The 72089-nt window shown below is 40.7% G+C and overlaps 1 protein-coding gene across 1 annotated transcript; it reads right to left on the bottom strand.

The window, feature by feature from the left end:
• Positions 1-27087: 27087 nt before the first annotated feature.
• Positions 27088-58305, bottom strand: LOC101480988 (crumbs cell polarity complex component 2). Its single transcript, XM_024804356.2, has 13 exons — positions 58038-58305; positions 48253-48948; positions 47202-47397; positions 45044-45183; positions 43999-44184; positions 43789-43902; positions 40055-40990; positions 38294-38835; positions 37721-37886; positions 34707-35568; positions 31396-31512; positions 31117-31243; positions 27088-30904 (listed from the first exon to the last, which is right to left on the bottom strand). Exons 1-13 carry the CDS (start codon positions 58135-58137, stop codon positions 30683-30685), a joined length of 4404 nt encoding a protein of 1467 aa, XP_024660124.2. The 5' UTR covers positions 58138-58305; the 3' UTR covers positions 27088-30682.
• Between the last annotated feature and the right edge of the window lie 13784 nt (positions 58306-72089).

The following is a 72089-nucleotide window of genomic DNA, read 5'->3' on the forward strand; positions in this document are numbered from 1 at the left end:
CTACATCATTTGTTGTAACGCACATTTATCTTAAGTCACATTGTATTTCTTTATGAATACAATTTTTCACATTTCCCAGCAGATCTGGCCTTCATCTCGAGCAGCCTAATTGATGAAATCAATGAGAAGTGAGCAGAGTTTGCCTGCTGACAGTGTGGACGTTGCCTCTCAGCATGAAACAGGGCTGGCTAAAGAGGGCTGTGGCAGCTGTCTGAGCGTGTTGTTTTGCCCATGTGGGGCAGAAATGCTCACGGTGCACTGATTTCCAATAGGTCTTCACCTCCTCTGCTGCTCATGGCCTGCGGCTCCTTCCTCCTTCTCCTCCTCCTTCTCCTCTACGCTCAATCAATTGACTGATGCCGCTGACCAGCTCCCACAGCACACCGCCGCGGTAGGAGTCATGTGGGTGTGTGTGTGAGATACAGATACCTCCAGTGGGGTTGTGCATACAGTCATGTTTGAATAATCTCTGAGTAATCTGCAGCTTCACACAGGAAAAATTACTCACACACTCACAGAGTCTCCAGTGAGCTGCTGTGGAAGGTTTAATATGGTAAGCACTGTATGTGAGTCGGGATATTTGTAAGCTTTTGTTTACATTTGTCTTTGGAGAATATATACATGCAACTCCTTTAAATTACTATTAATATTTATATTAAGGTGGGTACTGGGTGCATCTGTATCTAAGAACATTTTTATATGAATATTTTCTTATATAAATAGTCCAAGTTCACAGAGGTTCAAGGTTCTTTATTTGTCACATGCATAGTTATACAAGTATAGCACACAGTGAAATGTAGCCTGACACGCTCCTCGACATGTGCAAAAATTGGGGGGGGGGGGTGTAGAGGAAGAACATTATATATATATATATACATATAGTATATACACTGGGTGAATGTGCAGTAGTAGCAGCAAGCAGGTGAATTCTGTACATTAATATGAATAGATATCTGACTATTTTACAGAGACAGTTGTCTAAAGGCACTTATATATAAAGACTGTACAATGTCTCAGAGAGAGCTCTTTTTGAAAGTCTACATTGTGTGACAGTGGGGAGAACGAGCCTCATTTAAAGAGGAAGAGCACTCAGGGAGACATACCATGAATTCAAGGTTCAACTTATTAAAATGAGAACAGTGGTTAGAACAGTGCAAAAACTACATCATTCTGAGTATATACATACAATATCAAAAAAGTACAATATAAGAATAATAAATTGCTCAAATGAAGCAAGCTTAATCAAAAAAACATGACTTCTAAAAATTTATCTTGATAAATGATTATTTATCATCATAAATCATTTATGCAGGGTTTTAACTATACTTATTGTAACAATGTCAGTATAGGTTATATCCCAGGATTATTACATTTGAGAGGGTTTTAACATACAGTATATATACAGTTACATCTAAATACAATCTCCAATATGTCCTCAAATAAACGTCTTTATGTACAGGTGTTTGTTAAGGACACGGAGATCAGAATGATGTGTCATTTTAGACTAAGATTGTTGGATTTGGTCTTAAAAGTGAGAAACACTGTCTAACCAGGTGCTTACTCTGGATGGCATCACTTTGGTTCCAGTGGTACTGTGAGGAAATCTGCAGTCCTGATCAGGATATAGCCAATTGTTGGTTGTTTTGTGGTTTTTATGGACGCAGCTATCCTCTTATCCTTCACCCTGTAGTAGTAACAGGATCTCTGTGATAAGTTGAGCCGAAGGACTCCTCTTATTAAAAAAGTAGGAAATCAGATCTGAGGAGGTCATTGCAGTTATCTTTCAAATATTGTGGGGCCTTAACCTTCCAGTACTCAGCAGTCTTCACTCTGAGATGACTGTTGTTGTGAAGACGATCCACAGAAGGACTGATTTCTAAAACTAGGATTGATTTAGTTTATGTGTGTGTGTGTGTGTGTGTGTGTGTGTGTGTGTGTGTGTGTGCGTGCGTGCGTGCGTGCGTGTGTGTGTGTGTGTGTGTGTGTGTGTGTGTGTGTGTGTGTGTGCGTGTGTGTGTGTGTGTGTGCGTGTGTGTGTGAGAGAGAGTGTTTCAGGTTTCTTTTTCCCACAGTCTCACCTGTTTTGCTGTTGTGAGATTTCACCTTTGAGACAGGGGAGCTGTAGATACCAGGTGTGTGATAGAGAGTACCTTCCTCGGGGAGCACAAGGTGCCTGCTGTCATGGCCACCAGCACAGGTGTGCATGTGTGTGTGAGAGTGTGTTAGTGTGTGGCCAGCCCCCCGGGGAGCTGGTCAGCTGTTGTTTCATGCAGGAGATTACACAGCTTAATCAGGCAGCCTGATCAGGTACAGCTGATGCTGTAGCGTCCCACACAATGCAACACACACGCACACACGCAGACACACACACCTCCCTTTACACCCAATTAGCCCTGTTACTAGGCTCTCCACACCAGGGGACCACAGACACACCCACTATGTAGAGGTAAGCAAAGTCTCACTCATGCAGGCCCCTGCTTGTAATATAATTGTAGTATAATAGTGTGCACACACACTCACACACAGCACAATCAAAAGGTCACATGAATTTAAATGACTGCAGTCATTATATAGCACTCGTGTACAGCAGGTGATTCAAGCAGGACTCACACAGTCAGCATCATCATATGATCTGTGCCGTGGTGACAAATGTTAGTGTTTAATTGTTGAGCTATTTCATCGTGCTGCATCTCACTGAGTGGTGAACCGCTGCTTTTACTTCTTTAACACTGGGCTGCTCTTTTTCCATACCATAATGTTACTGACCTGTTCCCAGTAATATAACAGCTACGGACATGTGCCACCAGAGGGGCATGGGATTGTTTTCAGTTTCAGTATCTGAAGCTATTTTCAGTTTATACAATCATGTGCAAAGTCTCCGCTTTCCTGGAAGAATGGTTGTGGAGACATTTTAATTGGTGAGTTTTTATTTCCCGTTTTTTTGTGATCCACAGAAATAGCTGCAGTGTGTGGACAGGGGAATGTTGTACACAGGTGCAGCAACAGACAGCTTTTCAACCGCCACCGCCTGTGCACGACGACAGCGCTGAGTTACGGTTGACACGGCTATCAACGTTTACTTCGTAATGACAAGTTAAAGCAGAAAAAGTCACATGCCATTTTTTAACATATTAAAATCATTTATTTACCCACAGGGTTTCATCACCTTTGACAGAATGAGAAACAACAAAAAGAAAAATGAGTTGCCAGCGCCTGCCCTTGAACCCCCCACCAAACCGACTACCCCAGCACCCTTCCCCCAGCTCAGTGTACAGCCATGCTGGCACCCTTCAAACTTCAGCCCATTTTTCTGTCCCTCTGTATTCTATAAACCGAGACTTGGGAGTCCTCCACTGAGCCAGCGACGGGCCTCTGAGATCCAGAGCGTCACAGATTTTTGAAGACTCCTGCAGTGTGTCTTCTGATGTGTCCTGAGGGCTGACAGGAAGACAGACACAGCCTCTGCTTGGCTGTCGCTGCTTGTGCCTGTTGTCTTTATTTTCCTGATGCACTCCTCTCTCTCTTCCTGTCTCTCTTCCTCTCTCTCTCTCTGATGCCATTGTCTGTCTGGAGATTAATTAAACGGCTACCCAGCCAGCCGCCACCACATCAGCCATCATCAGGCTCTCCTCACCATCAGTTCCCTGCTAAACTCGAGAGAGTGCACGTATGTCCGTGTACGTAAAGCTACACTTGCCATTAAAATGTCTCTGTTTAGCTGTGCATATGTGTGTGTCTGTGCTTCCTCTTTGATGTATGAAAACTCACACATGCACAATTGATTAAATTTGTTAAAATGCGTTCATGTTTACTTGTAATCTCTGTATGTTCATGCATCAGGGTGTGAACGGAAGGAAAGTCTTTTTGTCTGTGTGTGCAAAGTTGGACAGTATGTAATCAACTGCACATAATGTATATTATTTAGTGGACTTGTGCATGTCTGCCACTTATGTACATTATCTGTGGATGTGGTTTCTCCACAGTTTATTCTGTGAAATAGTAGCTCTGGTGCCGAAGCCGTCAAATCTGGCAGCAGAGGTGATGACAGTAGGTTGGTTACACGGCATGGTGTGCTGGGTTAGGGGCTGCGGTGGGAGTTTGGATCTGAGTGTTTATTATTTGCCATTATTGTTGTCATTATGGCTAGCACTGGCATCAGTCCCATGCATGATCCAGTCGGTGTTATCATTGCAATCCTGCCTCGCTGTGGTTCTCCAATTGTCAATTTAGTGTACAGTTCCCTCTCAAGAATTTCCCCAACTGTCACATTGTTGAAGGCTTCCTATTTCCTGCTCTATACACTTTCCCCTATTTTCTTTGTTCTTTGCTGTGCTTTAAGGAAGCTGGTGGACACAGTCTGTTTGTGTGTGCTGAGGCTTTCAGGAAGGGGTGGGTCAGTGAAGCTGGCAGCAGCTCTGCTCGGCTTTTCAGGCCTTAATTGAGACATACTGTCAGAGTGACACACGTATTTGCATGCAGTGTGTTTTTTTTTCTTTTCTTTTTTTTCTTTACTGGCCACTCACCACTCTGTTAATCACCTCTGCATCAACTACATGCAGAAATGTTCACACAGATGCACTTAGGTGCATATTTATACAGAATACATGTATATTCTTTACATACATCTGCATCAGGAGCAGCCAGGATGGACCATCCTGTTCTCCACACTGACAGAAGAAGAAACATTTACAGAGGATTTATTGAACTGATATATTAAACCAACACAGGTTAAACATTTGGAGATTGCATGCTATGTTCATTATAACAATGTCAACACAATTAGCACATATAGGACAAGATTTACTCAGTGTGGGAAATTAACATAAAGTCCCAATGTACAACTGTTGTATAAAAAAAAGGATCTCGTTAACAGCCACCTGTTTACGTTGTGACACCTGAACATCATACATCACACTGTGTATTCAGAATCTATATCTATATGTTACTAGAGATAGTAACATCTGTGAGTGCACTGCTACGAAAACAGGCTTTTTGTGCTATTTTCATTACAGACATCTCTGTGCAGCAATATGTCTAAGAGCCTGAAACACTACAGGTTGTAAAAAACATAACACATCCATGGCTTGAGTGCATCTTTTATTGGGCAACTGTTTTAACTCTGCTCTTCTGTTTCCTGTTAAGTTCCATTCTGTTAATTTAAAGCAATCACTTGCATCAATGCTTGTTCTGTTCTGATTCCACATCCATCAACATTTTATTGTGTAGAAATTCACAATAAAATTCTTGCTGCAACCTTAGTAAATCACATTGTTTGATTCATTTAAATAAAACACATTTACATATATGGAAATACACATGGCAAAAAAACACTGTAACCTTCTTGATCAAAACTTTAGGGCCATCCATGTTTTACTATCATCAAATTGAGAAACCACTCCCGCATAGATGGTTGGTGAAACGGATCCAAACGGAAGCAGATAAAGTGTTATAAACAAGTTGGAACTTCACATAGCAGGGGAGGAGAGGAAAAATAAGAGGAAAGATGATGGCTACAAAAAAGGCATGAGCAGGTCTATTTCGTCAGGTCTGTTTGGGCGTGCCCATGTACTCCCCCAGCTGTGATCTGTTAGGGGAGCAGCAACATACTGAATAAAATGTCCAGTTTGCAGCCAGTCACAGAGCCAGACCAGAGAGAGATCTGCCAGATGTATTAAGATATGATGATGATGGTGATGATAGCATCCTCACTTCAGCTGATATGTGATAAGCAGAGTTTTGCAGTAACGCGTTACTTGTAACGCGTTACTGCAAATTAGATTACCGTTACTTTCCCGTAAGCACGCTGCGTTACTGCGTTACTAAAACCGTGATTTTTTTGCGAGAATGTCTCATGACAGTGACGTTAGCAAGTGCGACATTCGTGACAACAGCTGTGTGCAGATCAACAGTGGATCACATATCGAGTGCGGGAGAGAGTATGAGCGTGCAGCGTTTAAAGTGTGGAAGTACTGACCTTACTTTGAGTTTGATTCCATAAAAAGTGACAAAAACATTAGCGTCCATCGTGCGTGGGAAGAAAACTTCTTTTTACAGCGAAAAAAACCCCTAAACTTCCAACAAGCACCGAGTAGCTACGACGTGATGGGAAACTCACAGAGACACTCGCGCGGATTCTTCAACTGACCGCTGCACACCTGCACCAGGGTAAACCTCCGCCTGCCCCACTCCTGCTTTACAGGTGAAAATAGAGCAACAGGACCACTGAGTCTTTGATGTGATTTATTTTCTGCTGTGTTTTACTTGCATCTATTTGAAAGACTGAGTGTAAACACAAAAAATATTTTATTTTATGTGCTGGAATGTGCAGGAAATAGGTTTAAATATTAAACAAATTTCTTCCAGTCAGAGAATGTTGCATATAATTAAATTTTTGCTTGATGCATAAAGTTAAAAGATTAAAACTAATAAAACAAGTTTTAAAAAGAGACTTTTCCATCTGATTACATTTCGTATGATGGATTATGTAGAAAAAGTAGAATTGGCTGAAAGATCTATCGCTTTATCACCTATTCAGGTTGTAAATCGTGTTTTTAAAAAGTAACTAAGTAATTAATTACTTTTGAAAATAAGTAATCAGTAAAGTAATGGGATTACTTTTTGGGGAAGTAATCAGTAATTAGTTACTGATTACTTTTTTCAAGTAACTTGACCAACACTGGTGATAAGTAAAGTAAATGTCATTATCATGTTCTATTAATTCATTGAACAGCCAATTGTAAAACCTTCTGTTTGAAAAGGTCTGAGCAGAGTTTAGTATCAGGGGCTGATTGTCTGAATGTGAAGGCACCCATGTCTGCGTGTGACAAGAATTTAACCTGTTGGACATTTGAATACAATTGTTTTCCAACAGTGCAGCTGAAACATTAAAAATCACATCACATAAAAAAAAAGGATTCATTAATCTTGAATTCTACACTTTGGCTTCCATTAGATTATTAATTTTCAGTGTACTCATTCAATCTGGCTGACAGGAAGGCATCGAATCTATCAAAGTTCTTAGTGTCTACGTCACTGTCAACATCAATATATTCCATGAAATCAGTGTTACATTGTAACAAACTATCAAGCAAACAACCTACTTGCTGAGCTCGACTTTGAGCAATGAGATCTTTCACATTGCTGACATGCAGAATTTTTCTTGCAAATCAATTTCTCTTTAAAAGTGTTGCAAGCACTTTGACAGAATCCATGTTGTCACATGTGCGCTGAAAAAAACAATACATGGCTAAATAAGCAAGATCATTTGCATGGTAATGACATACAATGTTGCTGCAAAGTCTTTTTTTAAATGGTAAATGGACTGATTCTTATAGAGCGCTTTTCTACTCTCCCGGAGTACTCAAAGCGCTCTATACAACATGCCTCATTCACCCAATCACACCCACTCATACAAGCACCTCTAAACTCAAGTGCAACTAATAAGCATTCACACATATTCACACACATTTACACACATTCACACTCCAATGAACGCATCGGAGGGCAGGGTTAGTATCTTGCCCAAGGATATTTGGCATGCAGACTGGAGGAGCCAGGAATTGAACCACCTGAGCCACAGCCACCCCATTAAGTGACACTGTCTATTACTTGGTCAAAGGTTCTGCATTTAAAAAAGAATCAATATGTCAGGATGTTGCAACAATAAGTCCTTAAAAACAAAATATACATAAACTTATGTATAGGTCTTAAGAAAGAAGGTTTTTTCAACAGTGATCATAAAGTGTGAAAAGCTATTTTTGAAATTTCTTTCTGTCAGTATGAGGTATATGATATTCATTCATGCATATTAGCTGATAATAAGTAATTACACCAAATATCACAAGACTGCTAACTGTAGTCTATTAAGCCTGATAGCATGTGGCAGAGGGGTAAACTGAAGTTAGTCAGTCTTTATACAATACAACACATAGTTGTGGTGATAACTAAATTTTCTACATTCAGAGATAATGTTTTACATGATATGGCTACGGTTGCATACTGGCACCAGGTTGCTGTGACACTGTGAGCTGCTGGCTCAGCTACAATACTGATTCCAAGAGCCTTGAATGTGCTTCTACTGACTGTCTAACCGCCAGCAGACGCTCTGTATTTCCAGTGGGAACAGTTGTTTCCAGATAACACACTAACCACTGTACTCATCTGTAATGTTAAAGCACAATGGCTCGGCGAAGCCTATATAATGCGTCCCTTAATTCAAAATGATGTGATATAATCATTATTGAATGAAACCGTTTTCCATAACTCTGCAGTGAAAGTGAAGCAACGTAATGTTACTGGAAACATTAATGTTAATGCTAACTACAGCCTGACAAAGAAGGGCAGTGACATCAGAAGTGAGGAACGGGTGATCAGCATTGCAGAGCCCAAAGCCCGAGTGGTGCTGAAGAGAGTGAACACCAGGACACCAGACTTCAACTAGTCCCAGGCAAAGTCCATGGTACCCACATGCTTCAAGAGATCCACCATGGTTCCCACTGCTCAAGAACAACAAGCCCTCATGCCTGAACGTCTACTAGCCAGTTGCACTGACTTTGGTGGTAATAAGGTGTTTGAGAGGCTGCTGAAGAACATCATCTCCTCCTCCATTCGAAGCACCACAGACCTGCTCCGGTTCGCCTACCGACCCGGCAGATCCACAGAGGACACCATCTTCCACATCCTGTACACCAATCTCCACCACGTGGACAAGAAACAGGGTAACTATGTGAGGTTGCTGTTTGTAGATTACAGTTCAGCGTTCAACACAATAGTGCCCAGTAGGTCCGAGCCCCACGAAAAAACCGTACATGCTGGACCTGAAAGCAAAGCTACACACTTTGAGGAGGTTATCACACAGAAATTTACTCTAGGCCCAGCAGCGGCAGCAGAGCCTGTACAACAGAAGGGCTAGACTCACCAGGAGATAATGTGCTTGTATTGCTCTCTTCTTCCAGCTCAAAATTACTCGCCAAGTGGCAAGGACCGTTCATGGTCACACGGCGGGTGGGCGGCGTTGACTATGAGATGGTATGGTCAGACAGGGGAGGAGCCACACAAATATAACACCTCAACCTCCTTAAAGCATGGAGAGAGGCTGGAATCGCATCTCTGGTGAGCCTGGTCAAGGAGAGAGATGAGTTGGGGCCGAAGGTGCCAAATTCCACGATTCCCACCTCCCTCCATTGTGGTAATCATCTCACAAAGGCCCAGAGAGCCAATGTTGCTGTATTGCAACAGCATTTTGCAGATGTGTTCTCCACCTTCCTGGCCGTACTTCGCTCATTGAGCACCATTTTAAAGAATGCAGCCGGGCGTGACGGTGCGTTCATGGCTCTAAAGCAGGGGTGGGCAATTCCAGGCCTCGAAGGTCGGTGTCCTGCAGATTTTAGATGTGTCCTTGATCCAACACAGCTGATTTAAATTGCTAAATTACCTCCTCAACATGTCTTGAAGTTCTCCAGAGGCCTGGTAACAAACTAATCATGTGATTCAGGTGTGTTGAACCAGAGTAATATCTAAAACCTGCAGGACACTGGCCCTCGAGGCCTGGAGTTGCCCACCCCTGCTCTAGAGGCTACCTGAACAGAACAAATAGTTCAGAGGGAATTGGCTGATATTGTGTTCATCAGCTGGGAGCTAACTGACCGGGAGACCCGGTACAGTATGTTAGAGAAGAAGTGCCTGGCCATTCGGTGGGCGGTTGACTCTCTTTGTTATTTCACCCTCTGCTGAGTCCACGCCCCGCTGCAGTGGCACCACTGCAGGAAGGATGCCAACGTCTGGATCACCTGGAGGTATCTGGCTCTACAGCCCCTTAAGTTCAAGGTCCATAGGCCGGGGGCGCAGGTGGTTGTGGCCAATTTCCTCTCCCACTCGTGGGCGGAGGAGTAGGTTCGGGCCGATGGGGCCCCGGCCTCAGTCGGGCAGTGGGGGTCTGTGGCAGGGGTGTGGTCTCTGGAGTGGAGGGGCGGTACAGTGAGCTCTTAGGGCGGCTTTGAGGTGGCAGAAGAGACAGGTGTGTGTGCTGGGACTAATGACTCTTTCTCCGAAGGAGCCGCTTTCAGAGTTACCTATGCTGAAACCAAAGTGAAACTGCTGAACAAGCAAAAATAAATATTCCCAAGCACGTCATTCCTGTGTGTGTCGGGTCCTTTTTTCACATTCAAGTATTTAAACTAGGGAACGTTTAAAAAACATTAACTAAAAATTTACCAAAAAAAGGAAGAAATCAGGAAGGAGGCAAAGAGTTTTTCACAGCACTGTAGGCCTGCTTATTTTCTTTTCAGACAGTGGAATCAAAAAATAATTACTTAGCTTAGATATTCATTGCTTAAAATAACATTGTAATAACAGGAAATATGAATCGCATACAGTTTTACTCCATTTCAGAACAACATTCTTTGTTTTTGGTTTTTCTTGGTTTTATGTTTTTAGGAAAGTGCATAAATCTGTATGAAAATTTTGAGTACAACAAAATCCTGCTCATATTAAATAGGAGAGCAGGTTTCCCCTTTATAAACATTAGCCATACTTTGCAAGTTGTTACCGGACAACCTAACTGTAATGCCTTTATTCACAATCTGCCGTCTCTCCTCCTTTGTCCACTGACCTTAACTGTGTGTCCAATAAAAAGCCTCCAAGGCACCAAATGTATTATGCCTTGCATGTATAATCACATTATATCTGGGCTAGCTTTATTCCTTGAACACCTACATTCACTGAGGTCCAAACTAAGCAACAGTGGGAGAATAAATTGTAATGAATGCCAAAGCTGAGCACTAAGAGGTATTTTGTTCTTGAGGCTCTTAAGGAATATGGATTATGAATGAGGGCGGGATCAGACCTGCTGGGGTTTCAATATGTATGAATCTTTTCATATGCACAGAGCCCAATCCTTTATCTGCCACAGCAGGTGAGGATCAGGCAGCATTTCTGACACCAGTGAAAAGCAGTCATGTGGGTTAGGATTTTTAGCTGTGTGCTCTGCTGAAAAATATGTATTCCACAGACCTGTTTTTATCCAAGAAATCATGTTTTTAGTTATTAAATGATGCAGCATTTTTTTAAAAGAGAAAGTATAAGTTCTTTTGTGCTATCCCCCAAAAAGGTAATAATTTCATCACAAACTGAAAAATACTATGGACAGTATTCAGTAACATTAATATGAAGAAAGGCAGTTCACAACCATCATAAACATTTAATTCTTGGTTTTTGCAGTCATATCACACAAAATACTTTGCATACCCTAGACTAGTACTGAAGAAGGTATAAAGAATATACAAGTATAAAGAGTTACTGTAGCTGCTGTGCACCAAAGGATACACCTGGGGGCATAATTAAATAATGAGAAGAGCAATGTTTTTACTTTGTGCAAAAAAGAAGTACATATACAAAATTACCATTGGATGTATGAAACCTGTGCACCAGCAAGCTGCATACTGCCATGCCCTTTTATAGGAAAGTACATTTACCTTCCTCCCAAAACAGCCTGCACAGTTCTTTAGTCGGATTGAACCAAAATGAGCATGCAGCAATCTGCATGTTATGTTATGGCTGCTAATACCAGGTCACTAGTGTTTATTGATAATATGACTGCTGATAGCAGTAGCAGGATGAATTTGATAGGTGCAGGGCTATGCTTTATGCTCAGATTCAGCCAAATGCTGCAAAACTGGAGGACGGTGCCTCAGGGTGCAAATGGACAATGACCGTACTGCAGCAGCACCCCAGTACTTTAGCATTGTTTGTTCTGTTATTTCAGTTTGTTGGCAAGTGATTGCTACACAACATGGCAATATATCAGTTGTTCAAAGCTTAGCTGGTTTAGGACCTGGAGAACTTGCCATAAAATTGATGTAACCATGAATTTGATGTAAAATGAAATCCTCATTTAAAACCTGTCTAATATTCAGATTTGTTCGATTAACTGAAACATGTATGTGTGACAAATATGCAAAAAATAAAAAAAATAAATCAGGAAGGGGACAAATACTTTATACACTCTATTATAGTTGAAGAATAACATAAGAAAAAAGAATAGAAAGCCAAGCTGATTTGACAAGCTGGCATATAGTGGCCCTTTGAGCCCCAGCTTAATTAAACAAGCTTCTATGCTGGCTTGCCATCCCAGTCAGCCTATCTGTCTGTCCCTTTTTCATATGCTATTTCTAAAGTCTCCTACTCATCTAAAATTAAGCGATGTTTGGAAAATTTGGCACATTTGGACTCTTTCTTTTCCCACAGTTGAATCTGGAAGAATTGTTTTTGCAAATCTTTGCATTTTGCCATCAGCATGTACTTCTTTCTTTCTCTTAGAGATTCAAATGTTTTTTTTTCCTTAAGCAAGTAAAACCAGGCATTGCAGTTCCATTCAAGAAGTATTCATGAATTTGTTTAGGTCTGCTTTTTATCATCATGACTATCTTTTCCTAACTTTGCCAGATAGATTTTGGTGCCTTCCCTTAATCAGCCTATAAGCACAGTTACACATCAGGCCTCAAGAACACAGTGTAGACCAACCATAACTGAATCATATGTTTCTCACTACATCTTGGATGTTTGTATATGTTGCTACATTTGCTGAGCAAGCTTGGATACTTTTTGCTGGAGTGCAGTGCATGATCCGGTAAGCATGAGCCCATCCTCTCAAAAACAAGACTTTGTGTCAACATCAGAGGGGGACATAGCGTTAAGAATGGAAACATAGTTAAATAGGAAACAAGGGTTCCAATAGACCTTTTATCACTGAATGAACTTGCAGACCATTTTAGTGTGCAGCTTCTTATGTTTTTTAACTGCCCCTGCAAGACCTCTTTCAAACCTGTTAACTTTTATCGACTGGAAAAAGCGTTCATCCTCCAGCTTCACTGTTTATATTATGCTAACATAGCTGTGTTGCTAGCGATCACGTAGCACATCATTATATACCAGCTAGCCAAACTTCAGTAACCCTACAAACGTCACTGCTGTTTAGTTTTCTGTCTTCATTTATGTTGGAAGTGATAGCAGAGCTGTACGTTTGAATTTGTTTCAGAAATCTCTCAGTCAGAACATGCTATATCATGTTTAGATAGAAGCTAGCGAGCTAACTTCCTGCTAACTTCTAACTCCGTTAAATTTCATAAATCCTGTTTTCATGGATGCCTGGATGGTAAACTTAATTGTTACACTTTGTAAAGCAGCAATGCTGATCATTTTATTAAAGATGAAAGAATTTAATCACCTCTGCAACTCATCTGCAGAACAGCTGTTTATTTTTTATTTATATATTGAAGTCAAAGCCTAAATGAATATGACCCTTCTGCACCCACCCCCAGCTGCTGACTGCTTTGAGGGGTGCGTTCTACTGAGCAGACTTGCAACAAAAGTTGTGTTTGTCATTAGCATCTGGGTAGACTGTACCTGTACATGTAGCCTTTAGGCAACGCTCAGGGAAGCGAGTTTTAATCTAATTACTGAATTGGTATTGTTAGTGCTTCTTCCAGTTACTGATTGGTGATCTAAAACGTGCGTTTATAAAAGTGTATACAATTTGGAACTTTCCAACAAAACGGTAACCTTAACATGCCCAGTGGAATGCATTACATACTAAGTGAAAAAAAGATCAAAAAAACAAAAAAAAAGCAAAGAAAAAAATGTAATATCTTACGTTATGTGTTACAAATCTATAGATGCTTTGACCAGCACAACAAATGAAGATTTATACATTTCTCATTTTCTTTCCCTCCATATACATCCTGATAAAACTGACATCCTGGTGATTAGTCACGAATACTTTACTCTGGGGTTTGGTGACATTGCCAGCATCGCTGATCGTCAAGACCAAATTTTAAAAACTTGCTTTCTGTCTTTAAAGATGAAGATTAAATGATTATGACTGCAATTGTGGCAACTGGGCAACAATGTAGCAATAAACAGCGGTTACTTATGTTGGCCTTAAATTCATTACCTGTAATTTCCAAGTTACTAAACAGTAGGACTGTCATCAGGTGATGTAAAAGGTCTCCAGCTAAAAAATGTGAAACTCTATTTGGCCTTCACAATGAACAAATCTGGCTCCCATAGCTCTATTTAAAATGATAAAAGCTTGACGCAAACAATATACAGCTGGTCATCTTCCTTGGTTTTCCCCGACCTGCTCTAAAAAAGATGAAAATGCGATAGTGTTGTAGTATATGTGTCTGGTTCCAGCCAAAACCATTTGTCATCCTATTTATTGCTGTTTTTTTCTGTCCACTAAATCTGTGTGATATGAGCTGCTGCTTTGTCACCAATGATGTCAATAACTGATTTTGAAATGATTTTTACAGTTTTATCATAATTTCTTTTAATTACTTAAATCTGGGAACAAGAGGACACAATCACAAAGCGAAGACAATAAATTAAAATATATAAGTTCTCTTTCAGCATTTACCTGGATGCTGTGCGTTGGGTGTTTATCCTTCTTGTCCAGTTATATGTTTAAAATGATAGCAGGATTATGTTGTGTGTGAGGAAACATGCCTTTTAGGTTGTGTATACATGCATATCTTCAGTGTGTGTGTGTGTGTGTGTGTGTGTGTGTGTGTGTGTGTGTGTGTGTGTGTGTGTGTGTGTGTGTCTATTCTGGGCTGGGGGATCCTCTCCTGCAGGTCTAATTACTTTAATGAGGGATGTCTCCCTCTCTATCAGCCCTACCCAGGGGTACACATTAACATTCCCCCCACATAGTCATACTCACCAACACTCACAATTAACCACAAATTCATCAGCAGAGTAAATAATCTCTCTTGCGGTGAGAAACTTACTTCTATCTTAAACCCGTGTTTCTGTGAGAAAGCAGCCCCCACCAGTCAGATGATTCAGTCCAGACTTCACTTGATTCCTGGGGTGCTTTAAGTCCGTCTGCCTCACATCCAGTAGACACTTAAAGGTGAGAAGACACCAGGGTGTAACAATTTTTTTCTTTCTTTCTTAACAGATCAGACAATATGCAACAGAGTCATTATTTGGCTATGGTGTATCACTCTCATCCACTCATCCAATTTAGAAACCAAGAAAGTGGCTGACAGTTGGGTATCTAATGATGTTTCTGTTGTCATCCACAACTATTACCCGTGCCATGTGTATTTTTCTGGGTTTTTATGTGTGTCTGTGTATTTAGCTTCAGAGAGCAGCCTAGCGTTTCCAAGAGACGGTGCAGGCACCACTAAGGGCCACAGCTTTATTCATGAGAGAGCTGTAGAAGCTGGGATGGTTAGTTATTCAAACTGATCTGATGAGCAAAGCCCAAGGATGTGAAATAAACACGTTGAAACTTGGATGTTTTCCCACTGCATATCAGCAATCAGTCCAGGTTTTGTCTGCCCTCTTCTGTTCAAAGCTGGGAACAGCAACACTGAGTCCACTTGTGAGGATTCACAATTTAAAAAAATATATGCAGTAACAGTAATTTCCATGCATTTCATACTCACTCACATGTGTGTTTAGCCGAACAGCTTTTCCTGTCTATATGGAACACAACAGATAATTAATGATTAATGATCAATTGTGGCTCAGTTGTTCTTAAATATAAGCGCCAAAAACCTGTGTTGTTGTATAGATAGACAGATAGATAGATTACTTATTTATTGTTTAAACTACATTGAGAAGCAATATGAAAAACTAAGAAGAAAAACTTCTTACTTCTTCCAGGACTAACATCCCAAGCACTCCAGCAAATGAAAAAGAAAAGAATCGAGGTAATGGCCCGGCTAAAGTCCAGGCCTCAACCTGTCTGCAAACCCCAATGAACTGAAGCAACACTGCAAAGAAGAATGGGACAAAATCCCCCCACAAGATGCAAGAGACCACTAAAGACATACGGGAAGTGATGACTAAATGATCACACCATAGAAGTTAGCACTGTTGCCTCCATTGTCAGTGTCTGGAACTGTAGTGTGACAGTGCATTACTTTTAAGAAAAGTAATGAGTAATGTGCAGTACAGACTGATGATACATAAAAAATTTAAAGTTAAATTTAAAGCCTCGTTTAGATGTGTTGTCTCAAAGTCTAATCCGGCCGTCTTGTAGAGTGTAACCAGTGTTTGCATCTTACTGTAAACCCTCTGTATTTGTATATGAACTTCATTCAAGAAGGTGAGTTAATGATGACACATCTATTTCCTTAAAAGTCTTCCTCACATAGCTTGATGTTGTGAATTTGTATTTCTTAACCAAGAGAGGAAATTCACACTTTGATGATGTTAATGGGTTAAAGACTTCAGGCAGTTATTGACTGCAACAGATTTTCATGCAAGTATTGAAAATAATCCTTATGTCTGAATGTATGTTAATCTGCTCACTTACTTTTGTAGTAGTAGTTGACTATGTACAAAGAAGGCTGTAAGAGAGACTGTTCCACAGGACTGCTGATTCAGAACTTGGAGACAAGGATCACAGATTCAGTCACAGTTGGCTAGCTGTTGCTAAAAACAGAAAGTGAGGTATTTCTTCACATGAAAACATTGTTTGCATATTCTGATGTGGGGATAATCAAGCTAAGAAGAATACCCGAACATATTAAAACCAATGGAGAGGTTTAATTACTAGACACGTTGTTACAGAGTCGCCGATTGAGAAATGGATCAAGTTGAATGTTGTTTTTCTACTATCGTTTCAAAATGATTTGTTCTTTTAGTCTTTTATGAGCTATTTTCATCCAAACATTTTCTTCTACTTGTTCAATTCAGGTTTAGTGGGCGACCCATCCCTGCTGCCATAGGGTCAGGTTACACCCTGGACAAGTTGGCAGTCTGTCGTAGGGTTAACACAACTAGACAACTATGAATCCTTATATTCACACCTAATGGCCGGTTTAGAATAATCAGTTAACCCAACCCCACACATGTCTTTGGACTGTGGGAAGAAGACACAGTACTCAGAGAAAACCAGAGAAACACAGACACAGTTGGAACATTGAGGTACAAACAGACTGGATTCAAACTGAACACCTTGCTGTGAGATGACAGTGTTAACTAGGGGTCGACTTCTCAATTCAAATCGATTTTAGTTTAAATAATGTGATATCCATTCATTAAATCCTAAATCGATTTTTAAATATAAATATTTTTTGCCCAAAATGCCAGAATCTCAGGTTAAAGCTCAAAAACCTTTATGAACAACCACCAAACAGCTAAAACAGCAAATGAGAGCAGGTGAACATATTCCGCACAAAGATATAAACACAAAGCACTGATCCGACAGCACGTACGTGGACATCTCACAGATGCTGAAGCTGCAGGTCTCACCTCTCTCTAACCAAAATTCAATGAACGAGCAGCAAAAGAACATATAAACGACGCTTCATGTTTGATAAATATTATCATGAATTCCCTCTGAATTGGGCTGTTTGGCTTCTACAACTATAAAATCAAACTTCCTCCAGTCTTTCAGTGTGCTTCGAGACCAGTTTACCATCAAAAGTCTCTGTTTCCAGCATTGTTCGCTTGCTTATTGTGCGTTCATGCTTTTTACTCACCAGTCTACCATTGTGTACAGTGCTGTCACCTGCTGGGTTTTTTTTTCAAAAATGTCCTCCGACAAGAAAGCCTCATTTTTGCTGTTCGAAGTTATTTAAGCTTTTACACATTACAAAACGCTCAGCTGTGTCTCTAATCAAACCTCTGTAACTTTGCTTCATTTCAGCAGCATCAGGTAATCTTCAGATGTTGATTCATGGTTTTCTTCAATTTTGGTTCTACTGCAGAATATTTTTAAAGTTATCTGCTATAAAAAGCCAGAACAGGAAAATCTCCTTCATGTTGTTCTGTTTTATCCTCAGTTACTTTGACACAAAGGCATCTGTGATGTTTACACCTCTGATGAAATCGCATAAGTGTCAGCTTTCTTTTTATACACAGACATAAAAATATGGATCTGTACTGATAAATGATCAGAATTATAATATTTCTGTCTAAGTCAAAATGGAATCAGTCATAGGAATCAGCACCTCATATCACACCCAAAATATAAATGACAACAGTGATAATAAAGGTCCTGTTTTTTAACCTGAACATGATTTTTAAACATATGCAACCTAACCTGACCTAAACTTTTCTTCACCGGATGCTCCTGCAGATAACTGTGTCAACCATAAACAAGTAAAATATAAGAATAGTAATATAGTAATCGTTTTTAATGTCCAGCATAGGATGAATAAGCATAACAGATCTTCCTCAAAGAAGACCTTTTCTCATTAACTGACATGGTAAACTAACAAAATAAAGACCAGCAGGTGAGCATATATTTAATTAGCAAGTAAAATCAATTTTGTCTTTTCACACAACAATTTTTCCATAAAAAAATAAATAAAAAAATCATTCCAATAACATTTTACTCCTTCACTTATACACAGACCTACTCGAAGGATTATTTGGGATTAGACAGTTGCTCTGTGTACACCTCAGAGCAGTGGAGGGTCACATGTCAAACCCCACCAGGGACCATATATGGGAATCAGAACACAAGCTATGATCAAAAACTTAGCAAGTAGGGAGAGAAAAACAACTCCCTTTAAACAAGAAGAAACCAAGTATGGGCGTAGAACAGCCTTAGGTTACTTTTTGGATTTTACATGCAATAAAGGAAAAATCATAAGTGAGAAATATCTCTTGCTAGTACCTGTCAGTACTCTTGTATCAGTGGGAGGCTTTTAACTCCTGGGACATCCAGAGAGTAACTGTAACTGTAACACATAGTATCTGCAGTTAAGTGTGTGCACGTCATACCAAGGACCTGGATAAAATGATTTCTTGGCTACTATTACTTGGACAGAGGAAATATTCACAGGGAACAGCTACAGAACCCAGGAGAGTGTGGGGGTTTTACACTGAGAAAACATGGTTTAATTGATCCGAATGTGCTGCTTCAGTAAATTCTTTGTAAATGAAGGTCGTTGTTATTTAAGGACATTTCGCCTATTAACAAGACAAATATGACTTATAGGGTCTGATGTATAATGAAACTGAACAGAACTGCACTGGCATTTTAAGCACCGCAGAAGACTGTAGACTACAAGCTACATTTAGTTCTTCACACACATGCACTTAAGTACTTTATCTACCTTGCATTCACACTTATGGTAAATTTAGAACTGACAAGTAACCTAAGAGCCATGTCTCTGGACTGTGGGAGCAGGCTGAAGAAGAACCCCAAAGAAAATCTTTCCTAGATGGGTATCACATGTTCACAAAAACCACTTATACAGAGTTTTACATAATTTCCTTAGAGATTATTAAAGTGTTCTGATTCTGATGATTTATAAAGCACATGATGCCTTTAATGTTACTATGTCCCACACAGGCAGCACAGCACTAGGATGCCAAAGCACACCAGAGACACCCAGGCAGGGGTGTGTGAAACAGGGCTGTACGATGATGAGTGGGTGTGCCCCACTGTAAAATCTAATTAGTTCCCAGAACTTAAAAAAAAATTGTAAAAAGGTGTTAATGTACAAGATGACTATGACTGCTGTTAAAATTGGGGCAGTGGGGGGAGCGACACAAAATGAACCAGGTGAGTTGTAGAAAAAGGCAAATGTGAAGTCATCGAAGAAAAGATCGATGGCTACGTGAGGCTCTGAGCTCTCCACGGTGGACTGGATTGATTCCTTGTGTGCAGAAGATTTAACTGCTCTTTTCAACTCAACATGTACTTCTATTTTGGACCTCATTGCTCCCCTAAAAACACTCCGTCCCAAAGCTCACGCTGAACCCTGGATTACAGACTCTGTTCGTGCTCTCAGGCGCACCTGTAGGTGTGCTGAGAGAAAATGGAAAAAGGACAAGCTGCACATTTCTTTTAATATCCTCAGAGACTCTCTTTCAACCTATCAGAAAGCCGTTAAAGAGGCCAAGTCCTCCTACATATCAAACCTGGTTAGCAGTAGTGTCCATAAACCTCAGACTCTGTTTCGTGTTTTAAATTCCATTGTAAATCCTTACACATCCACCAGCCTCACACCTTCTGCCACCCTCTGTAATGACTTTCTAAAGTTCTTTGTAAACAAGATTTCCTCCCTGCAGTCTGTCATTCCATCTTCACCTTCCAATCCCTGTGTTTTGTCTTTGTGCCATTCTGCCTTTAATCAGTTCGAACCAATCTCTCTCTCTCAGCTGCATGAAATAGTCTGCAAGGTTAAGACTACCAACTGTTCCACCGATGCTATCCCCTCTCGGCTTCTGAAGCAGGTTCTGGACTCAGTCGGACCTTTCCTTCTGGTCCTGATCAATGCCTGCCTCAGTTCTGGTTGTTTTCCAACACCCTTCAAGCACACTGTTGTTCAACCTCTCCTTAAAAAGCCTAATCTAGATCCATCCCTACTCTCTAACTATAGGCCCATTTCCAACCTCCCTTTTCTGTCTAAAGTACTGGAACGAGCCGCCCTCACGCAGCTCCAGCTATTTCTTGACAATAACAATCTCTATGAGAAGTTCCAGTCTGGTTTTAGAGCTCGGCATAGCACAGAAACCGCCCTACTGAGAGTTTTTAATGATTTGCTTTTAACTGTTGACTCTGGTTGTGCTGCTGTCTTAGTAACCCTGGACCTGACAGCAGCCTTCGACACTGTTGATCACAACATACTGCTATCCCGCCTTCAACATTGTGTCGGTTTAAAGGGCACTGTCTTAAAGTTTTTCCAGTCCTATTTGAATAATAGGAGTTTTTCTGTTCACCTTGGTGAACTGTCATCTACCAGAGCTCCTTTAACCTGTGGCGTACCTCAGGGGTCCATACTAGGCCCCCTGTTGTTTATTCTGTACTTGCTCCCTCTGGGCGATGTGCTCCGTAAACATAATGTGTCCTTCCACATCTTTGCCGATGATATTCAGATCTACCTCCCTCTGAGGTTGAACTGCAATGTTTCTTTGCAGCCGCTACTCTCCTGCTTGTCTGACATTAAGACTTGGATGACTCTTAACTTCTTACACCTTAATGAAAGCAAAACTGAAGTCATTGTGTTTGGGCTTCCTAAAGATCCCAACTTCTCTCTTGACTTTTTGGGACCCCTAACCTCCGATTGCACTTCTTCCATTAAGAGTCTTGGAGTTATTTTTGACAATGCTTTTAAACTTGATAAACAAATCAGCTCTGTAGTTAAGGGATCTTTTTATCATTTGCGGATTTTAGCCAAAGTCAAGTCTTACCTTTGCAGGAACGATCTAGAAAGAGTGGTCCATGCTTTTATTACTTCACGGCTGGACTACTGCAATTCCCTCTATGCTGGCCTAGATCGTTCCTGTCTACATCGCCTTCAACTGGTGCAGAACACTGCCGCTCGCCTGTTGACCGGTTCAAAAAAAAGAGACCACATCACTCCGGTTCTCTGCTCTCTCCACTGGCTCCCAGTTGCCTTTAGGATTGATTTTAAAATCTTATTGCTGGCTTTTAAGGTTTTAAATGGCACTGCACCTTCTTACCTGTCAGAACTCCTTAGTACTTATCGCCCCAGGAGATCTTTGAGGTCAGCCGATCTGATGCTTTTAGATGTTCCCAGGTATAAATTAAAGACAAAGGGAGAGAGGGCGTTTGCTGTGGCTGCACCCAGACTGTGGAACAGTTTACCTCCTCACGTCAGATTCTCCAAAAGCCTAGAAACTTTTAAAACCGCTCTTAAAACTCACCTCTTTTCATTGGCTTTTAGAAAGGTTTAATTTATTTGTTTTATATATTTTTATTTTATTTTTATCAGCGAGGTGTTATTACGAAATTGTGTTCTATTGTATTTTTATCTGTATTTACTGTACAGCACTTTGGTCAGCCTTGGTTGTTTTTAAATGTGCTCTATAAATAAACTTGACTTGACTTGACTTGAAAACTATAACAAAAGAAACTGTTGCAAAGCTTGATTAGTTATGCAAGAAACAGATATAAAAAACCCACGTTGATTAACTGATCAGGGACTGGTTGGGAAAAATAATAAAGACAAGAAGAAAACTAAGGAATAAACAAGACACACACACACACACACACAGTGTTGGGATCCCAGTCAACAGCTGTCCACCCTCTCTTCTGGCTCCTTCCGGCAGGCATGTTTTTGACTCATTAGTCTGACTCCCTTCTGATTCCAGGCAAACACAAAAGAGGACAGAAGAGTAAATCATCACTGTGTGTGCAATGACTCAGCAGGGATAATTAACATTGCACAAAAAATATTAATAATTATTTGACAGCAATACAGCCTCACTGCATTGTTGTCTTTTCTTTACATAAATAAAGATATTTCCACCATAAACTGATGCAGAAAAGGTGCCAAATGTTGATATTTATAATCTCCTACATCTCTACAGCCAGGGCGACTCTGGAGGTCATCTACTCATCATAGAGGTTGGTGGGTTTTTGTTTTGTTTCTTGTTTATTTCTGTAATATATTTTAATCTGCATATTTCCTACGGTAAGTGGCAGTCTTTATTTTCTTTGCAGTGTTGTTTGAATACACAGCATTTGGTGTCACGCTGCCTGGCCATATAGGCTTATGTCACATTAATAAAACTCACAATCCTGAATGTAATATTTGTAGCAACTTGATATGTAGTGTTTGGATTATGTACTTATTAAAGTGATAATAGCCTCCAAAAAATTAATTAACAAGCAAACAATAGGAGCAAAAGGCACAGCAGAATACCAGATCGAATCCAGCGTTTGTCAAAGAGAGCTGAGATAGAGAGCTTGCAAAGAAAGCCCACCTGGCTAAATGAATAGGCAATGTTGTCAGGGTTTAGAGGAGTCAGTCGGCTGTGAGGCTGCCATATAATACAGCAGCTGTCAGCGCTGACAAGTCTCAGAAACACACACCTCTAATCTCAACACCCCACCCTTCCCCCCGATTTCTTCTCCCCCTCAACCATAAAAAATGACACACTCCGCAAATATTAAACATCTTCCAAGGCCTATTCCAACATCTTCTTTTCTTTAACACAGTCCCCCTCCTGCTCCATCCTTCCTGCTCCCTCTCCCTCTCCCCCTCCACATCTCTCTCTCTCCCATCTTGTCTTGTCCTTGTCTCCTCAGAAGCCCTGGCAGCCGGATCATCTCCGTCTCTTAGTGTCAATTAAAAGTGAAATATCTGCATTTGTCAACATATCATTTGTGCTGGGCCCGTGATGCACTGCTGATTTGTCGGCCGATTCCTGACACTGGGGAGGGAATGCCGAGGCGGCAGTCTCCCTCATTAGACCTGGAGCTGGCACCATGATGGCTGACACTGCCGGGAGGCTTCGCTCCCCACCGACATGATACTAACCCAAGAACAGGCCTCGTCTGTCAGTCTTGTCACTTGCCAGCCAGCCATCCAGTCAGGGAGAGCGAGGGGCAGATGGGTAGAGGAGGAGGTGAGCGAGGGTGGGAAGAAGCTCCATGCACACTTCTGTGGGGGCCAGGCAAGGAGAGAGCTTATAATGAAGTTTATTTGTTTAGCACAATGTCAATAAATGTCATATTGTTTGAAAGATGTGTTCACAAGGGTTGACAAATTGTAAACAGTTCTAATAACCTCGTAACGTCCACCAGGTCACCAGTGACCTGTTTAGCATTAGGGTTGGGTTTTCTTTTAGCTCCTCACTAAGATTAAGGTAATGTAAGGTATGATATTTGCATTTTATAGCTGAAGGTTTGTTTGTTTTTTATCAGAATTAAGTTTAACACATGAAACATATTTTAGATACGCACAGAAAACAGTAATCAGTTGATTTTTGAGCACGTAAACAGGGTAAAAGGGAATCCAGATTATTATTTCCTCTTAAATGTTCTTTTTAAGTACCGCCAGTGCTGTTTAAATTAAATGAAGTCATTTAATCTTTGTCCTTAGATAGAAGGAGGTGTTGGATTGATTGTCACACATCCAACAACATATCCATAAAGTCAGACCTGCTCGGGAGCAGGTTTATAACCTTTAATCCACATACAAAGAACAGGTCCTGGAAGTCTAAAGCTCCACAGCAAATGCTCTTGCATTTCAAATTTAAAATGAATTTTTTCCTCCTGGATGCAAGAATCTCTTCAGTAAATTTTAGCATCATATGCCCATTTTTGCTTAGCAACATGCTGCAGCTCACAATCTTTATACAACCTGATCCAGCTCATTACCAACATTTAATGCAATAACCTCAAGAAGTTCACCTGCCTCCACCTCCCTAGATCCAAACTACCATCTGTTTGATGGAAACAGGCCCAATACACCTGGTTCTGACTCTGTATCCTACTGGACCAAAGAAAATTGGTCCACAGGTCCTGTGTTCATACCTGCGATGGACAGAGCTGTTTTCAGTAAAGCTAGGTGGACCTGCACAATTATAAGCAGCTGTCTTTAATCAGTCCTACTTCTGCTGTTTTTGGACTGTGTGAACTGTTGTGTGGCTCATCCTGTGAAAGTCACAAAGGACACTAAAGGGGAAAAAACACAATAAAAATAAAACCGAATCAATTGGGTGGCAATGACCTACTTAAACAGGGTCTAAGCAAGTCGTTAGACCAAATATATTATAACTATACTTTTTCTTCTGTCAGGAAATACCATGACAGGACTGGACCAAACCCCCAGACCTCAAACAACAAGCCAAAAATAGATGTATTTTTATTCTTATTTCTTGTTTAATCAAGAAGCACAGTCAAAAACATCTCAGACAGCAAATGTGCATGCGACACTAGGTCTAATGATGCCTCCTGCTCATCCCAGGTTAAACCATCTATTTAGCCAAATTGCACATTTTGTAAAAGTTGCAAGAAAAGGCAGAAAGTGAAGACAGAATTAAGAAAACACATCCTGGTTAGTCAGTTAGTACATTTAAATAGAAAAGAGAAGCTTGGAAGCAGGTTAGCAGAACAATTAGGAATTGGGCAAAAAGAATAAAAGAGCAGTCAGGAGGTAAGACGATACACATGCGTGAGGCAAACTGACAAGGAACAAAGGCAAGACAGCAGGTGAAATATACAGCAGCTAATTGGAGAATAGAACGGGTGAGGTTTGTCTGTGCATATATGAATCAGGTAATTGGGAGCAAGTCAGAGGACATCTGCTGGGTGGAGCAAGTGTGACAAGCTGCAGAGCAAGAAAAAACGATATCAAGAGAAACTGCTAAAGCAAACAAATATTTTATGACTTTTTTACCACCTTTCTCTAGTGTTCTGACAGTTTGTTGGTTTTTAAATATTATTTTTGTCCTAATTTCATATATCTGCCTCTGATATTTGCACCAACTCAACATAATGGATACCTAATAAGTTTGTGGTGCTTAATTCATTTTTTAAAAAGTCTCCATGTTGTGGTGACAGAAAAAATTGATACATCAACTTTCTAATGGCTTATATTTCAGTGAAAGAATAGCTTTGCAAGCTGCCTGCTGAAGTGACTGAGACATACGTGATACCTTAGTTTTTACTTTGGATTGTCACAGCCGAGCTAGACTTTAATTCTGGAATTCCTGGCTCCTCGGCCCCCACACTGCAGGAGAAGGGAGGAGGAGGATGCTTGCCCTGCTTAACTTGCCATCATTATGAGGAAAAGTACTGACCAAGCTAACAGCTACCCTGGGTAGGAGTCACTCAGAGACACAAAGGAATGCACTATTATAGCTTCAAAGAGTAGGGGGGAGAGGAATGGGGGAGGAAAATGTGAGAAGGCTGAGCAGCGCATAGTGGGAAAAGAAGATGTTTTTTTTTTAAAAAGGAGTAGGACTGTGGACGTGGTTCAGTAGTCATATTTAATATATATTTTTAAATATACCATATTTAATAGTAATGTATTTTTACCACGATATAATTCATTTCAATTCAATTTATTTATACAGCATCAAATTGCAAAAACAGCCGCCTGAAGGTGCTTTATACTGTAAGGTAGAGCCTACAATAATACCTCCAGAGAACAATCATATGACCCCCTATGAGCAGCACTTTGACGACAGTGGGAACAAAACCTCTCTTTAAACAGGAAGAAACCTCCAGCAGAACCAGGCTCAGGGAGGGGCGGGGCCATGGGTCCATATTCCTGCAGACCGCCGTGTTACTGGGAGATTCAGTGTTGCAGCATTTTTTTTATGTCCCCTTCCCTGGATCTGTGCCTCCATGCAAACCTATCTCCAAGGTCCACACACAGTTCTTTGGGTTTCATGGCTTGGTTCGTGCTCTGACATGAACTGTCAACTATGGGACCTTATAATAAGTGTGTGCCTTTCATATAAGTTCAATCAACTGAAGTTACCACGGGTGGAGTCCAATCAGTTTGTAGAAACATCTGACAGATCATCTGAGCTCAATTCTGAGTGTCATGGCAAAAGCTGTGAATAAATATGTACATGTTCTGTTTTTGCCCTGCGACAGACTGGCGACCTGTCCAGGGTGTACCCCGCCTCTCGCCCTATGATAGCTGGGATAGGCTCCAGCGCCCCCCGCAACCCTGAAACGGATGTTCTGTTTTTGTTTTTTACCTTCAAAGTGTATTCACTTGGTCATTATTTCGAGGTGAGAAATGTATGTAATTCAATATTGAATAATGCTGTAACACGACAAAATGTTGACTCAGTGAAGTGCTGTAAGCACTCTCCAGATGCTCTGTACTGAGAATGTGTTTAGCATTTAGATGAAATGCACCTGAAGCCTGACATGGTGGATCTTCAAATGTAAAATACACATCACTGACGTCACAGAGAAAAAAAGATCATCCATGTTATACATTTTGTGTTTTATTTTTACTTTAACACTGATTAAGACACATTTCAAAATAACCTGATCCCATATCCAGCCTCGTTTCTCTTATGTACATAAACAAACACTGTAACCAGAAACATTGATGGGAAATATACATTTAGCTTCACACACACGAGCTTTGTAAGACCGTTACAGTCTCAGTGTGCTGACCCATTCATTTCACTCATAAACCAAATAACATTTCTAAACAACAAAACCAAACTGTCAGTGCTCTCTGAACAGACTGTAATCTTTTGGAGTCGGGTGCCTCGTGCACAGATCTAACATGGCACAGTTTCAGTAAAAACACCACCAGTGTAAAAATCATTATTATCATTCTGTACGTAGTTGAGATATTTACCTACCCTGTGCATATTCTGTTAAAAGACATTGTGTAATACTGTATGTATACTTTAATCAACATGTGATTAAAGTATTATATGTCATCTCTAAGATGCAAAACACCTAAACAGCTACAAATAACACAGGATCCTATGAAGGCACGTACCTCTACATTCACTTTAAAGGGGCCAATTAAGGATTTCAGGCTGTTATGAAACACTATGGGAGCCCTGCAGAAATATAAACAAGCCTGACTAATAATTACAACACAGTATGATTATTTCCACAGAAAACTTCATGAATAACCACATTTATCTCACCAGCATAGTCCAGCCAACACTTACATATTAAAGGTCATCCAGGTTGCAAGACTTGCAAATAAAGCCTCTGAATTTACAGTAAATAGTGCAGGAATATTTTTATTCTGTTAAATTTGCCTTGATGATTGGGATGTTTGCTTGGGGTGTCTATTTCTGCATTTACGATTAAACTCTGTGCATACAGAGGACACAAGGTAAACTGTAACTTAAACTCTAATGTTTTAAATCTTCAAAAAATATACAGATAATGAGCAGAATTATGTGGATATAACACTGCTTAAGATAATAAGAAAAACTCTGAGCATTAATGTGTAGGTGTAAAAGCTTCCCTCCCCGTAGTCCTCATTGCCCAGCTGATGTTTATCAACAGCATTTCATATTCAGGTCGAAGTTTTGGCTTCCACTTCCTTCCAAATGTGCTGTATGGGCGTGAGTTCTTCCACAAATCAATTAAGAACATTTATGTTTGGAATTAACATACAATGACATGTAAAACAGAGATTTATAAGCACATAACTGAACTGAAATGTTCCTTTAGCAAAAGAAAAGACCAAACCAAGAACAAGTGTAAGAGTTGTCGGAGCACCAAAACATCTGAACTATAACACAGTCTGCCAGCACGTTTCTCTTCTACACATCCTATGCAAAATAAAACTAAGCTATGATATATAACCATCACTTGGGTTGGTTCATCGTGTTTATTGTAACCTCACAATCGGAATAACCTTCCTTAAGAACTGTCTCGAGTAGAACAGCAGCTTTGCTCCTCAGTGGAAATCCGGCACCTCACTAACCCAATAAAACAGAAACGGATATGAATATACTTTTGGCCACCGATCTGTATTAGGGCAGATGTAATTGGCTGGATGAAACAAAATCAATGTAAACTTCAAACATGAAACATTCACAATATTCAGCTGTCACTTGTTTGTCACTTGTTTGTGTTTTTCCATGATTTTTAAAGTTTTACATGAGTGTATGACCTCTGCACCATCCATTAACTGTAAAGGTCAGCAGCACTGGTGAATACAGAGTAAAAGGCAAGCGAGCAGGTGAACAGGACTACAAATGCACAGACTTTCCAACTTTCAAATTTTCCTGTAAATGTTAACTTGAATGAGGAATTCTTTACATTACTCTCAAGGTCAAATTCAGTCTGATCAGTATTTATGAAACAATATAAAACAACAGGCTTAAATTAAGCGAAATGATTGGTCGTTGGCCACAGTGGATAAACACTGGAAGGTATAAACATGTAATAATGGTATGTGTGTGTTTCCTTTGTGTATTCACGTCCACAAATACAGGTGTGACCTCCTCGGACTACAGCAGTAACATTTCTACAACAAAACGCTCTGACACGAAAAATACATCAAAATAAACAAACATAAAAACAAATTCAGTGGTTTCAACTTTTGCAGCAAACAACAATGACATTATAATTACTCAATAATAAAGAATGGTGTGGTTGACTGTGTGGAGTCATACAGTGCACATTGACAATATAATACAGCAGTTAGTTTTTTTTCTCCTACTTAGGCCACAGCGACGTCTCGCCACAGCGACGTCTCGCCACAGCGACGTCTCGCCACAGCGACGTCTTGCCAAACGCTCCGTTTAGAGTTCTGATCTCATTTTCCATCACACAAACTTTCCAGAGATTCTCATTCCCAACGCGTAACAGACCGACGATCTGTCACGGACCGAGGTGTCTCAATGTAGCGTGAAATGAGACGCTCCGGATTCTTGAATCCAACAGAATGACGCTCGCGGCGCTCACACACGCTTAGAGCAGAGGATCTAACCCAGGGGTGGGCAATCTCAGTCCACGAGGGCCGGTGTCCCTGCAGGTTTTAGATGTGTCCTCGAACCAACACAGCTGGTTTAAATGGCTAAATTAGCTCCTCAACATGTCCTGAAGTTCTCCAGAGGCCTGGTAACGAACTAATCATGTGATTCAGGTGTGTTGACCCAGGGTGAGATCTAAAACCTGCAGGACACCGGCCCTCGTGGACTGAGATTGCCCACCCCTGCTCTAAGCCTAACCCTATCAGACAGTGTTTTCTAAAGTGATTCATGGTCAGAATGTAAAACACATTGACATGTAGAGATTCATTCCAAACGGCTCTCATGCCTCTGAACATGCCGAGGATTTGTCACGTAGCGTCGGTATGTTACGTGTTGGAACTTTCTGTACTGTTTTATTCACACAAACCCGAGCCAGATGTGCTCCGTGAGTAATACTGCATTGTACTTTAACCTCTTAACATCCACCAGGTCACCAGCAACACAACTAAGGTGAGGGTTAGAGTTATGTTTGGGTTTTGTTTTCTGAAAAACTACGACGAAGTCTGATCAAATCCTTTGGCATTGCAGTTTTTGTTTGTTTGTTTGTTAATAGCGTTTTCATTATTTTTAAATTGGAAAAGTTGCATAAAAAGGTGAGCATATATATCAACTTAGCCAATACCCAACGCCTGACTGTAGTTGAGTCGCTCGTAACCTGACTGATTTTAAAACGTTAACAATGCTCTTTTCCAGTGGGACATCGTTTATATTAGGCAAGTGGAATCCCTGGCAGCATTCTTGAATTAGAAATTTAACATCAAGGTAATTTAATTCAAAATGCATTCTTTCAGACAAAAAAGCTTCACTGTGGAAGGAAAGAAAGGAAAACCCAATATGGCAAAAGAGATGACGGATATAAAAATGACGTCTGGCTCCAGAAAAATCTAAAACTTCAGTGTGTAACTACAACTACCACAAATAGTGGGGAACAAAGTAGTGCGCAACATGCACGCATCAGCCACAGCGTGAAAACCTAACGTTGGCTCTCTCAGTTAAAACATGGGGTCTGTCACTGGGACGAGCAGCAGACATTTTGGTCCGTTTAGCTTCTGATCACATCCCATAAAAGCTCAGACTCGATCTGGACCTGAGCACTTTGGAGTTCAGCTCCACGTGTTGGGCTCCGTGGTGCTCTCGCTCTACTCCCGAGCCCTTGTTGTGGTGCAGTTTTTTTCGTCTTTCCTTTTTATTTATGCAAAACAGATTTAGTGTGAAAAGCAACGCCCAACGAGAGCTAAACATCGAATGACCAAACTCTTTCTACCAGCACAGTCTGAGTTTGCCTCTGTCAGCATCCACGTTGAAGTCTTCACCTATAAGTTGTGAATGTCACAAGTTTTTCTAGAGAGAAAATGTGATACTGATTATTTTGTTACCTCTTTCCTTGTGTAAAGGATAACACTGAGGACTATTTGATCTCTCGCCCTTAATATGCATCCTTTGGATGTAAGTCTGTGAGGAAAGGCTTCAAGCCTTAGATAAGCCTCTCTTCTGGAGGCACTTTGAGGACGCTGCCCATTTCCAGTCTGGCCCCAGCTACCTCCTGTGAGCTGGGGCTGTATGTGCCCTCTGATTGACGCTTCTTTCGTGCTGTCATGATGAGAAAAAACACCACCAGGATGGCCAGTAAGACACATAGAGTGGTCAAAGGAATGGCCACTGCCAACCATGGAACTCGCTCTGTTTGTTCCTCTTTCTGCAAGAGAACAGCACAGACCAGCTTAGTTTGAAGTGTGGATAAAGACTGAAGCACAATTTCAAGCACTGCTCTGGAGGTTTAATCATTTTCTCTTGTAGCTAAAGGAAACCTGACTCAAATAAAGGCATTTCAAACTGCAAACCCATTGAGCAGAACTAAGTACATTAACTTACAACTAGTTTTGGTGAATGGAGTTGTGTGTCACTTACATTGCTATCGCAAAGCGTGCCAGTGTATCCTGACACACACACACACTGGAAGTGGTTGAGTCTGTCGAGACAGGTGGCACCATTGAGACAAGGGCTGGACTCACACTCATCTATTTCTGTCTCACACCTGAAACACATCAGCAAGGTTTTAGCACAATACTGACTGACAGAGCAGCAGCTCACATGTGCCCTTCTGACCTTTCTACTTAGATGTGGTTCAGATGTACTTTTAAAAGTACAGGGTGTGGAAGAGGAGAGTGTGCAGTGTCGTACTCCTACCTGTCTCCAGCATATCCTGGCTTGCAGGTACAGTTGCCCCCAGAGTCGCCTCCAATACAAACTCCTCCATTAAGACACTCAGTGTTCGCATTGCATGCCACAGGAGGAAAACGCCATCTATTAGACACACAAACACATTTTCTCAAGGAGGCTTTCGACAGCAGAGCTTCAGCTAATGATTATTTTTAGTAGCTGAAGCTCATCAGCTCTTCCGGTTATTGGATATTTTGTTCCGTAAAACACAGGACTGGAAAAACAGACTGGAAAAACAGACTGGAAGAACAAGTCTTTCAAAAGCTGGAACCATCAAATGTTTGGCATTTCTGTTTGTTTCAGATGACACTGGCAGATTATTCATGTTGATCACCTAGTTTACTAATTGTAAATTTTTTATAGAGTGTTTAATTCTAGTAAAAAATAATAGTTTTCAGGGCACATGTATATTGAAAAAAGGATAAAACACAACGTTAAATGGTAAGTGTTACCTGAAGCGAGCTTCAGTTATAACATGAGGCCAAATTTATGCAGCAAAGAGAAAAAAAATCACACAGCTGTGGGTGAAAATGAAGAATAGCTGTGAAGAGAAGCAACTTCTTTACAGTTGACAGAGAAAGTCCAGGCGCAAAAAGGAATGTAAACGATGGCCAGCAGGGCAGAGCACTTACACTGATGGTAGCTAATTCTAGCTTGTGTGCTAATGCAATTGGTAGATAACAGATGTAGCAATGTACTGAATGGCTAATAAAAGCTGATTCATCAAAACATCTTGGGTTTATCTTGCTTGCCTTTACTTGATAGGTGCTTTAGACAGTAAGGTTCTAAAAAAAAAAAGAAACAATGCCCGCTTTGTGCTACTTAAAGTACAGCGAGCTAGCTGCTTTACTATCTTAATATTTTCAGACATGAAATATTGGTTCATACATTAGACCAGCGGTTCCCAAAGTGGGGGGCGCAGAGCCATTGTAGGGGGGGGGGGGGGGGGCAAAGTATGACTAAAAAGAAAAGACTGCTTGGACAATGCTAGCATAATGGACACGTTATTGACGGGGCTCCCACACAAACATGAGATTTTCTTATAAAACAAAGGGGGGCCTAGCAAAAAAAGTTTGGGAACCACTGCATTATACAATAAATGCTATAACGAACAAAAGCAACTGACAAACCGATCTGAAATAAATCTCTGCATAACGTTCAGGCAGCCTGTAATCATCCTTTGAAAGAATAATTTTAAATTCTTTAAGAATATAAATAAAAAAGTAACAACTGCAGGAGAAATTTCAATATAGAACCAGGCAAAGTTTTACCTGGTGCAGTTTTGCACATTTAACCCTGAGATGCACACGCGGGGTCGTTTTTGACCCCACGTGTTTTGATTCTTCAAAATCTTTAAAATGAAAAGTTGTAATATATTCATATTCCAGGTATTCTTCATAAAACATGTTTGGGACATGAGGCCATTTGCATTTGTATTTACTTTTTCATTATTTTTTAAAAATTGCAGTTCTTGTATCACTACCCCACTCTTCCACAAGTGGCGTCAAAAATGAGCCCAAGCAGTTCCTATGAAATCTTCTATGAGCTTTTCTTTTTTAGCAACTCCGACCGTCCCACTTACACTTCTGATGTCAGCAGTCTCACCACCGAGATCATTTTTACACAGCAACATATACAGTATGTAAGTATTATCTCCATTTATGAACTTGTTTTTCATTGTACCGTCCATGTGTTTTTGGGAGTCCTCTGCATAACCCATTGTAAAAGGAAACTATGTCAATTTGAAGATATTTGCCATTTCTTGCGCTTTGATGACAAGAGGACCAGAGCCAACCGACTGAAACAGACCACATGGCAGCTTCCTGCTACATATGGGACCTGTTCCTGATCAACTGCAGGTAGGAATTCATCCCCAGTGATTGTGTCACAGTGGATGAACAACTTGTGCCTTTCAGAGGTATGACCCAGCTTCTACAGTAAACCGAGTAAGCCCACCAAGTATGGCATAAAAACCTTCTGGGTTTGTGATGCACGCATCCCATATGCAATTGATGGGATTGTGTACCAAGGCAGACAACCAGGGGATGACACCCAGAAGAATCTGGGGGAAAACACTGACAGTCAGTTGTGCAGTGGATTCAGACACACAGGCCACAACATCACCACTGACAACTTCTTCACCATCTTGCAGAGCATCTCCTTGAGAAGGTTCTGACTATTGTGGAAACTTTGCGACAGAACAAGCCAGACATTCTTCCAGTCATGAAGGCTTCCAGGTCCAGAGATGTCCACAACCTACATCACTGATGCAACGGGAAGGTGTGGAGTGAAAAAAGAACGGCTGCAATCCAGCCACAGGAAAGAAGCACACAGGGCCAGCAGAAGAAGAAGAGGTGCCAGTTGTGTCCAAGAAACAAAGATCGCAAAGCCACTGATTGCTGTTTGAAATGTAATACCCCTGTGTGCAATGATCACAGCCAGAAGCAAGTAGTTTGTGACAGCTGCACGCAGTGAGAGGAGATAAGATGTTTTTGTTGTGTTATGGTCTCCGGACCTCTTTTCGTCCTCCAGACATAGGGACAAACATGTTTTGACACCTGATTGATTGACTGATTGTTCAGTGCTAAAATGTAAATGAAAAGTAAACAATGTACATGTCAAAAATGAAATTTCTCTTTTGTTTGAACAAAATATATAATCTTAATCAAAATTAGAGAAATGTCTTTCTCGTGGCTCAAGAGTTGGGAGCTCGCCTTGTAATCGGAAGGTTGCCGGTTCGAGCCCTGGCTTGGACAGTCTCTGTCGTTGTGTCCTTGGGCAAGACACTTCACCCGTTGCCTACTAGTGGTGGTCAGAGGGCCCGGTGGCGCCAGTGTCCGGCAGCCTCGCCTCTGTCAGTGCGCCCCAGGGTGGCTGTGGCTACAATGTAGCTCCATCACCAGTGTGTGAATGTGTAAAGCGCTTCGGGGTCCTTAGGGACTAGTAAAGCGCTATATAAATACAGGCCATTTACCATTGCAAAAGTGCTTTGATTTTGTGGAGGGGGGGGGGGGTAGTGATACAAAAACTGCAATTTCTTAAAATTAATGAAAAAATAATTAAAAAATGCAGTTTTATGAGGAATACCTGGAATAAGAAAATGTTACAACTCTTCATTTTAAAGATTTTGAAGAAAAACAACCCAGTTTATTGCAAAAACGCTTTGTTTTTATTTGGGGTCATTTTTGACCCCACTCGTGGAAGAATGTGGGTATTGGTAGGTTGTGCATCCAAGGGTTAAAAGAATGCGCTGTAGAGAAGCTGAAGGCTATACTCACTGGCAACGCTTTCCAATGTAGCCAGGAGGACACGAACAGGTGTGAGTTTCCTGTGTTTCCACACAGTCTCCTCCATTCTCACACTTGAACTCCAGACAGTTATCCACCTCTGCCCCACAGTCTTTCCCTTTGTATCCAGGCTCACATTCACACTGGAAGTCTGCCAGGAGGTCTTTACATGTCCCGTAGACACAAGGTGTTGAAGAACACTCATTTATCTCTGTTTCACACAGCTCCCCCTCCCATCCAGGTGTGCAGCTGCAGTTAAACTCATTAAACTGGTCCTGACACACACCCTGGTTGAGACAGGGCTGCGAATCACAAATAGGTGCACCTCGGCACCCAATGCTTGGCTCGTGGCCACCCACTCTGGTGAATCGGCTCATCTGAGGTGGATCTGCTACCTTTATGAGCGGTAGGTAGACCCCACCCAGCCTCACCTCTCCTAAACATCCTGTGTATTTTTCTGCCAGCCAGATTTTGGTGTCATTGAGAAAGTTGAGGTTGCCAGTTGTTCCAAAGCTGACACCAGCTCTCTGTCCATCTACGGTGAGGCGCCAGCGCGACTCTGACTGTGTTGGGTCAACCATGGTGAGCTGAATGTGATGCCATGCCCCATCAGCGATTGTCCTGTCGCTCGTGAAGGCCTGCAGCTCTGCACCATCCCCACTGTCCAGTTTGACCAGCAGGCTGGAGTTGAGCAGGCCCAGGCAGAAGACCTCGGTTGTGTTGACAGAACGCAGCAAGATCCCGTTCTCATCCCGTGTTCGTACGTTCATGGTGATGTTGGTTATGGAGCTCAGCAGGGAGCTTTGGGCAACGTACTGGAGAGAATTGTCCTGGAAAATGGCTTCAGTTAAACCTGTGAGGGGAAAACGTCATGAGAGTTACTGGCACTAACAAACAGGAATATTAGGAAACAATTTTTGAAAAAATAAATGCTGCTGGTTCAGAGACATCACGTTAATTTTCACCTCCACCAAGGAGGTCATTGTTTGATTTGTCTGTTGGTCTTTCCTGAAGGATATGGATGAAAGTTTGATCAGAGTTGAGACTTCGCCCACCTTAGACGTCTTTTAGAGTCGAATCTTGACTCAGGAAGTATTGAATAACACTGTAAGACTGAAATAAGAAAACTTGGAAGACAGTGGCATCATGCTAAGAAAATAACTAATCCAGGCCCAGATATCCTTCTGGATCAAGGGACCTGCTTTATTCAGCAAGTCTTCTGTGGCAAACACTTTGTAAAAATGGGAGGAAAGAATTACTTTTAGAATTAGATGAGCACTAAAAATGATTCCTGCTAATTGATTAAGTCTCAATCAGTCACACACACTCTTAAAGTGCTTTTATCTAACTTTCACAGACTCGGGGTTCAAGTATTTTGTCCAAAGAGACTTGGACACATGGACTGGAGGATCCGGGGATCAATCCACTGACCTTCTGACTGATGTACCATCTGCTCTACCTAGTCTATCATATTTGATACATCAGATTTTTAGTCTTCTACATCAGCAGTGTGATTTCTTGCTTTCCCTCCAAAAAACCTAAATAAATTGCAAAATTCATTTTTAAGCACAAAAAGAACCAGAAATATCAAAGATTATATAAATTCATATCCAGATTATTTTGATTTTTTAAAGAGCTAAATGATTAGCTGTAGCACCAACAAAGTAAAGAGTAACACTTGATAACTAAACAATATAGTTCTGTAGAACCATTGTCATGTTGCTCTCTGTGCCACTTCAATGCTGCTACACAGTAAAAGCCATCTTTCAGGTCCAGATGACCTACAGTGTGACAGATTGGGTGTGATACAACCATTCCAACCTGCACCTCTGGCTAACCAGCATGCCTGTCGCCATGACCTAGCAAAGAAGCGCCTGAAAAGTGTTTCAGTAAGGCCTTCTAGCTATCCGCTGGGCTCTCCTTGTGTAATGACTCGAAAAACATCTGGCTGTCACTCGAGACACTATTTTGAGGGAATTGAGCCAACCCCATTCAGTGTTTTGGACCCATCGAAAAGGTCTTGGCAGATTTGGGAGGCTATGCCTAACCGTTATTATGGTGCATGGTAAGTGATATGTTTAAAAGTTGGGTAGGACGTTCTGTGACAAACCACTGGTTTGTATTTATGGGAGGGGGTGTTACGGCCCTAGCTGGGCCTCCTGAAACTGCCCTTGTGTGGGCGTGGTGTTTTTCTCCGCCTCCTCCTCTCTTGCCACGCCTACCCCCTCTGTTTCTCTCACTCTCCTCTCTCCCCAGGACACAGCTGCTCTTAGTTAGCCTCGTTTGCCACCTGAATCCAGTCAGCAATCACCTCTGAGGCTATTTAAGCTGGGGATGAGCTGTGAGCGGCGTGGTTTTTTTTTTTCCTCTGGTGTTCTCACATTGGGTGTTGAAGTTGTTGGGAGAGATCCTATAGTGTGGAAGCAGTGTGCAGTGTAACTGCTTCACGTGAGTAGTGTGGGCTTGTGGGCCTCGGCAGCAGTAAAGCTAGCTGCTGCTAGTGACAGGGTGAGCTTGTGGGCCCCTGGAAGTGCCTCCTCGTGGTGTGTTTTTGTTTGGTTGTTGTGTTCTTTGTTGTTGCAACCTTTTTTCCTTTTTCCAAGTGTTATTGGTAAAACGGCGTTGCCGGCTCTTTATGTTAAGATTATCTAAAATAAAGACTATTTTATTTACTAAAAGCCTCTGTCTGTTTTCCTTTCATTCTGTTCTGGACTCATTTCTTACTGGTCTCCTCACTCGCATGCCTAGACCCCTTCGGGGGGAACGTAACAAAGCCATAAAAAACTACTTCAATATGATGCAAAATAATGTTTATGCACCTGCTACAGAGCTGTTAAGGTCACCGAGTCTCTCTGTCAATCTCATGAGAGGTCCTCCTAAAAATCTAATGTTAAAAACTTTAATACAAGATTCCTGATTTAAAAGAAAAAGAGCAGAAACAAATAAACCTGAATCTCTCTGGTTTGAAAAAACACAGTGCCAATCACTGCTCAGGGATTACTCACACTCATAACCATCCTGCAGCTCCATGCAGCGCACTCCCTCGGGGCAGGGCTTTTCGACGCACCACAAGCGAGTCTCGCATAGCTGACCCCGGTAGTTGGTGGAGCAGTTGCATCTGAAGTCATTCCAGGTTACCTGACACTGTCCACCATTGAAACACGGTTCATCCTGTGCACAGACAAACACAGATGGATGGATTAGACCATCGCTTGTAAAATCTCTCACCTGATGCGACCGCATAGGTTAAGGCTACTAAGAGGATTGAGCGCTAACTTACAGATCAGCAGGATTCTCAACCAGATGAATGATAATAGGGTTATCACAACCAAGCTATTAGACAGTCCTGCAATTGCCATGAGATACAAGAGCCATATATTTTCCCATAAATCAACTTTGCAGCGTATATTAATCTCTCTCATTTCATTTTCATTTTGTCTGTAGTCAAATAGAAATGTTTCCAAACAGGAAACCTCACTGTGAGGGGACTGTACTTACCAATCCATCACCATAATAAATGATTATAAATAAAACTGTAAATCATGAGAAATTAAACAGGGATGCACCGCATCCTTTACCTTGCACGTATCATCACTTTGGCATCCTGGCAGCAGGTTATCCTCGGTGCTTGCCTGGTAAACCTCCATCCCCTCTGGATAACCTTCAGCAACCAGATGCTTGTGATCCAGTCGAATGTCCTGCAGACAGCCCTTGAAGTTTCCACCCCAGGCATTCGTGCTCTTGCCTGCAGGGAGCCCTCCAACATATGCCACATCCCCGGCTTCTACACTCACATTTCCTAAGGCACGATTATTGCCCGCTTTGGGAAAAACCACATGGCCACAATGTACCTTTACAATCACCAAATTATTTTTCCCATCAGTAACTGATCTCGCTTCTGAGAGAAGCGTGGTGTGAGGACTGTAGAGAGCAACAGTGCCTTCTTTCAGGTAGATAGTCAGGTAGGCGTCTCCTTCTCGATGGAACTGCAGGAGCATGCCACTGTGTTTGAGAGAGCGCATAAAAAACGAAACGCTAAAGTTGTCACCGTGAGTTTCTGATATGTTGAACATAGAATAGCTGGTGCTGTTTTCATGTCCAAAGGTCCAGGAAGGGTACTCTGAAGTAGGGGGAAGAAGGACAGAGCTTTAGTATTTTATCTCATGAACTATTAGATTTTATTATATTTATTATGCAAATGTGTTAGTTTTTATTTTCATATTAAGATTTTAAGTACTAAACAAATGACGAGCACTGTGACATGTATGAATCAGGCTGACTGCAGAGGTTGGTTAGTGAGCTCTTCAGTAGCATCAGTAGCATTTACTATTACATTCTTTCTTTATGATATTATAATTTCATTATGATTATTTGTGTGATATATCATATAAGATCCTAGAGCAAATAGTAATTTCTTTCATTCAAAAACTAAATGTAATTGGCTAAATTAGTTTAAATTAATGCCAAGTTGTGCAGAAACCACAACTGCACTCTAAGGTCAAATAAAAAGGTGTTACTCAGTTTTTAACTGATGCATTTTGGGTCATTTTCTGCTTTTTTATTACTTTACTTTTATTACTTTTTCTATTATTTTATTACTTTACATTCTGTAATCAGTATTTTTGAAACAATTTCATTCAATTTTCTTTTATTTCTATAGTGTAATTTCACAACAACAACAATCCCCTCAAACAGAACCTACTTTGAACAATGAGAAACCATTTTCAAGACTTGGCCTGGGCTTGAACATTATTAACAGATTTTGACCGATGTTATTATTTAAAAGGAAGCCATAGTCTGATAAAACATTTTTGCTTAGTTTCACTGAGCTGTTGAAAGGTGCTTTGCCTTTATCAATCATTAGTTTGAATTTTCCCTCTTACAATTCTAGTTTTGGTGGAAATTACTCTTAGCTGGTAAGAGGTGATTTTGCTTAATATAACCCTGGAGTCACTTTTCAGTGCTTCTGGTTTGACTGGAATATCTGCTTCTTATAACATATGGCTGTTGACGCAGATGCAGCTAGCATTAAAGCTGTTACTTGTAACCTCTTAACATCCACTAGATCAAACCATGTTTACAGATGGTGTTGTGTTAAGGTTGCATTTTAAGAAGATGTAACATTTGAATCAAGTCTCTTTTTGTGACCTCGCAGTTCATAGTTATACCCAACAGGTAAAATTTCCAAATAAAGGGAGAGCTGTGAATCTAACCATAACTAGGACACCTGGGATTTTGTGTGTTGGGTTACTAAACCTAAGAAGTTTTTCCCTGTTCTGTTAATTTGTCCAGAAAACCCTTTTTTTCAGTCGAAGCAGAGGTGAGATGTTTACTCCTACCTTTTCCACAGTTTTCTCCATAGTACGGTCGATGGCACTGACAGCTGGCACCGACCCACATATCCACACACTGTCCACGCTGCATGCATGGGTCCTCACCACACCAGTCTGGTTTGGTACATCCCAGTTCCAAGCCCGAATTCTCCTCCCTGATGAGATCTTGAGGCAGCAGCAGCTTATAGTCAACTTGAAAGTCTTCCATGCAGCCGATGAATGCCTTTCCACTGGACAAGTTGCCCACATATTTCTGTGGTGCCCCTCCTATATACAGCTGTTGGAAGGAGCTGGATTGGAGGAAGATCAGATGGTTTCGACCCTCATTCTTTACTTGGCATCCTTCCTCACAGCCGGGTCCTTTTACAGCCAGAACCAATCTCTCATCCATGGTCACGGTTACCGTGTGCCATTCTCCATCATTGACTGGGCCTGGGTAATTGGCCCACAGTAGCTTCCCTGATTTTACCTTTGCTTGGAGGGAGCCTTTGACAAGCTCGAGAGAGACAAAGTTCTCCACGGTGCCCCGGTAGTAGAGCACCATGTCAGGAAGAGTACTCCTGAATCGAAGCTGCATGTGTAGAACATTTGGCTTTGTCTTGTTCTTGAAAACAGGCAACTGCATATGGACGTAACCCTCTGAGTTGAAGGAGAAGGTGGTGGAGGTATTGCAGTGATCTCCTGTCCAGCCAGCAGGACACACACAGGTGTAGCCGTGTTCACCGTTCTTGATCAAAACAGGGACGCAGCCTGCTCCATGCTGGCACTGGTGCTGCCGGCAGCCGACGAGCCTGACGTCGCAGTCTGGCCCCCCCCAGGGCTCATGGACGGGCTCCAGCACAGGGCAGTGACACCTGTAGGAATTGGCAGCATCTTCGCAGGTGGCGCCGTTCTTGCAAGGATTACTGTCACACTCGTTGATGTCTACCTCACAGTGTACACCTGCACGAGGAAACACTGACATTTAGTGTCACTGCAACTTACTCCAGCAACACTCGTCCAACTTTGCCATGCTAAAATACATTCACATGGATCATATTTTCACTACAACATCTCTTAGATATCAAGTCAGTGAAGCACACATGTAGATGAAGACAAGGGATGAGCTTTCTGCGATTAACAGATGAGGAAATGACCTGAGGAAATAGCTGTTAATTTCACAATTAGACAACAATAGGATCTTCAGTCTCCCTAACACAATTAACTTAGTGACTGTCTTGTTGACTGCACCAACTGAACCTTTAAATATTGCATTTGTTAGCTGTGTATGACACACCCTCTGTGTGATCGGTGGTCAGCGCCTTGTCAAACTCTGTTCAACGTTAACTCTCAACAGCAGCAGTCAACTTGCATTAACCTAGTCCTCTGAAACACTCTAAACCCGAGGTGTCCTAAAGCTGCTCCTTCAGGCTGCCAATGCGCCACTCTCATAAAAACCTTGCAACTCTATGCAAATCTCTTCTATGCAATCAAAGAGTGCTGCATCATACCTGTTACCCACCAGGGCCCACAGCAGCAGCACAGCAGCAGCACCAGCCTCTTTTCTTCCATGACCCACTGAGGCACTGGACGACACACAGCTCACACTGGATGAGTGAAGTGACATAACCAAGTCTTCTCTCTCTCTAACATACGCACACACATAAACCAGAGGTGCCTCCTCTTCTCTACTCTGTACCAGGCAGACAGGCAGAAGTGATTACACCAGCCCTGCCCACCTTTCCTTCTGCCTTTTTTCTCCCTCCTCCATCAGTCTGTGAATTCCTCCCTCCCTTCTTCCTCCTCCTCCTTCCTCACTCACACCCTATACTCCTACTCCTATCTGCAGCTCAGTCCTATCAAAGCGATTAGCTCCCAGCCTCCAGCTGGCTCCTGTCAGTGTATGACAACAGGAATGCTGAGCTGCAGTCCCCTCCTTGCTCCATGAGCTGGTTTGTAGTTACTCACCAGTGCCAAGTACTTCCTGGAAAGAGCCAGCAGGAGGTGCTGCATGTTCAGTGTTTAAGGTGTGTGGGCCAGGTTTGAAAAGCACCGGACTATATAATAATATATACAATATATATCTATATTTCATTTTGTTTAGACCCTCTGCTCTTGTATGAATTAAATCCACAGCGAAATCATTAGTAGCAATGAACTGTACGTGCTTCTGACTGAAAGCTGGATTGATGACACTCACAGCATAATGAAGAGCTGATCGAATAATCACCCGCTGCAGACACTATAGTTTTGAACACTGCACCAGTAAAAACAGGAGCGGTGGTCAAATTACTGTGATATGTAAAAATTATTTTATTTGTAAATTTTTGTCATGTAACAGATATTTGATTTTTACATTTCTAAGCTTTATTAAATATATAAAAATGTCTCTATGTCAACATTTTCTCCTATAATTTGAAAAAAATGATTCATCAGTTAGTCTTGCACCTCTTAACTTGCAATAAAGAACATATGCATGTAGCACGTTTCTACCTAAGCACTCAAAGAGCTTTATACATGTCCTATTCATCCATGTAAGTGCTTTCTAGCCAACATTCACACTCCAATGAACACATCAGGAGCAACTTGGAGTTCAGTATCTTGCCCAAGGAGATCCAATTAGCAGACGCCCTGCTCTACCTTCTGAACCACAGCCAGCCAGGATACTGTCTGAGATACCAGGGGCTTTGACAAAATAGCAGTACTTGACATGCTGGGAACAAGTATAGGATGGACCATTATTTCAGCCACAGTCATTTTCAACCACTACAAAAATAAGAAGTCCTTCAACAGATGATCTAGCATCCCAGTTCAAAAGAAGGAAGAGTCTAAATTCAGGGAAGAACCAAAAGAACATTAAGTGTTGCAAGAAGCATGAAAAACCCGGCACACCAAGGAAAAGTATACGCATAACATGTTTGATATAATCTTCAGATTCTACAAAATAAGAGTTTCCTTGTGCATCATTGTGCTGTTCTAAGTACACCTGCTCCTGGATATAGTGCAGGATGGAAGACACATGACATATGTATCATTTGGATAAGGTCCTTGTTTATTGTCCTTTATTCATTGGACTTTAATTAGGCTACTAAGCAGCTTTGCTGTAATCCCCCCCCCCCCCCTCCTGACAAGTTTCTTAGGAGACCCACATTTAATGCCTGACATATGGCACCTTCTATTGGCTCTGTTGTTTTCAGCTATGCTTCTCTATATCATGTGCGCTCTCATCCACTCCTTTCCTCTACTGTCATCATTTTGTTAGCAAATACGCTCTGATTTTCTTGATGAGAGCCTTCGGCTGAACTCATCACTTCCAGAACAGATTTCTGGGCTTCCAGATTAGTGATGTGGGTCAGTTTGTTTTCAGTAGTTTGGAAGCACTTTTGTTTGGCATAGCAGATTCTTAGGTAATCCATCTACACTGACTCCTAATGAAAATGTTCAATTTGAACTGTTTAGTTCAAATTGTCACACAAACGAGGACCTTGAGGTAAACAAAACAGAAATATTTAAAAGGAAATAAAGAGTTTTTTAAAGAGATACTGTCGTTTCTGCTCCAGCTGACGGTGATTTTTTAGTGCAGGCAAGGCTCAGCACACACTTCACCACTGTGACACCAGATCAGGCTACATCACTGATTCTATATCATCTGTCCTGGTAGATTATATAACAGCCTCTACTTTGTGACACTGAAGGAAGAGAATAGAAAACACAACTTGTTAGGGGGTAAAATTAAATAGCTGATAAGAGGTGTCTCCTACCTGTAAAGCCATCTGGACAGACACACTGATAAGAGTTGACGAGGTCCTGGCAGCTTCCTCCATGCTGACATGGAGCAGACTCACACTCGTCCACATTAACAGAGCAGTCGTCTCCTGCAAGAGGATTATATCAGTGATATTTATATCCACGTCACCTTCACATCAACGAGGCACATGCAGAGAAACTCAAGTGGTTTTTGTCTGGTTTACCAATGAATCCTGGCAGACAATGACAGATGAAGCCGGCGGCCACATCATAACTGAAGTCAGCAGTGCTGAGTTCAGGAAGCTTTCTGTAGTTCACGACATCTGAGCGTTGAAAACACTTTCCACCATTGTGACAGGGATGCTGCTCACACTCATCTATATCCACCTGGCAGTCGTCTCCCTCGTAACCTGCTTGCACATAAACACAAACACATTATATACTTATTCTTATAATAATATTCAGTCTGTCAACATACTTACATGGTGGTAAGAACATCATGCTATATTGCCTCAGTCCTACAATAACTACAAAATAAGAAATATTCAAATATTAAATATATTAAAAAATACTTTCTGAGGAGGATCAAATGTAACCAAAATAAACATTTTACTGAAATATTCAAGCCCCCCAAGACTTTTCTAAAGCTGTTTCTTTAGTTACTCCCCAGAACTACTGTTTCTTTCTTTAGCAGGACATCGTTTCCACTTTAACCTCCTTCCATTAGATATGAGATTGATTGTTTCTGAGCAATCAAAGCAGAAAACGGCGCCAGCATGTCAGTGTTTTAAGTGTGCTGAGCAATGCAAAGTTAGAAATAATCTCTGAATTTGTTGTTCAGAAGCTGATGTGATGCGTCCAACACAACAGCATGTTTACAGTTCGTTGGATAGTTTGACCTTCAAACGATGGGGGCACAGTTTTTTTTTAATAATTCATGTGATTTTTAAAAGGCTTTAAATTAGTGTAAATAATCAGACTCAGGGACACCTGCTAAACACAGCTTAGCTTTTCTCATCTTCAGCCTGCGTCTGCATCTTTGTACGTCCTCCTACGTTAAAGAATGTCCCTGCTTTTGAATGGTGGCTCTGCTCTTTATGCCCTCAGACTCAAGAGTCCTTAACTGCTTTGTTCAGTGTGATTCATGCATGGGAAACCCCGCAGCTTTTCTTTTTTTCACTTTTTAGCATTTTTGGTGAGTAGTTATATAACACAAGCCCTAAACCATGGTGAGAGGTGGTTTAGACTTTAAGTTGAACCACAGCGTACCTGGCCAACACAGGCACTTGTACTGATTGGTCCCCTCCAAACACGTGGCTCCGTTCTGGCAGGGGTCAGAAGCACATTCAGGAATATCCTCTTCACAGTAGTCGCCTACAAAGCCTGTCCCCTCACAGTCACAGACATAACTAGAAGAGACAAGATAGGCAGTCTTAGACTGATTGAGCATGTCTATCATACTACACATTAGATTACTGTTGCACTGTTGTAGCTGGTTGACATAGAGTGCATTTTAACCTCCTAGCACCTGCTGTCTGTGTGTGGCATCACATTTTGGGGTGTTTAGACCAAAATACATTTTGCTCTACGAGGGCCTGATATCCACTTACAAGGACTTTACACTGCCACTGTTCGATCCAAGTTTAAAGCCAATGTCCTCAAATGTGGATCTGATTTTTCTCAGAAACAAAAACCAGGTTAAGAAAAATGTTGTAATTCTTTGTTTTTACATTCATCAGGTTCCAATTAACCCAAAAAACAAAGAGAAATTAAAGATGCTGCCATGGAAGAGTTTGGGTCTTAGGAGGTTAAGATGAAAACTTCCCACTGGGCTCCAAGTATCTTGTTATCGCCGCTTGACCTCAACATTGTACACAAAACACAAATATCAGTGAAATTGTAAAAGATTAAATTTTTAAAAGTGCATCCTCACATGTGACAAGCTGAAACAATGAAATGTTATGTTTTGATTTATTTTTATTTTTTTACCAAAAATATACAAATGGAAACAATGTTTTGCTGTGTAATTCATAATAATTCTACTTGAATAATACTACAAATGCAGACAGATCAAAGAGTTTTAGTATCAAAGCCACTGACTTGATTTCTTATAAATCGACTTTTTTCAGCTGTAAGAAAATTCCTTTTTTTATTACACTGACAAAATAATGGTTGCAGCTGTAAACAAATAATAAACATGTACTTGTGATGCTAAATGCAACTTAAGTACAGGCCAGTAAAGCAGCTTCTCATCAAAAAATCAATTAATTTAAATAATGATTTTTCTACGATTTTGTTTCTAAATGATGTTCACTCATTTGATTCTGACTCAGTGTAAGATTTACATACTGATGCTTATAATGTGAAACTACTACATCCTTTATCTTCTTCACTCGATGCTGTTAAAATACATTTTACTGTCCCAGGCATTCACAGCACCTACAGCTGTGTGAGGACTATGACCGTGACAGACAGTAAGAGGATTAATTCCTGTCCTTGATCAACTTTAATGTCTGCCGTGCAGTCCTGGGCAGACACAACACAGACTGACACAGTGCACCTGTATGTTAGTGTACACTAGTCTCTTCCTAACACCGATTATCTTCTGTTTTTCAGTCCACCTGACTGTTAAATATTCTGCTCATTACCTTTATCCTGCTAAATTATAAGGTTTGATTACAGTGATTATGAGGATTATGAGTCGTGTTGTTGCACTGATGAATTCCTTCTATTTGATGTACTACTACTTATATGTACTACATGATTGTACTACACATGTTTTTATCTTCAGACACAGGTGATGCATTTCAACAGTACAAAATGCTGTCAGTTTGAAAAACAACGAATAATTATTTCACTACAGTAAATATCACTACATATCAAAACAGTTTGATTTGCTAAAGTTTTACTTTGGTTTTTGATGCTTTGAATCTGTTGTATTTCCTTCTTCAAACAGCTCATTTGCACAGTAAACTATGAGGGTTACATTTTTTACATGTAGAAAAATTAGGCATGTCAGGGACACCCCCACCCCCGACTCTAATCATTCAATTCTAGTATGAAGATATGGTTCAAGTTTAAGTTTAGGGAAACAGCCCCGTATGGAAAATATATTTATAGGTCTTATAAAGTTTGTATCTGTCTTGTGTGAAACTTGTATGAAAAGCATATAAGAGTGAAAACAGATATAAGATCCCTTGAAAAATTATATAAATAAAACTTGTATATGGATACTTCCTAAAACAATATATGGAAGTAATGAGAAAGTGGCCACTTTCATGAGTGAAGCATATCAGCCTTACATGAGTCACTATATGAAGAAGGCCACATCTGATGCAAGTCTTTTAAAAGTTTATTCTATTTCTTTTCCATATGGGGCACATTAATGACATCCAGGGTATATTCAGTATATTGAAAGAAATACTACCTGTTCACACCATCTATGCATTTTCCTGTATTTAGACAGGGCCAGCTGGCACATTCATCAATGTCGACTTCGCAGTCTTGCCCCTGGAATCCAGCCACGCACTCACACGAGTACATGGCAACATGATCTCGGCAGGTGGCGCCATTTTGACAGGGACGAACCTCACACTCATCGATCTCCACCTCGCAGTTAATCCCTGCAGAGGACACAGGCGGGATGGCAGAAGGCCAGCGCATGAGATTTGGCGATGCATTGTCATATATGTCCACAATGATCACATTTCACATTTGAAATAATCAGATGTAGGATTAGCAGTTTGAGGATAGACAGCTATCTCGGGGTTACTCACTGGAATTATTTTGCAGAGTTTCAAGAGATCATCTTTAGCTGCCACTGTCATGTGGTACAAACTACATTAAACTAAACAATGCCAGCTACCTGATTCACACTGTGTCACACTGTGATATACACAATGAGATGTTTTGTTCTCTTTACATCATATTCCAAAATATACCCTCCCGATTAAGCTCTTTTTAGCTCTGCAGTCTCAAAACTGCAGCTTCCTGTACCACTGCCTCGTATTTCTACCAGCCCAGCATCCTTTTGTAGGTTATTGAGGAATGTTTACGCATGACTTACCAATTTTAAATATAGCTTATTTTTGTTGAGCGATAAGCTTGGAGCAAATCAATAATCTGAAACCTGAGAATTTCCTGTTGTCCACAGCAACTTGTTCTCCCATCTGACACAATGATTAAACAGTACCTGGTCTATGTTACACCTACATGTTTGCTGGGAGTGACAAAGGTTATTTAAAGATGTATGATTATAATAAGACAAGAATTACAGACTATACACTGCTACTGTTAAATGAGCCAATATAAGTGTAATTAAATCTTATTGGACTTATTTGGGAAAGTATTCTAAACCTAGAACAGCCAGTTAAAGCTGTAAATTTAAAATATGTTCATATGAAGCTCGGTACCTTACAGTTCCTGGACTATGCTGCTCTGCCTGTTGTAAACACGACCTGCTTCAAATACCTGCTCACCTTTATAGCCTGGAGCACAGTCACACCTGTAGTGATCTACCTCATCCCAACACGTGCCATTATTCTGACAGGGTCGGGAGGCACACTCGTCGATGTCCAAATGACAGCGGGAGCCTTGAAATCCTGGCACACAGAAACACTGGTATGCATTCACTCCATCTTTACAGATGGCTCCATTCTGGCAGGGCTCCGACTGGCACTCGTCTACGTTCTCCTCACAGTTTGTCCCCTGGTATCCTGCAGCACACTGGCACAGGTGCCCAGTGTCAGGGATGTCCGTACAGGTGCCACCGTTCTGGCATGTTTCCTCTGAACATTTGGTCACATTATCCTGGCAGTGCTCACCACCAAAACCAATTGGACAGTGGCAAGAATAGCCATTGACTCCATCGACACAGTAGGACTTATTACCCTGGCAGGGGTTACTCTGACATTCATCAACACCCTGGGTGCAATTGAGCCCTGCGAAACCACCCGGGCAGAGGCAGCTGTACTTGCCAGTTCCAGGTTTGCTTGTGCAATTGCTGCAAGTTGCATCGATGCAGGCATCATACAGGTCCTCACAGTTTTTACCTGTGTACCACACTGGTTCTTTGGGGCAAAGGCACACGTAGTCGCCAAAGTGGTCAAAACAAGAGCCGCCGTTGTTGCAAGGAGACGATAAGCACGCATCTTCTGCTGCTGTGCACAGCAGGCCTGGAAATGAAAGACAAACTTCCTGTTAAGAACACATAAAATCATGTTTCTTTACTGTCACTTTGTGATAGAGGTTTCTTCACTAACTCAGCCCTTAGAAGGGCTGTTTAGTCCAATTTGCTTACAACTCAAACATATAAAGTCTCTGTTAGCGTTGCACGTCGTGGCGTTAGTGTTTGTCCCAGCTCATCACTTTAACCCAAACTGCAACATTTACCATCCTCAGTAGTTTTAGTAACTAAACCAAAGTGAGACAAACGAAGCCAAGCGATGAGTGAAGCAGCTCGTTTCACAGTGTTGTGATTTATTGAGGCCCCTGTTATATTAACAAAGTCTTTAAAGCACGTATTATAAACACTAGTCAACATAATGGATGTCCACACTACACAGTATTTAGTAAACATTTTGAAACTTTACAAAAACTATAAAGATATTGTTCATATATATTTCTAACAATTAGTAAAAATTAATAGTAGTTTATTTATGTATTTTTTTGTGTGTAATTTCATTTATTTGAATTTATCTGATAAAACTATAGATAATTATGATAAATACCACATGGATCATTTACTGGAGCATGGAAATGTTTGTCAGGTTAACTGATCTTTCTACATTTGCCGCAGGTGTGGCTGCAGGAAGGATTCACCTTTGAGGTGCAAACGAGACTCACCCCGTCTCCAAATGTACGAAGCATCCTGCAGAGATGTTCATCCTCAGTAGTTTTATACGCAATGACAAGAACAAATGTGGGCACTGCAACAAAATACCCGAGAAGTCATTTTATATGTTGAACCTTGCATTATAATAGGCTCTTCCAAAGTTTCGGTCTAGCTGTAAAATTACTCTTTATCACCCCTAAAGCAGAAGAAACACCTGTATGTCAAGAAAGCCCATTGTGACACCTCCCTCTCCTTCCTCCACTAACAAAGTGTTGGATTTTCACTACTGACATCTACACTCACAAATTTGTGGAATTACTGTAAGATGTTTTGAATAAAATCACCCCAATAAAATGGCAGCCACTGTGTCCCACTGCTAACAACCTCCCAGTAACAATCTGTTTATATCTTCCCTGCAACACCTACAGTCCTCATTTCCCACTGTATCCACTTTAACACCCCCAGTTCCTCTCACATGCATTTGCTATCACCTTCTTTATCTGCTCTTACTTCCTCCTCACATGAGTGTCTCACATCTCCATGCACCACCTTTCTGCTTTCCAAACCTGAGAAGTGCTGCATTGTTTGTTTCCTCTGTTTTAATTTCATAGTTGATAATAAGCCTCAGCATGCTCACTTATGACCAATAATCACACTTATGATGACAGGAAACAGGAGGAAAGAGAATGAGACTGAAGATTAATGGCTGTAGTGAAGGAGTAGACCGAATACAACGCTGAGGCCGATAATCCAACGTGGAGACTCTTAAAAAACAAAGAATAATAGTCTTCATGTTATATTATAGACATATTATAGTCTTCATGTTATATTATAGACATATTATAGTCTTCATGTTATATTATAGACATATTATAGTCTTCATATTATATTATAGACATATTATAGTCTTCATGTTATATTATAGACATATTATAGTCTTCATGTTATATTATAGACATATTATAGTCTTCATATTATATTATAGACATATTATAGTCTTCATGTTATATTATAGACATATTATAGTCTTCATGTTATATTATAGACATATTATAGTCTTCATGTTATATTATAGACATATTATAGTCTTCATGTTATATTATAGACATATTATAGTCTTCATATTATATTATAGACATATTATAGTCTTCATATTATATTATAGACATATTATAGTCTTCATATTTGAGTGTCTAAAGTGAGCCCTGATATAATTACATCTTTTGAGTTTGAAATTAAAACAAAATGTCAATCTAAGAAAAGAATAAAACTTAAATATCTGAAAGTTACTAAATATTTATATATTTCTTATACTGTTTACAGCAAAGTGGTGAGCACTATAGTCTCTCTGCCATCTGGCTGAAGCCTGTCTGTGTGGCGTTTGTTCTCCCCGTGCCTGCATGAGTCCTCTCTGGGTACTCTGGCTTCACCCCACAGTCCAAAGACATATTAGTCAGGAAACACTTGAGCTGAGGACAGTTTACTGTTCAGTGTTCATTATAAGCAGCAATGTGCACTACTAGCCAACTAGATCAGTTAAATGTTTGTGCGCTCTTTAGCAACACAAATGCCTGGTTAAAGGACATTATTCAGAGTTCATAGATAAAACTAGTTAATTGTTGGTCCTAAGCACAGTATGTAGGCTGTATGAATAATACAAAGCACAACACATTTCAGCAGCACCTAAGACATAATTTATTTATTGACAAATGCAATTAAGGAAATCAGATAAAGGAAATCCACCACATCCAATAATTTGTCTAGCAGAGAATCATCTACTATAGATTATTATTATTAGTAGTAGTATTGTCATTCTTATTATTACAGGTGGTACAGAACACAGAGGTCCTGAGGAGCCACCACAGCAGCTATTAAACTACAGATGCTTTAATATTTTATCTCTAATTCGGATTAGTTAGACAGCCTCCTGTTTAATGAAGTAGATCTAATCAAGTGATTACAACTGATAATGGCCTGCAACTGTGATACAAAATGCATTATGAAAATTACACTACTAAATTTGAATATGAAAGTGTGATATGTATTTGATAAAACATGGACTATATTGGTTTTGTTGTGTCATGATGAGCTGTGTGGCAGGCTAGGTTAGGACGCACAACTCTGAGACTCTCTTGACTTAAAGCAGCAGCTTTGCTAAAAGTAAAATACATGAACTAAACAAAAGGTGAGCTAGAACTACAACCTATACATGACCCGACCAGAACCGACAGCTAATTCAGAGATCGGGACAACAAACAGAGGGAGACTGAAATACACAGGCAGGATAAGGATGACGGACCAACCACAGGAGGAGAACTATGATTATGAAGCGCAAGAAACTAAACGATGTAACAAGAACACCAACCGTACAATAAAAACATAAACCTCCTTTTAAACCCAATTAAACAGTCCAAAACCTGAAGTTTAAACGCTAACATAAGCACAAAAACTAACTGAACAAAACCAAGAAATATTAACAAAAACTCAAAAACACATGAACACTGGGTCACCAGATCCAGGACCATGACAGAAATGCAGCGAGTCAGATATTACGTTGTGTAGTCTCTCTTACATCAACATTTTTCTAGTTTTCTTTTTTTAGCCTCCCTCCTTCTCACCCCCTCCAACCTGCCTCCCCAGACTAGTATGGAAAGCTGAACTCCATCAGAACTCTGGGCTTTAACCCGCACTGGCTCTAATTCTCATCAGCACTGTAGAAGTGGGCAAACAGGGACAACTGCTGTCCTCACTCCTTCATCCAAACTCAGTCAACCCCTCACACATTCCAGGGAGATGATAACAGCTCCTCCTACACACACAGCCCATCAGCCCCCGTGCCATTACAGAACACATCATAGATCACGGCCGCACAGGGTCGATCCCTGACACTGACTGGTACCAGCCTCTCGATCCAACAATAACACTAAGCAGAGACGTGGACTGTTAGCAGGTAGAGTGATGTCAAACTGCCGACGCTCTCCAGAGACCTCAGCGTGTCTCTTTAGGGAGTCTTCACTTTAACATAGACCATGACCATTCCCTCTGATGAGAAGAAGGATATTGACTCAGTGTAATGCTCTTTTTTAAATCCCTCTTTTGGATAATAGTCAGATTTTCATTTGATTTGTATTCGCAGATTTCCTAACACTGAACCGAATCCATACTTTAACTCTGAGCTCTAAAACATTGGGCAATGAGCTCAAAAAATACTTTTTTACTAGTAAAATACAAAATAATAATAGTGTGTCCCAGTCAGAATGTCTCTACTTTGTTGTTAAGACTTTGTAGAACCATTATTATATTTTTATATCAGAGAATCAGGGAATAGGGGTACATAGACCTTAACAGCCGAATACTCATGCATGGTTGTTACACACTTTGTTCCACAGGTAAACTCACTTTGTTTTGTTTCTAATTCTAGCAATTCATAGAAGACCTCCTCCTGTTCACCTGGATGTTCTGTAAGGCAGAGGTCTCCCATATGGAAAAGATATGTATAAATCTTATAAAGTTTGTATCTGTCTTGTGTGAAACTTGTATGAAAAGCATATAAGAGTGAAAACACATATAAGATCCCTTGAAAAATTATATAATGAAACTTGGATGTTTTGGATACTTACTAAAACAATGTATGAAAGTAATGAGAAAGTGGCCACTTTCATGAGTAAATCATGTAAGTTTTTACTATTTCTTTTCCATATGGGCTCCAACCTTTTTTGCGCCACGGACCGGTTTATGCCCGACAATATTTTCAAGGACCGGCCTTTAAGGTGTCGCGGATAAATACAACAAAATAAAACTAGTACCGGTACCGAAAAAAAGAAGATTTATTCATAACACACGTGAAAAGACCCAGGAAAACCGAGTAAACGATAAAAATGATAACAAAATAACGCTGAAAACCGATAAAAACCCTGAAAACCAGACATTTCACACCTGAGCCTCAACTCTCGCGGCCCGGTACCAAACGACTCACGGACCGGTACCGGCCCGAGGCCCGGGGGTTGGGGACCGCTGTTGTAAGGCACAAGTAGAATTTGAGCAAAGCAGGTACATGTTCAACACAAGAGGTCCAACGAGGGACTCTTGAGGAATTCCACATGTTGGCTTTTCTCAAATTCATCGTTATCAAGTGACATGAAGTAGTGTCTATCATGTAAACATGACCTGAACCACCTTTTCCGCTCTATCCAGCAGTATCACCTGTGATCATTTAATACCAAAACAGAAGATTTTGTCTCATCACTATGCTGTGGTATGGACAAATCCAGCCTGAAGGACATGAAAAAGGATGTTTTGCATTATAAAGCATGTAGTTGTTGCCTGAAATAGAGAGTTATTAATTATCTGAAGCAAATCTGGGGCTATTCTAAATGTGCATAATTCAAGATAACCTTAAAGACAGAAACTTCAGTTCGAGTGTGATGTACTGTAAGCAGTCAGTAAAGTTCATGTACAGGCATACTTTAGCCATTAGATGTAATATGTTGTAGCAAAATGCATCATTTGAAATAAAGTCTGCTCTGCCTGTGTGTTGTTTCAGACATATACAGCAGAGTAATACTTACGTCATCATCTGTTCAAATATTATAAAGAAAACAAAAAGCATCCTGATGTCTCAAATGCTAATTAGAATAGATTTTTCCAACTTTGTCCCACATAACAAAAAGTTGTCAAAAGAAGCTGAAAATGTGCAGAAAAAATCCTTTAACAACAGTCCTGGAAAGAGGATCTGATTTAAGAACCTTATTTCTATGAGGCACTAGTGCCATCCAGTGCACCAACATGCCCACTATCACAGTGGGGAAAAAATTAACAGTCAAGACGTTTGACCACAACCGAAAGACACCAATACATTTTGTTTAAAACAAAAACAAAGGTAGGTGTTTTTTATTTTATCATTTTATCTACTTTTTGGATGTCTTTTAGACAAATGCTCCATTTGTCAACAGGAAGTGGTGAATTATTTCAATTAGCTTGAACCATCTGCAAAGGAATGGTTTATTTAAAATAAACTGCCAGATGTTTTCTTCCCCTCAATTCAGTTTAATTACATTGAATCGAATAGAAATCCAGCTTCAAAAATCAACTTCGTTTTTCACCCAAAGTTGAATGAATATAACCAATAATGATATTATTACTAATAATAATGATATAATCCCACCACTATTAATGATAAGATGAAGAAAAAGATGAAGAGGGGGAGAAAAAAATAATAATACCAATAGTACTAGTAAAGAAATAAGGGTAAACAAATATATAAAAAAGGGAACAGATAAATAAAGTTATGCATTATTATAAAATAGAGAGAATAATAAGGGGAAACTGGGAAATCCTGGAGCTAAGAAACTGTATCCGTAACCTTGCACTCAAGGGTTGGTTCTGGATGATCCTCATTAAGAGTAGCCATGGTGATTTTGAGTGCATCACCCAAATAAATGTTATTATTGTTTTCTGTTCATTACTGTATATGATTCACATACATATCTTCCCACTTAACAAGACCAGCTGGCTAACACAGTGGATACTTCCCCGGGTGGAAACAGCCCCCACACCCTAACGAGGAAGTTTATTGGAGGAGTGGACATAATGGTCTAGTGGGTAGCTGGAGAATAAATATTAGTGACTTGGCTTTCCTCCCCACAACACCTGCTCCTGGGGATGTCCAGAGTGATGATGGTCAACCAGTAATCAAGGAGAGAGCTGGTAATGTTATACATTTGCCAGTTCTAACCCAATGAAATGTTGGCATTAAAAATAGATTTCTGGAGTTATTTCACTAACTTACTAAAAACAGCAAAACTAGAGCTAAGTGAATCAAATAGGTGACTACACATTTGTGCACAGATGGGTGCATTACAAAGGATGTAGATAGAGGTGTGTTGCTAGAAAATCAAATTCACTCTTGGCAGATGTAAAAGGCAGTCGATATGTGTTTACCCTGAGTCACGGCAACAGCACCACAGAGTCAACAGAGAGTACTGCTGCAGGGCTGAGGAAACAGCAGCGCTGTGAATCATAGATAAAGGGAAGCCCCTGGCTAATGCACGAGTTGAGCTCAGAGGAATTTTATTGAATCACCACAAGAGACTGGGCTCCGCTTTGGGCTCCTAATGCCCCACAGCAGGTGGCTGCTTTACTTTATACAAAAAAAGCACAAATCTTCTCTGACTCAACTAGCCACAGACATGCATTCTTTTGTCTCCTCCGTGAGTTACTGTAGAGGCCATGTCACTTTAAACTCACTATTTGTGTCTAGTCTGGAGGGAAATTTGTTTCTTCGTATAAGCTACACCAACTCCAATTATTTTCCGGGGAGTCAATTTGTCAGCTAGCTGCTCACAGACGTTTTAAAGTATAATACAAGGCTTCTATATACATCTTAGCCCCCATGTTTTTCATATTGTTAGTCACCAGTTTTCTATCCGCATTTCACAAATTCTTTTGGAATTAGACACAGCTCGTGTCCTATAGACGGGAATGGCTCTGACAAATGCACTTGTCTCCATTGTGTTCATCATCTGCAGAAGACAGCACTCAAGAGACCAATGGGTGAGTTTCAGGACATGTTGGTTTTGTATTTTTCCCATTTCCTAAAAATACCAAATTTGTTTTAAAGGTAACAGTAAATATATTTGTGAACAAACTCTATGTTGTTCAGCTTTTTGAGAGGTTTTCAAATGTGCTCATTGTTAAAAACTTTTTCTAAATACTTTTACTTTCATGTGAACTCTTCCAGTTTTCCAGTCTCTGTCATCCTCGTGTTCGTCTCTTCACCATCGCCCTGTCTCCTCTGTCTCTTCTCGCCTGCCTTCTTCTTTAAAACTTGCTGCGTGCCAGACCTCTTGCCATGCTCCTTAATACCCATCACCCCCTCCATTCATAGCCGAGACAAAAAAGCTGTGCAGCAGTGCAGCCGGACGCTCAGCTCGTTACCATAGTGATCTTTAACAATGCCACCCATAGCCAATCCATGCCGCCGTTCTACCACCGTTTAAATGAGCTTCAGACATTTCACACAAATGAAGGTTGCGGGAAAAATAGGTCAGTAGGGTTTCATAAGGTTTTGAACCCCCCCAACAGTACACACCCAGACACACCCTGCACACATTTAGGAGCCATAAGGAGCACACCTACTTAAACCCTGTTATATCTCTTGGTTCTCTGATAGAGTATGGATTCAGGAGGTTGAAGCATACGCTCATTCGAGTTAATCTTGTGATCTCATGAGCACAGTATGATGTAAGTAAAGAAATGATTGTGCTAAACCTCCAGTTAAAAGATATATTTCTCACTTGTAGTTTTTAGCACACACAAAAAACACAAAAGAAAAAACTAAAGACACTTTGTAACTTGGTGCCATTTCCATGTTCATTAAGTACATTTGATCTTTTTCATAGTAACACTTCCCTCTAATAAAAAGGTGGATTCAAATCATAATAGCAGAATATGTCACAGAGCACAACAGAGCGTCCAGATCCCCTCACTGCAGGCGTCCTTTAATTTGGCACCAATATGTATACATTTGTTATACAATATGTAGTATATCTGTAACATCCTTTACCTTTAAATGAAAAACTTACCAAACTACTCTCACAGTGTGTCCTGTTAGTTTCAGTTTTTATACATACACACTGCAGCATAAGTCTAGTGTTATTGTTCTGTTTTGTCCACATATTAAATGCGGGCTTTTTTGTAAAATGCGGGATATTACCTTTCAAATTAAGTCTCATACACCAATTTTTGCACAGCAATGTTTGCTGTTAAAAGGACTTTCCATTTAAATGTTGTAAATGTTCAAATGTTTTATAATAAAATGGCCCCAACCCTAATCTTGGTGGGGTTGGGGTAGAGTTTGGGTGATGTATGTGAGCACATAAACAAACACTTTAGACACGCAAAAAACTGCACCCGTGGATGAACTTAATATGTTTAAAGGTTCTTACTCGGACAACATGTGTATGATACACTTGTTAAAGAGTGCAAAGTTATTTTAATAACAGGAAACAATATGTAGAGCTCCACAATTATAGATCACAACATTTGGATAGAACAGGATTCAATACCCTAAATGTAAATCATATTTGTGATTCATCAGACAACTTTAAATATGTACTTTCTGTTGATGATAGCACTATTTTCCGGTCTGGTGATAAATTAAATCCATCTTTATGTCCTGTTAGGTCAGCAGTGGTCTGCATGTTTATTTACTTAAGCACTGACGCGAATATGTACATGTGTATGTCTGCACAGAGCCATCGTGCTGTTGTAAAATACCTTATTAACTATTTGCGTTGTCGGAAAAGGGCAGCTTTATAAGATTTTCTTCTTCGTGCTACACTTTGGTTCGCTTTGATGTAACTGTGGAGGTTATTGCGATTTTATACATTCAAGACGAAAAAAATCAAAAACTCAAAGTTGGGAGCTCACCCAGTTTGAACATCATCATGGTGATGAGCAGCGTCCTCTGATATCTGGACCAAACCTTTCCAAACTCCATGGTAGAGCAGGCTGCTAATGTCAGTCTCATGCGATGCTGTCAGTCCACAGGTACTCCATTCAGCAAGATATGCGCTCCAGCTGCTCCAAAGTTAGCTGCTCGGAGCAGGCGCCTCCATGCTGGACCGCTAAGTGTGTATGTGCGTGTGTGTGTTTGAGAGTTTGTGTGTGAGTGTCGCAGGGTCGAAGTTGGAGTAAGCAGAGCGTAATCACCCCAGCAGAGAGTGAAGAGTGGAAAACGTGGAGTGGAGTCATGGATCAGACTGAACGGGTCACTTAACTCCCTGCTCGCTGTCTGCACGAGACAGCTATCAATGATAAAACCTGCACACAAGACAGTCTAAACACAGTGGTGTGGATTCAGCGGCTTGTTTTATGCTGCAAATAATTATTATTATGCTTTTTAAAATAGCATAAAAATTATTTTTCCATCAGTTGATTGGCTGATATGTCGTTTCTCTTCCATTAAAATTTCAACTTGAAGAACTTGGTGAGAATAATTGCAGAAAGGGTATTTTGGGTTTGAATAGGACAAACCAAAAATGAACAAAGACTTTTATGAGGTAAATGCAAAGTCTAAATGCAAAGTCTGGAGCACGAGAAGTCCAGAAATTAATATAGTTCAGAAAAGTATAAGAATCAAGAAGAATATTCAATTCAATTCAATTTTATTTGTACAGCGCCAAATCACAACAACAGTTGCCTCAAGGCGTTTTATATTGTCAGGTAGACCACCACAATCATATGACTCCCTATGAGCAGCACTTTGGTGACAGTGGGAAGGAAAAACTCCCTTTTAACAGGAAGAAACCTCCAGCAGAACCAGGCTCGGGGAGGGGCGGGGCCATCTGCTGTGATTGGTTGGGGTGAGAGAAGGAAGACAGGATAAAGACATGCTGTGGAAGAGAGACAGAGGTTAATAACAAGTATGATTCAATACAGAGAGGTCTGTTAACACAAAATGAGTGAAGAAGAAATACTCAGTGCATCATGGGAATCCCCCAGCAGCTGGCACCTACTGCAGCATAAATAAGGGAGGATCCAGGGTCACCTGACGCAGCTCTAACTATATGCTTTAGCAAAAAGGAAAGTTTGAAAGTAGAGATAATGTCATCATAATATCAAAAGATGTCTGGAGAAAAGACAAAAGAAAAACTGGGTTATAACTACACTGAGGACAGGTGATCAGCAAGTGAAAACAATTAGCAGAGCTCGCAGATTAAAATCTAATAAATTAACACTAATTTTGGCCTCATTATTCTGAGGATTCCAAATGCAGATTCCCAAACCAACAAATCACTGGCCATGTCACGTTTCTATAGTCAGAGGTTTGTGTAAACAATGAAAATCACAGCTGTAGCAATATTTTAATCAAACAATGATGCACCACATCGTGCCCTAGACTGACATGAGCACTGACATAGGCACTGTGGGGATGTATACCAGCTTTCTATTCTTCTTCTATTGGCTGCTCACTTTTCTGCTTATAGCACCAAATCACAACAACAGTTATCTCAATTATCTGTCACAGATCATCTGCCTCAGTCTCACCCCATTCCTCACACCACCCTCTTCATATCCTCCTTCATGAACTTCCCTCATGATGTCTGTGTTTTCCTCCTTCCTGGCAGCCCCACATTGAATGTCCTTTGTCCAATATTTCCACCATCCCTCCTTCTGAAACATCTCAGCCTTACCTCTCTCCCTGAGCTGTCTCTCTGTGGGATTTTCTGATAATTAAGAATAAATGAAGAATACCTGGGTGCACTCAGATGATTCTCTTTGAGCAGATCGTCACAGGTCAACTGTGATCAGTGAAAATATAGCAGAAATATTAGCTGAATCCACACATCGGGTGTGAGTCAGACTCTTGACGCAGTGTTACAAGTTCTTTCTTATTTCTCAGGTGTCAAACAGTAGTGTTTCATCACATGTAAGGTGTACTTTTCCATAAAACTAAGACTGACCTCAGACATTTAATGTTCTTGGTACATTTGAGCTTAAATTTTCATTGTGCACATGGTTGTTAACATAAACTAAAAAGATGGATCAAGCCATCCAATGGATATCACCCACTATTAGTTACAGCCCATAGTGCCTCGAGCTGAACATTTTTACTGTTATCATATTTATGTTTTAAACCACGGAAGAGGGAATTCCTCTCTCTGAGAAACTTAGTAATAGTGCAAGCTCACTGGCTGCGATTTATCGTCCACGACAAAGCCCTCCCCTGCTTTGTCATCATTTATGATCCAATGACTTTGTGACTAATGATACAATAACTAACAAAATAAAAAAAAATGTTATTTTGTATTCACTGTGACTTTAAGTTAGTTATTGAAACCTGCATCTCATCAGTAACTGCTGACTGAGGTCATAAATAATGGGAGCTGTGTGCACTTCTGTACTAACAGTTAGCAAAAGTAAAAGCAGCAGTGAAACAAAGTAGCTAAGAAGAACAGGCTGATTACGGACACAGACCTTGAAAACTCAGTCAAAATGTTTGTAATGCTTCTCACTTCCTTCTCGGATGAACACGGTGCCAACATGTACAACTTGTCTGGCACATCAACAAATAGGGAACAAGGTGAAAATGATCACTTTATGTATTATTTTTTGGACAGAATATCCAGAACACTATTTGTCAGATTTGTTCTTTTGCATTATTTTATAATTTTTTATTGTTTGTTATTTTATACAAGAAATGACAGATTCCATCTGAATAATGTTTGTGGCACGTTGAACACACCAGTGGAAATTCTGTTAATGGATAAAGTCAAACTCAGATTATCAGTTGTGGACATTTAAGTCTTGTGATTTATGTGTTCTTCTGCTTGAAGAACAAAGAACTACAGTGTGTTGTTATTATTAACAGGTAAACAGAAGATGCACCAAGCACAGTGCTGTGAAAAACTAAATTGCCTCATTCTGACTTGTTATTTTGTCTATACTTTTCATTAACATGTCCGTGATATTTCGTATCTTTGAAATAAAAAAAGTAAATATAAAATTCTGGTTTTTTTAATGATGATTTCATTTATTAAGGAAAAAAATATCCAAACTTAACTGGTTCTATAGAATTCGTAGTTTCAACAAATACTGCAAGTTGTTCAGGTCCTAAAGGGACAATCGTACTATCAACATCATGTCTGACTGTTGGTATGTTTTTATGGAATCAGGTGTTAGTTTTACTATAACAGGATGCAAATCCTCCAGAAAGTTCAACTTTTGTTTCATATCTTTGTGTTCTTTTTGGTCAGCAGTGTTGTTTTCCTTTGAACTCTTCCCCAGAAGCTATTTTTGCCTAATCTCTTTCTTAATATCAACTCATGAACATTAAGCTTCAGTGAGGCAGGTGAGGCCTTCGGTTCTGGGTTCTTTTGTGACCTCCTGGTCGGGTCGATGCTCGATTACAGTACTTTTGGTACGCTGCTGGGAAAATTCCCCACTGTTACAAGTTTTCTTCATTTGTGGATAATGACTATCACTGTGGTTCACCACAGCCCCAAAGCCTTATATTGTCTTTGTAACGCTTTCCAGGCTGATAGACGTCAGTGACTTTGTTTCTCATCTGTTCTTTTGGGGATTGAATCTGATTGAGATGCTTTGGCGTGACCTTAAACAGACCATTCATGCTTAAAAACCCTCCAACGCAGCATAATGAAAACAATTCTACAAAGAAGAGTGGTCCAGATTCCTCCACAGTGATATGAAAGACTTGATAGATTGCCAGCTTTCACAAATGCTTGAGCGCACTTCCTGCTGTTAAGGGTGACACAACTAATATTAGGCTCTATTTTTTTACATAGGGCCAGTTTTCCCCTATTAAATCAAATATTCTTAAAATAGATTTGTTGCAGTCCCATCAGTGTAAAACAGACTTGGGCACAGACCAGTGTCAATAATGGAATTAGTGATTTTCTGCATAAACAACTGAATTCTTTTCAGTATTTGTCTCAACGTGTACACAAAACATTCCTGATGTGTATGACACTGCAAAAACAGAAAAAGCTGCTGTGTTGACTTGCCAATGTTGAAAGAGAGCTACATTCATGACACTGAGAATGTTGCCTTTATCTCAACATGCCCTGAAACCCATTAATTTTGCTCTGTAGGATGCTTTATATTAGAATTTGATGATTTAGTCTTTCATGCTGACCAAAAATATCAAAAATGGACAAGCATACATGGTAGAGTTTGTAACTCCTGCATTGAAAGTGTAAATAAATATGTCTTTAAATATGTCTTTTCTGCACAGATTAATATGTTTCTTGCATATTTGCATAGAAAAATACGTGTGAATGACCATTTCATCGACTGACACTTTACTAGGAGCAGAGCCTGAGTCCAGTCCAGATTATTATTAGGGTATTTCTGGGATCAAGAGGATTGTTGCTCCCATTCCTCTCAACATCCACCCCCACCATGACACTGGAGGTGGAGGGAGCTTATCCAGCACCTATCTGGTTGGTGGAGGGCTATGTGACAGCTAGACGAATGCCTTACCCCTTCCAAATCCACCACCCCCGCACACATGACCCACTCCCACGTATACTACCAACCCCCAACTGGAACCCCGTGCGGCCCCTGAGCGTAATGTCAGGCTTAACTCCAGCCTTTTCAACAACAAGTAAAAATTTTAATTAAACACTTGGCAAAGGAGGGAGGGTGGGCGTGTGGAGGAGAGAGAAAGGAGGAGTTAAGAAGACAGGCTCGCTCTAGCATCTCCAACAAGCAACACCCACCGTTTTACATTCCTCTGTGACTGGATGCTGCTTTCTTTTAAGGTGCCACACAATAGACACAGACAGCACACTCACATAGAGTCTCAGTTAGGCCACACAGAGAGCAAGCACAGAAGGCTGACAGCATAAAGTTTTCTTTTGCTTGATTTTTCTTCGTCTTGCAGTCATAAAAAGAATCAGAATGCTTTTTAGGAAATTATGTGGGTTACAGTTGCTCCAAGACAGAAACAGTAACACACTAAATGCTTTAAACTAATTTTTAAATAGTTTAACTTAGATAATTAGTTGTTGTTGTTTTATTTGTTGTTTTATTTTATTTTCAATTGTTACACACGGGACAGACATGACTAGGGGAAAGGAAAGGGAGAGGAACGGTGATAAAGGGCACAAAAAAAATACTTATCAATCACCTGGATCACCTGTTGAGGAAAAAAAAGAAGAGAAAACAAGCAAAAACAGAGCAACATAATAAACAACATCATTGTGATGATCTATGTGAATATAACAGTAAATACTAAATGTTAAACATTATTGTGCAGCACGTAATATCGACAGAACACAGTGTGCTTTGAGGTAGGAGCCAAAAAGGGTGTAGTTTGTGTGTGTGAGCACCCGTGTGTACACCTGTGAGCATGGACGCGCTTGTATTTAAAAGGTTCCTTCAGGTAATGATCTGCTAGAGGGTGTGGGGGGGCCACAGCCCCGTCCTCCAGGGCATGAAGCAGGTATGGAGGAGATCAAGACTCCAGACATCCAGAGGCCCCCAGAACACAAGAGACCAAGGAAGACCAACAGAGGGGCAGCCGCGCCACTGTCCCAGAAAGAGCTGAGGAGAGCCCCAGATGAGGGCTCACTCAGCAGCCGCGGAGCAGAAGCCAGGGGGGGTTGCAGTGACGCACCCGGGAGGTCCGCCGGCGGCCAGCTGTGCCAGAGTGACCGAGCCCCAGGCCCAGAGGCCGAGGGCACCCCACCCCCCGAAGTGGCCCGACTGAGTAAGTATGTAAGGAAGTAAAATTTATTTATATAGCACATTTCACAGATAAAAATCACAAAGTGCTTCACAATAAAACCAGAAATACAAATAAAATAATATAAAATAGTGAAAAAATTAATTAAAAGCTTGTTTGTATAAAAATGTGTTCAGCTGCTTTTTAAAGGAGTCAGTGGAGTCCAGACAGCGTAAACACAATGGCAGGAGTTCCACAGCCTTGGTGCCTGAAAAGCCCGATCACCACGTGTTTTGAACCTCGTACGTGGGACCACCAGTAACCTCTGACCTGACGACCTAAGTGCTCGGGATGAAGCATGAGGTTTCAGCAGGTCAGACTGTGGCGCTTCACCGTGGAGAGCTCTAAACATTACAACTAAAATTTTAAAATGAACCCTAAAATTTACTGGCAACCAATGAAGAGAAGCCAAAACTGGAGTAATGTGTGACCTTGTTAGTGCCTGCCACAGGTGCCAGGCCCTGACAAGCAGTCACTGGGAGTGAGCTGGTGCATACATGAGCACCCAGCCCCGGACACCAAGAACCACCAACGCACCGATGTCTGAGAGCGTCAGAGTGGGAGGGGGGAGATAGGCCTCCATACCTTGGAGGGCCTGAGATGTCCTTAGAGAGGTGGCGTCTGATACCCGACCTGACATATAGACACAGACAAACAGGCACACACAGATACAAACATCCATTCCCACCCAACCCGCCCGGGGGTTGGGGATCGCTGCTCTATACCCCAGGTCTAGGTACCCTTGCCCCTAGAGGGGGAAACTGCACCCAGACCCAGGAGGTGTTACCCTTTTCCCTGGGGTGGAGGAAAGCAGACCGCTCCTGACTCCAGAGTAGCAGGGAGGCCCCACATTCCAGACCCCAATCGGACGGCCAACTCCTCCTCCCAGCCCCCCCCCCACCCTAATTAGTTTAAAAAAATAAATAAATAAAATATGTGAAATTTATTCTTCAGAAAAGAAAGAGAAACTCTTTAGATGGTCTGTACTGCCACATATCTGTCAGATAATTCCAACAAATAATTACTAATAATGAGATTCTATAGAAAAGATTATATTCAGTTTGCCTCGACCTCAGCCTGTGCTCTTCAGTGCTACAGAAGGTGCAGTTTGTTTTAAGCAAAGCAAAACTGTAGCTTTGACCGCCTGCTCTCACAGCAGTTCATGAAAGAGTCTTGTAAAGTTTTTTGCACATTTTTTTTCATGGACATTGAACTGTTACTTTTTTCATGTCAGTGAATAGAAATTTTAATAGGATCTGAAACGTAGTGTCAGTAGCAGGTATTTTTGCTAGAGAACGCAGGGCGATGAAACTGTGGCAAACTAAGACGTTTCAATGGAAACACTAAATAGGTGAAAGTTCTGTAAATAAAGCTAGGATTTTGGTGGCCCTGAATGAGATTTCATGTAGCCCAAAAACACGTTCACTAATGTGTTCAGGGCTGTTTTTATGGCTTTGCAACAAAGTCCCAATGTTAATCCATCCAAGACTTTCTGTCTTTAATCAACTTTTATGTCTTGTAGTTTATTCCTTCAGTTTGCAATAAATCATAATGGGTTGTGTGGACCCATAATTCCAAGACCAGCCCTGGGTTGATGGCTTCTTGTACTGGGATTTCTTCCACTACACTTCCATATGCGTCACGGTCTGTGGAGACAGGCCGTGTGGTGGTGTGTGTGATGGACCCAGGTGCGTACACAAGTGAGTAGACGGGAGTGAACTTAACAGAAAGCGAGCCTTTATTATGGCTGAAGACAAAGTGTACAAACAAAGCAGGGATAGCGCGACTAAACTAGACTATAACTAAACTGGGAAAACTAGTACTGTGACAAACTAAGAAGACTCAGAGACTATGGTGATAACTGCAAAGACTGACCATGAAAACATTGAGGCGAGAACACAGACGACGCGACACAGACTGTATGAAACACAGAGACTAAATACACATGAGGGATGATCAGGGGAAGTGGCCACACATGGGAGCACAGCTGACACACATGAACCTAAAAACAGGACAGGAGAAGTGAAACTGAATACACTGACATTGAATACAGACTTTCAAAGTAAAACAGGAAACATGGAGATTAGACATAACCACGCAGACATGACTCATGACAGGTAGACGCACGAACCAGGGAGACTGAGTACAGGGGAAGATGACAGAAATGACAACATGAACTTGGCAACATAAGACACACAGACATAAACACATGAAGGGCAAGGGAGACCTAACACAAGGGTGATATAATTACAAATGAGCTAGAATAACTTAATGAACCTAAACAAACAATAAACATCAAAATAGACAAACTCAAAACACTGGGTCGCACGACCCAGGACCATGACATATGTCTTCCTTGTCTTGGGATTGACCCTTCAGACCTACATTATCATAGAGTTTATGAAAGGGAAAACTGGCCAGTCTATATGAGAAAAGGTGATTTTCTGAGGAAAACTAACACCACAAGAGATACCGCATGGCTACAGTCTGGACAGTAGAGCTGGAGATCGCACATCAGCAGTCCATTAACTCCCTAAAAGTCATGAGCTCAAACTATTGGTAGGCTTGGATAGCTTTTCTCCTTGACCAAATGATGTCACTTACAAAGCATGTAATATATAATATATAAAAACAAAGAAGCAATCAGGAAGAGAAAATACTTTTTGCAGCATCATATTTCTGCTCTGTAAGTGATATTGCATTACAATAATATTTTTAAATGTTTGAGATTGTGTTTGTAAGACAGTTTGTTTGTTGGACAGATAAATCGGGTTTCATCCATGCCAGACACAAACCATGACAGGGGGGCTGTCATGTCTACAAGCAAATACTTTACAGATTACAACAAGACAATGTGTCCACACAGCTTACCTCCAGCACCATATGGAGCAATGATCTGCTGGAAGCTGCAGTAAATGCTCTGTGGGTAAACAACCATGCTTGCAACCACAACACAATCAAAGACAATAATACATTTGGGAAATTACAGCTGCAGCACTCACACCTCCTTTACACCTGCATTGTATGGTAATGCAGAGGAACTGTCAGTGAATGCAACAGGTAGACGGAGTTCACAGACTAACACCACAAACATCTAAGGCTGTCAAGATAAACTGAATGTCATCTAACAAAGGAGGTTGTTAGTCTGTAAACCTGCACAGGAATGAACTGCCAAGTTGTAAACCAGGAAAAACTCCACACCTTAAAACTTTCCTTTTTGCTAAAGCATATAGTTAGGGCTGGACCAGGTGCCCCTGAATCCTCTCTTAGTTATGCTGCAATAGACGTAGGCTGCCGGGGATTCCCATTCAAGCTACCTTTATCTCCACCACCAGCATGTAGGCTCTGGGGGGACCTGCTGTAATCCCATCACAGTGCCATCAGAGTCTAACCTCTGTATAGTCTGTTCATCAAGAAGTCATATTCTTCTTTCTTCTGACCTCTTCTTATTGAAATACATACAGTAAGGGGTATGGGGTATGATCCAATAGTTTTTATGTTTATATTAAATTTGTTTTTGTTATTATTTTATTTTGACATCTCTACATTGTTGTTGATTTGTTTTAAGGGGAAACATTAAGTGGGAATCTGTGAAATCCCTCTCTCCAAGGAACTGTTGATCCCTTCGTTTCCTGCATTCTGTTTAATTTGTTTGTACACAAATGAATTTGTGAATAATTTTGAATCAGATTAAAAAAAGAAAAGAAAAAGAAAACTAGTGAGATATCAGAACATTTTCATTTATTAAGTTGCCTACAGATGTTTGAATGAGTAATCGGTGGACTGGTTTCACGTTGGCACTGTCAAATCAGGCAGTGAGCAAAGGCTCCCTGTGCAAATTCACCTGTTAAGAGAGACTGTGATAACTACAACACTACAGCCTGCCTTTTACTACCATGACTACTACTACTACTCGGAGGAATTAGTGGGACTCTCAGTAAGAAGATTCTGGTCTGTTCAAGCATCTTAAACAGCAGTGGCACTAGATACATGACCAAATCTCCAAGCTTTCTCATTCAGGGAGAGAATGTTGTTCCCTCGCTCACCAAAACAAATCTCTGTTGTGATTTCACTAATTGCTCTGACCTCTAATACCTGATTAACAGAATAAAGTGATTTGCACACCAACTGGAGCTTTTCTCTACCTGTCTTTGCAAGGTCTTTGTTCTCTTCTGGCTCTGATTAACATGTCATTAGGTTGAAAGCCTCAACATTCTGCAATGTAATATGTTTACAGTAAGATATGCAGGTGTGTGCAGCTGTCCTGGGTTCACTGAATGTCTGCGCTAAACAAAACCAGCTATCCTCTCCTGTAATGATCTCTTTCCTGTATGGCTGACGGAGCATGTTAGTCTGTTGCCCTGTACTCGGGCCTCCTGTCTTTTAGAATCTTGATGAGTAGCTAATAAGACCCCAGCAACCCCGTGGGACCCCCAGCCTATGAAACCTTTCAGCACCATGGCCTGAGGTATGCCCAGTCAAATGCTCAAGTAATGAAAGGGATCTGAATAAAGCTGGAAGAGATCAAAGCAAACGTCCTCCTGTAATATTTGGAAGGTAAATAGAAAAGTCAAACATTACATTCCTTTAGCTTTTAAGATTGTGTCTGTCTGTCAGCTTAACTCTGACATTACTACCAGGAATACAGGGGGGGAGTAACTAACCCAGTAACCCAACCTAACCAGCTGTTTAACATTACAAAAGCATTACAATATACCATGAATGCCATTATGTTCTATGAGTGATGTTGGCATTGATAGTAAGGAGGCTTTGTTACTACTATGCAGAATTTATTTTGGAGTATTATCCATGTGAATCAAGTGCCCAGTGCTGAAGTTCTTCTCATGGCCACATGGGTTTGACAGCAAATGCAAATCAGTCCCAGTAGATCCCCGTGCCCGAGAAAAGTAACTGGAAACAATGTTGACCAGCTGGTGCCTACGGTGGCTACATCTTTTATATAATCTGACCACTTAGTGAGCAAATCATATGGAAAGTTGAAATCTACCTACCAAGGAATCCTTGCTATTGTAATCTAAACATTAAATTATCTTCAAACAATATGTGTTTTGCAATTAAATTTAATTTATATAGTGCAACTTCAAAACAGCCCTAACGACAGCCTTCTTTAACCCTCTGGGAGACCTAGCGCCATTTCTCATCCACAGTGTTTTTTAATATTAGGCCATTTTCACTGTGTTGAATAGAATATAGCCAAACCTTCCAACCCTTTTTTTTTCTTTAGAATTGCCGTCTCCGTTTATTCGATTAGCTTAAGGTGGCTAAGCTAAAAACCGACATCCACATGAGGCGCTAGAGCCATAAATCGCCCCATTGAAACCCATTATAAACGCTATTTTTCACTGCAGGATTTATACCATAAGCATCTCGGCGATGGCTTAAGTTTCATTTCCGTTTTGGAGAAGGGGCCTTAGAGTTGTAATTTTTTTATTTGTCCACCGGGTGGCGCCCTTGCTCCACATTTGACCCCGGGCTGGAAAACAGCGGGCTGCTTAGACAGACCTGCGGGAAATGAAGCCTCATTTCCGGCGTGCAGCAGCGGCTTCGCCCGCTGATCGGACCATTTTTGGTCCCCTAGGACCATTTGAGGGTGCATTTTTTTTTAGTCAACAGGAAATGACGTATTTGTTGTCACGTGGTATCGGACGTGTGTGCTGGAAAAAGGAGTCCCTGGTGATCGTGCCCCGGTCATCGTCGCGACGTACCCGGGAAGATGTACTTATTTCGGCCTAGAGGAGCAGCATTTGCCGCCTGGAGACCATTTTCTGGTCCTGAAAAAAAAAAGGCGATCGAAATGACTGTTGGTGCCAATCTTTAGTCCATCTAAAGGCCTAATTATAATAACAATTGAATATTACCTCAAATGGTTTTTTTGGAAAATATTCAAGTTTTATGTTTTTTGGGGCAAAAAAAGCAGTGCGCTCATGTGACGAAACCGGGATATAAAGGGTTAAAATCCGCGAAATGTAATTAAAACTTGACATGAATATTTCAAGGAGAAGTAGGTCTAAAAGATTGGCTAATTTAAAGTGGAATAAAATATTAATATATAAATTTTTTATAGCACTTTTTTGGGCGTGGTCGATTGGGACCGATAGTGTGTGCATTTTATGAAATGCGCTCCTGCAAAAAAAAAAAAAAGGCGATCAAAATGAATGTTGGTGCCAATCTTTGGTCCATCTAAAGGCCTAATTATAATAACAATTGAATAGTACCTCAAATGTTTTTTTTGGAAAATATTCAAGTTTTATGTTTTTTGGGGCAAAAAAAGCAGTGCGCTCATGTCACGAAACCGGGATATAAAGGGTTAAAATCCGCAAAATGTAATTAAAACTTGACATGAATATTTCAAGGAGAAGTAGGTCTAAAAGATTGGCTCTAGGACCTCATAAGGGGTATTTATTTTACAGGAGCTCCTGCAGAAAAACTAACGGCCGATCAAAGTGAAGGTCAGTGGTAATTTTTATACCATCCAAAGGCCTAATTAAAAGTACAATAAAATATAACTTTCAAATGTATTTTATGGAAAATATTTAATTTTTTCATTTTTTTCGCCAAAAACGGCCGTGCGCTCATGTGACAAAACCGGGATATAGAGGGTTAAAATCCGCGAAATGTAATTAAAACTTGACATGAATATTTCAAGGAGAAGTAGGTCTAAAAGATTGGCTAATTTAAAGTGGAATAAAATATTAATGTATCATCTTTTTATAGCACTTTTTATGGCGTGGTCGATTTTTGGCTCTAGGACCTCATAAGGGGTATTTATTGTAGGTCTCTCCAAGACCCTACAATATTAGACAGAGCACCCCAGTGAGTCAAGGATGATGGAGATGAAGACATCCAGCAGAATCAGGCAAAGGGAGGGCAGCCACATACTGCAACTGGTTGGAGGTAGAGAGGAAAAGGAACAAAATAGCAGAGATCAAACTTGCAATACTGCAATGCTGTGGGGGCATATGCTACAGTTGTAGTCTTTTTCTGACTGTTGTGTTTGTAAGAGAATAGTAGAATTGTCACAATGCATGTCTCATACTGATCCTGGTTCCAGACAGCTTTGATATCTGTATTACAGATTTAACCAGCAGAATGGGAATTCATTATATTCTGACTTACTGGCTGGCATTATTCCCACTATAGGGTCCTGTGTGATGGCTTGCCCAGGCTTTTCCAACTCTTGGCAGGCAGCAGCCTCATTTTGTTTCCCCCATATTCCCAGAGGCTAGTCATTTTCTTACATAGACTCCCAGGTTTGATTTTATGAAATATAAACAATCTGCGAGTACAACATTTAAAAAGAAAATATATATATATACCGCCACATCTGCAGGTAGAATTAAATAAAGAGCCTAACAGCAGGAGATTCCAACTCTAAATTGGGAACTGTGATCTTCAAAAGGGTGGCATGGTTTCCAAAATCCTTGGTCTACTACAACAAACCTGTGCTGAAGATGTTGTCCAGAGGATATCCCTGAACCAAAGAACCCCCAGCTCTTTCCTGTCATTGATGCATCTCCTGCTGACACTTCAGACTGGCATCAAAATTAAGAGTTCTTCCATCCCATCCTCTACCTCTCCAACACATTTCAAAAATTCACCCTAGGCTTTGTGTAATCCTTCTAACAGCCAGGTAGGCATGTGCAAAAATAACTGTGGAGAAGAAAGGATGATGTATTATTTATTATATCAATACTGATTTCACTACACAAAAACAAAGACAGTAAGTAATAACGAAAGTGAAGTTAGAAATTTTACCGTAAATGTAGCATGAATGTGGCAGAAAAACATAACATTAATTAATCATTTAAGATCTTCTTTGTGTTCAGAGACTGTTACAGAGGTTTCATTACCCCTCTCACAGAACGAAGACATTAAACAGCACAAAGACATCACCCTGTCCCGCGGTGGACTCGGGAAAAATCTTACATGAACTCCCAGATACAGCAGACGCTGACATAAGGGCCTTTCTATGACTGATCTACTAGATGGCGCTCTGAATGCAGGGGAACACCTGGCTGTGACTGCTAAAGCTAACCACTGGGTGTTGCTGATGCACTGCTTCTACTTCGGTTTCATTTCATTTCTGTCATGCACTGTGGTTTTCTCTACAGCATCGAACATCTGCTTCACACAAACTGATGTTTTGCTGGACACAGAGAACAAAGAGTCACACGTGAAGAATTTGAAGCTGCACACATTTCACAGTAAAG

This window comes from Maylandia zebra, linkage group LG12 (genome assembly GCF_041146795.1).
Source record: "Maylandia zebra isolate NMK-2024a linkage group LG12, Mzebra_GT3a, whole genome shotgun sequence".
Lineage (NCBI taxonomy): Eukaryota > Metazoa > Chordata > Actinopteri > Cichliformes > Cichlidae > Maylandia > Maylandia zebra.

What these genes read in the sequence shown, in the direction of transcription:
- LOC101480988 (XM_024804356.2), bottom strand. Translation starts at nt 58,137, where the DNA reads ATGAGACTGACATTAGCAGCCTGCTCTACCATGGAGTTTGGAAAGGTT. An exon ending in TGGAGAAAACTGTGGAAAAG is followed by an intron (nt 38,836 to 40,054) that starts GTAGGAGTAAAC and finishes CCCCTACTTCAG; the next exon opens with AGTACCCTTCCTGGACCTTT. An exon ending in TACATTGGAAAGCGTTGCCA is followed by an intron (nt 31,513 to 34,706) that starts GTGAGTATAGCC and finishes TGTGTCTAATAG; the next exon opens with ATGGCGTTTTCCTCCTGTGG.